This window comes from Gossypium arboreum, chromosome 13, assembly GCF_025698485.1.
Source record: "Gossypium arboreum isolate Shixiya-1 chromosome 13, ASM2569848v2, whole genome shotgun sequence".
NCBI classification, from domain to species: Eukaryota; Viridiplantae; Streptophyta; class Magnoliopsida; order Malvales; family Malvaceae; genus Gossypium; species Gossypium arboreum.
In genome coordinates, this window is record NC_069082.1 from 27,065,194 (window position 1) to 27,137,282 (window position 72,089).

Here is a 72,089-nt window from a genome sequence, read left to right on the forward strand (position 1 = left end):
AGGACTCGTAGAGGTTGGAAGACGGTTGGAGAATCAACACATTATCTTCTTGTCTAGCTTTGTTATATAGATACTTTTGTTTTGTTCAATGGCATGTATAGGGCTTTTGTTATTTTGTTATATTTATCATTTGATTAGCCAATATGAAGGCTTATAAAAGTATACATATTCACTTGTATATGACCATGAGAATTGGCTCATTTTGGTGTAGGTTATGACCTACAAATTGTACATGATTATGTTCCAATGTTCTTGTGATGATTAAATATGGTGTGTTACAATTAGTCATATGTAATATGACCAAATCACATTGGGTGGTTAGGCCACAATTTGGCAATGAGTTAAGACAATGAGCCAAGCTTAATTGAGTTACCAGTCATAGAAATCATTAATATAAAGGGGATAACCAAGCATGTATAAAACCGATGAGATGAGGTTTACATGCAATGAGGTATATTAAGGTCATTTAATTGTATAATTAGACCATGTTAAGTGTTAATGAAAACTATAAGTGGGTATGAACATTAGAGGGTGACCAAAGGCTTGGAAAATAGCCCAACAAGGTCCACGCGGGTAGACACACGGGCGTGTGTCTCGGCCGTGTGTGAGACAAGGATAGCCCCATGGGCGTGTAGTCCGTCCGTGTGTCCCCTGCATCTAAAATTTTTAAGTCAAAATGCATGGTAGTAAACACACGGGTATAGGCACGGGTGTATGTCTCAATCGTGTGGAGGGCACGACCTAGCACACGGGCGTGTGTCTTGGCCGGTACCTCTAAATGCATGCTGACGTCATAAATAGAATGCTTGAGTTTTTGGACACGGGCAACCACACGGGCATGTCTAGGCAGTGTGAAGGACACGGGCGTGAGCTTGGCTGTGTGAAAACCCTTGTAGGTTTGAAATGAGAAATAAATTCAATTAATTCCACACTGTCCCAAAGAACACGGGCGTGTGCATTGCCTCCACACGGGCGTAAGAGCCGTTGAACTAGAAATTCTTTTAAAATTTTCTTAGGTCCTCAGTTTAGTCCCGGACCATTTTCAATGTTTGTTTTGGGCCTCGTATGCCGATAATAGGGACACCAAGATGTTGTTGGATTGGTTTCAAATTGGAACGAAATTTTATAACCCGTATTTCCTGAAAATGTTCGAGTACATGCCTAGTAACGCCTTCTACCTGGTCCCAGTCTCGGTACGGGTAAGGGGTGTTACATTTAGTGGTATCAGAGCTACAGTTTAGTCAGTTCTAAGACTACCGTAGAGTGTATTGAGTTTAGCTATACATGCCATTATATGAATGTTGGTAGTGTGACATCTCCTAACTGTTTGATTATCTTTGAATATAGTAAATGTCTTCCAATCAAGCACAAGATTAGTTTGAGGGAGCCAAGAGCCATGCTCTAGCTTCCGTATAGCGAGCTATTTCTTATAGTAGTAGAAGGCATATGTCTGAAGGTCGGAAGAGGCCAAAGCTGCCTTCTTTGACGTGATGGATGAGCGGTTTGGGGATTATTTGAGAAATAGCCCCAATATACCACGACCTCCCCCGCCCCCTAATTGACCAGAGGAGGAAGTGCCCCGAGGTGTGACACCTGTAAGAATTGGTAAAGCCCCTGTAGATAAGCTTAGAAAGTACGGGGCTGAGGAATTTAGAGCTAAGATTGATGATGATGCTGAACGAGTCGAGTTCTAGCTCGAGAACACTACACGAGTATTAGAGGAGTTATCGGGTACACCTGAGGAGTGTTTAAAGTGTGCTGTATCTCTTCTAAAGGATACTCTATACCACTGGTGGAAGACTGTATCTTCAGTGGTGCCAAAGGAAAACATCACTTAAAAGTTTTTCCAAGCGGAGTTTAAGAAGAAATACATCAGTCAAAGATTCTTAGACTCAAAGTGAAAGGAGTTCCTGGAACTCAAACAAGGAAATAAGACGGTATTGGAATACGAAAGGGAATTATGAGGCTAAGTCAATATGCAACTGAATGGGTCCAAACAAGGAAATGTGTAAACGTTTCGAGGAAGGTCTGAACGAGGAAATCAAACTGTTGATTGGGATCCTTGAGATACGAGAGTTTGCCGCATTAGTTGATCGGGCCAAGAAGGCCGAGGAGCTCAATAATGAGAGGAAGCAAGCTAAGAGAAAAGCTCGAGTTTCGAACAAGAGATCCAGCGGTAGGGCACTTTCATTTTCCACAAAGAAATCAATGAGCCAACATGAACGCTCCACTTCATCGGTAGGATATTCGGGAAGAGCGAGAAGCTCCAAACGGCGTAACTAGAAGTCTTCTTCCCCGATAGTGAGTAGTGTCAGGAGTGTAGATGACCAAAATCCGAAGTGTAAAAACTGCAATAAATTTCACTTCAGAGAGTGCTGGGTGAAGAGTGGTGCATGCTATAGATGTGGTTCTCTTACCCACTTCCTCAGAGACTGCTAGAGCGAACCGATAAAGTGGTGGAAGTAGCCCCAAAATTAAGTGCTCCTATTTCACAAGGTAGACCTCCGAGATATCCTAGAAGTGCTAGTGGCAGTCGAGTTGTGGCCAAAGGCACTATGAAATCAGAGACTCGAGCCCCGGTAAGAACGTATGCAATATGCGCTCAAGAGGAAGCCTCTGTTCTTGACGTCATCACGGGTATCTTTTCTCTTTTTAATAATTGTGTTGTAGCATTAATTGATCCGGGATGGACGCATTCATACATTTGCATGAGATTGGTGTCTAGTATGAATATATCCATTGAACTTACGAAATTTATTATCAGGGTGTTGAACCCATTAGGCAGGTCAGTCCTGGTTGATAAAGTCTGTAAGAATTGTCCCTTGACGATTCAATGTCATTGTTTTCCAGCTAACCTTATGTTATTGCCATTTGATGAGTTTGATGTAATACTTGGCATGGATTGGTTAGCCCTACATGATATAATTGTAAATTTTGGTAGCAAGTATATTGAATTGAAGTGCCTAGATGGTGAGATTCTACGGGTTGATTCAAGAGAATTGGATACACCGTCGGTTGTAATCATAGCAATGGTTGCTCAAAGATATATGAGAAAAGGGTACGAAGCCTACCTTGTTTTTGTATTGAACACTAAGGAAATGGAGTTGAAGATTAAGTCTGTACCAATAGTATGTGAATATCTAGACTTGTTCCCGGAGGAACTACCCGGATTACCTTCTGATAAAGAGATAGAGTTTGGTATTGAACTGGTGCTAGGAACAACCCCTATTTCTATTACTCCATGCAGGATGGCACCAACCGAGTTGAAAGAATTAAAAGCATAGTTGCAAGAACTAGCGGATAAAGGTTTTGCAAGGCCGATCTTTTCACCTTGGGGTGCTCCCGTATTATTTGTAAAGAAGAAAGATGGTTCAATGAGGCTATGTATAGATTATCGGTAGCTGAACAAGGTAACTATCAAGAATAAGTATCATTTGCCAAGAATCGATGATTTGTTTGATTAGTTGAGGGAAGCCATTATATTCTCTAAGATAGACCTGAGATCCGGCTACTATCAGTTGCAAGTTAAGGAATCGGACGTGCCTAAGACTGTTTTCAGAATGAGGTATGGCCACTATGAATTTCTTGTCATGCTGTTTGGGTTAACGAATACACCGGTCGTATTTATGGACCTAATGAATAGGATATTTCGGCCATACTTGGACAAGTTCGTCGTTGTGTTCATTGACGACATTTTGATTTATTCCAAGGATGAGACAGAGCATGCGAAGCATCTGAGGACTGTGTTGCAGACTTTATGGGAAAAGCAATTGTATGCTAAGTTTAGCAAGAGTGAATTTTGGCTCCAAAAAGTAGGGTTTTTGGGTCACATTGTTTCGGGTGATGGTATCCGAGTTGATCCAAGTAAGATCTCTACCATCATTGAATGGAAACCACCTAAAAATGTAACCGAAGTTAGAAGCTTTTTGGGCTTAGCCGGTTACTACCGAAGATTTGTGAAAGGATTTTCCATAAGAGCAACTCCAATGACAAGGCTGTTACAGAAAGACATTAAGTTTAAATGGACAGAAAAGTGTCAGCAGAGTTTCGAGAAGTTGAAGACATTGCTGACTGAAGCTCCAGTTCTAGTATTACCCGAGTCAGGAAAGGAGTTTGCAGTCTACAGCGATGTGTCCTTAAATGGACTAGGTTGTGTGCTTATGCAAGATGGCAAAGTGATAGCCTATGCTTCACGACAGTTGAAGCCACACGAGAAGAATTATCTGACATACGATTAGAGCTTGCCGCCATTATTTTTGCCTTGAAAATTTGGAGACATTATTTATATGGTGAGACTTGTCGTATATTCACAGACCACAAGAGTTTGAAGTATTTGATGACTCAAAAAGAATTGAATTTGAGACAGTGGAGATGGTTAGAACTAATTAAAGATTACAAGTTGATCATCGATTATCACCCGGAAAAGGTGAATGTGGTCGCTGACGCGTTAAGCAGAAAATATTTGTTTGCATTGAGGGCCATGAACGCTCGATTGGCATTGTTTGATGATGGTTCGGTCTGGGTAGAGCTGAGGGTCAGGCCTAAATTTCTTCAGGAAATTTATGATGGTCAGACTAATGATAGTTTCCTGCAAGCTAAAAGAGCTCAATGTGAGTTGAGCATTGAATCAGACTTTCAGATTGGTCCTGATGGATGTTTGATGTTCAGAGACAGAGTTTGCATACCGAGGAATGATGAAATTATTCAAAAAATTTTGCAAGAGGCACACAATAGCCGTTTGTCTAATCATCCGGGAAGTACCAAGATGTATAATGATTTGAAGAAAATATACTGGTGGAACGGCATGAAGAGAGACATCTCTGAATTTGTATCGAAATGCTTGATATATCATCAAGTCAAAGCTGAACATCAAGTGCCTTCAGGTTTACTACAACCTATGATGGTCCCCGAATGGAAGTGGGACAAAATTACTACGGACTTCATAAGAGGATTACCATTGACCCCAAAAAAGAAAGATGTTATATGGGTTGTGGTCGATAGAGAAAGTCGGCTTATTTTATTCCGTTAAGGACAAATTATTCACTTGAAAAGTTGGCCGACTTGTATATATCTGAGATCGTGAGATTACACAAGGTGCCGCTATCGATTATTTCAGATAGAGACCCGAGATTCACTTCGAGATTCTGGAAGAAGTTACAAGAAGCCTTAGGTACCAGGTTGAGTTTTAGTACAACTTTTCACCCACAGACTGATGGTCAGTCTGAGTGGATGATTCAGATTCTTGAAGATATGTTGCGATGTTGCATCTTTGAATTTCAGGGCAGCTGGGAAAAATACTTGCCATTGGTAGAGTTCACCTACAACAACAGTTTTCATATGAGTTTGAAGATGGCACCTTACGAAGCCTTGTATGGCAGAAAGTGCCGAACTCCATTTTATTGGACAGAACTCAAGGAGAGTCAGATTCATAGAGTTGATCTAATCAAAGAAACTGAAGAAAAGGTTAAAGTGATATATGACTGTTTAAAAGCGACATCGGATAGGAAAAATTCATATGTTGATTTTAGAAGAAAAGAGATCAAATTTCAAGTTGGAGATAGAGTATTCTTAAAAGTATCTCCATGGAAAAAGATATTGAGATTTGGCCGGAAAGGCAAACTGAGTCCGCGATTTATTAGACCATACTAGATCACTAAAACAGTTAAAACTTTAGCTTATTACTTGGCATTGCCACCAGAACTGGAAAAGATTCATGATTTGTTCCATGCATCTATGTTGAGGCGATATCGATCAGACCCCTCTCATGTGATTTCACCGATGAAGATTGAAATTAGACCGGACATGACCTATGGTGAGGAACCGGTCCAGATTTTGGCTCGTGAGATTAAACAGCTGAGAAATAAAGATGTGGCTTTGGTAAAAGTCTTATGGCATCGACATGGTGTGGAAGAGGCTACATGGGAGCCAGAAGAAACCATGAGAAGTCAATATCTGAACCTGTTTACTGGTCAGACTTTCGAGGACAAAAGTCCTTAAGGTGGAGAAATGTAACATCCCGAAATAGGGCCTAGTTGGAACAGTGGTTTTGGGACCACAAATCCGACATTGAAATATTTTTTTATGATTATTATGAGGTCTAGAATATGAAAATACGCATGTGTTAAAGTTTCATGAGGAAATTCTATGAGTAAGGTGTCCAATTGGAAAATAAGGACCAAACTGAATAAAGTGCAATACTTGGATTCGAGAAGAAATTTGCATGAAATTGTTTTAGATTATTAATTAGAAGTCTTGAAAGAGAAATTTGCCCAATTTCTAAGTTTTTGGACAAAAATAGGCATGTATAAATAAAATTTGAAAGAAAGAGCTTAAGGGCATTTTGGTCATTTGGATAATTAATCAAATAAAATGGGAAAATAAGCCAAAAATCAACCCATTCTCTCCATGTTGCTGCCGAAAATTGGGGTTCTCCATAGCTAGGGTTTTCAAGCTTTCCAAGCTCAATAGTAAGTGCTCCCTAGCCCTGTTTTTAATGTTCTTCATATTTTTGAAATCCCAGTAGCTTACTCTCTCCATTTCTTCCTGTATTTTGAGTTAGGGTTCATGTATGTAAAGTGACCCATGTGTGACATGTTTATTATTTAATGATTTATGGAGGAATATGAAAGTTGATGTGTGTTAAACATTTTTTCCTATGTGAATTCCATGAAAAACCCCTAAAAGGACCTTTTTGCAAAAGGTACAAAATATGTGGTCGAAATGTGAAATAATGGAAAATGTGGGCTGCTATAAGTGGAAAACATATTTAGCTAGGCTTGGGTAACCAAGAAAATTCATTCATTTCATTATACGAGCCTAGGGACCAAATCGTAAATAATGTGAAAGGTTAGGGGCAAAACGGCATTTTGTCCGGGTGAAATTTAGGCTTGAAAGAATAAGTGAGATATTGATAATTAATTTTTATTGTTATAGACCCCGTGGAACAAATTCCGGAGATCGATCGAGGAAAACAAAAGGTTTTAGAATAACCGAAACGCGAAACCGAAACGAATACCAGGTAAGTTCGAATAACTTTAAGTAAACTATTAATATGTCTAATTGCATGTGTTATGAATGTATGATAATTGGTTATAATGATGGCATGAAAATCCATGAAATATATTAATAATAATAATATGATAATAAATGTTCCGGTTGAAGTAAAAAGGGAAATTCGATGGATAAACCATGGCTTACATGACTCGAGATCCTGCATGTGTTGCAAAAAAGGATTTAGCCCGGACAGGTAATCTGTTGATCTCAAATATAAAAAGGATCTAGCCTGGACGGGTGTTCCTTGAGTGATCGAGCCTCCTGAAGAATATGTGTGCACTGTGGATTTAGCCCGGATGGGTAACCGGATTAGGGTTTGAATTTAGCCTGGACTAGTAATTCAAATCCGAGCTCATTAAGGGTGTTTATCGCTATAAGGGATTTAGCCTGGACTGGTAATCCCGACATCACCCTATGAGTTTACATTGCAGGGATTTAGCCTGGACTGGTAATCCCACTGTAAAATATGAGGTTCGCTGGAGTGCGTACTTGAGATGATCGCTCTTATGACTTGACGATAAATGGAAAATCCATCGAGATTTCTAAGAAACTCAATGGGATTAACATGAGATGTAAAAATGAAATTGTTGGATGATGAGCTCATCTGAGACAAATTACATGGTGTATTGTTATGGGACTAACCTGTTGATTGAGTGCATGTGATAGGGAAACTATTTCATGCTTGTTAGCTTTATTGCCTAATATATATGTATGATAATTAATCGGTAAGTTTAATTTCCAGTTATTCAGGCCTACTAAGCATGTAAATGTTTACCCCTCTCTTTTCCCTGTCTTACAGAGCTCGAGGACTCGTAGAGGTTGGAAGACAGTTGGAGAACCAACACATTATCATCTTGTCTAGCTTTGGTATATAGATACTTTTGTTTTGTTCAATGGCATGTATAGGGCTTTTTTTATTTTGTTATATGTGTCATTTGATTAGCCAATATGAAGGCTTATAAAAGTATACATATCTACTTGTATATGGCCATAGGAATTGGCTCATTTTGGTGTAGGTTACGGCCTACCAAATTTTGCACGATTATGTTCCAATGTTCTTTTGATGATTAAATATGGTGTGTTACAATTAGTCATACGTAACATGACCAAATCACATGGGGTGGTTAGGCCACAATTTGGCAATGAGTTAAGATAATGAGCCAAGCTTAATTGAGTTACCGGTCATAGAAATCATTAATATAAAGGGGATAACCGAGCATGTATAAAACCGATGAGATGAGGTTTACATGCAATGAGGTATATTAAGGTCATTTAAGAGTATAATTTGACCATTTTAAGTGTTATTGAAAACTATAAGTGGGTATGAACATTAGAGGGTGTCCAAAGTTTTGGAAAATAGCCCATCAAGGTCCACACGGGTAGACACACGGGCGTGTGACTAGGCCATGTGTGACACACAGATAGTCCCATGGGCGTGTAGTCTGTCCGTATGTCCCCTGCACCTAAAATTTTTAAGTTAGAATGCATGGTAGTAAACACAGGTAGAGGCACGGCCGTGTGTCTGAACCTTGTGGAAGGCATGGCCTAGCACATGGGCATGTGTCTTGGCCGTGTGCCCCTAAATGCATGCTGACGTCATAAATAGAATGCTCGAGTTTTTGGACACGGGCGACCACAGGGGCTTGTCTAGGCCGTGTGAAAGAGACGGGCAGGGACACGGGCGTGAGCTTGGCCGTGTGAAAACCCCTGTAGGTTTGAAATGAGAAATAAGTTCAATTAATTCCACATAGGTAGAGGACACGGGCGTGTCTCAAAGCACACAGGCGTGTGCATTGCCTCCATACGGGCGTGAGAGGCATTAACCTAGAAATTCTCTTAAAGTTTTCTTAGGTACCGGTTTAGTCCCGGACTATTTTAAATGTATATTCTGGGCCTCGTAGGCCCATAATAGGGACACCCAAGATGTTGTTGGATTGGTTTCAAATTTGAACGAAATTTTATAACCCGTATTTCCCAAAAATGTTGGAGTACATGCCTGGTAATGCCTCGTATCTGGTCCCGGTCTCGAGTACGGGTAAGGGGTGTTACAAATGCTATGTACGTAATGGTGATGTTCTCCATGAAATATTCGATAGTCCAAATATCGATAACGTGTTATGAGGTGATTGAATATATTGGAAATGAAATAGAAGTTTGTTTGTGATGTTATGTCATGTCCAATTGCTTAATATCATGTAAATTTTAAATGCTTTATTACTATTATGAGAATGTTTTGATCATTGCATGAGTAAATGATGAGTATTATGGACATTGAGAATGATATTATGTGCAAGCTTGACAGAGAAACGATAGCAAGGAAAATCCCGTTTGAACCTTAGGAATAGTTTATGATACAAGTGACATGTCACTAGGAACTATGTGATCTGAACTCATGAGTTGTGGTCTGAGTTCACGATATATGTGACACTTGTTATGGTGGTCTGGGTGCTAGTCTTGTACGTTCTACAGGTGGCTAGGTAGCCTGACATGTGTTGCGGGTAACTGTCAGCTTGTGTGAGTAGCCCGAATAGTTACGTCCTGACTATCAGCTTGTGTGATCAGACCCGTGAGTAGCTTAAAAGCGAGCAGCATGTTATATGTGATATGAGATCCCATATAAGACCATACCTGGGATATGGCATCGACGTAGAGATGGGTTCTACGTGTAAGACTATGTCTGGGACATTGGCATCGTAGGAGATTTCTCTAGAAAGATTCTGAGTATCCAATGATATTCCAAGTGTTCAACAGGAATTTCAACGGATAATTCAAGGTGAAATTCATTGAGTTTGTCCAAGATGAGAAAGTAAGTGATTATAAAATGAGGTAGTACAGGTACGTACTCAAAACTCATGAGTAATGAACTTATTATGTGATGAATATGTGGTAAGAATGTTTGTGATAGTATGCTTGCGAAAATGATTGCTATAATGACCTTGTGAGTATGGATTTATATTCATAAAGTATAAATATGTGATGAATCCGATTGTCAAACATGTGTAAGACTTTTAAATTAATGTGATTTGAGACACAATGTGTTTATCCTTTATGTTTGTTATTTTTTGAATAATGGCAAGTTATATGACTTGAGAAGCATGATTACACTTAAATAATATGCATTTGTAGTACATATACTGAGATGATTAGAAAAGTGTTGAGATGTACATTTATGAAGAGGTTATGATTGCTTGACTAAAACCTAAGTTGATAAGCTATGATATAGTTTGAAAAGGATGAGCTTTATAATTGATTGATTAGTAATTATGAGAACATTTTGATGAAATTGGTAAATGCATGTGAATTAAATGCTAATTATTTTCATGAGGGCTTACTAAGCTTAAAGCTTACTCCCTCCTTTCCATTTCTTTTAGTGTTGTCATGCCAGCTTCAGGATTGGGGATTGGAGATTGTCGGAGGCAACATCACACTATCAAATTATCAATTTGGGGTATGAAAGCCTTAAATGTTTTCGAGTGAGTGGCATGTATAGAAGCTTAGTTATTATGATATGTGTTCTTATGATTTGGCCAAAGACGTTGGCTTATATTGATTCATTGTATATAGCCATGAGATGTGGCTTATATTGGTTATGGGTTTGTAAGCCTATTTATCTATGCTAATGTCTTGAGATGTGGTTATGTGTATGCATAAGCTAAGATTTCATGTGATGTGGTCATGCTTGTTTGTTATGAATGGATAGTGTCTTGGCATATATACATATGTGCTTGATGAATGTATTATGGCCAATCGAAGTGGTCATAGCCATGGAATAAATGTGTGATATGGTAATAAGATAATAATTCCTTGAATAAGAATGCATGATTATTAAGTTGAGATTAATTAGTAAGTAGATAATCTCAGTATAAAGGTAAAAGTAGTCATCAAAATGACAAGGATAAATGAATGTGAATTGGTGTGTTTCGATGTGGTATAATATGAGTATATGAAACACATGGAATAGCATGTAAATGTTGTAATTGTGCCATAATTGAGGATGTTTATTCATTAAATTGATGCTATGTTAAGTGCCTTTGATGTGTATAAGTATGGTTGGGATTAAGGGTAACAAAAAGGCTTGAAAAATAGCCTAAGTATTGGTCACGCGGACAGAGACATGGCCGTGTGTCTCAGCAGCCTAGAGACATGGTTGTGTGTCCAGGGCGTGTGAAGTCTGCACTTAATTCGTGAGAATTTAATTCGTCACACAGCCTAGCACACGCGTGTGGCTTGGCCGTGTAGTTCTCTTAGTTGCTGACATCATAAACAGAGAGTTACACGGCCTGAGGACACGGGCGTATCCCTGTGTCCACACAGGCGTGTGACCCTATTCCATGAAAATTTTTCTAAGTTTTCCTAAAATTTCTCAAAGTTCTTGATTTAGTCCTTAATTACTTTCAATGCATGTTTAGGGCCTCGAAAGCTCGTGTAAGGGACGTTATGCATGTGTTTGAATGATAGGGATTTAAATGAGTTGTGTATGAATTATGTTTAAGTTCGGTAACGCCTCGAACCCTGTCCCGGCATCAGATATGGGTAAGGGGTGTTACAATTATGAGTTCTTTAGGGACCCATACACTTTTAACAATTCTTCATTTTTAAAAACTTAGAGGACCTCTATGTTTATAGAAACTAATGCTAGTTTTAACAAAATTTTGTTTTGAACTTTCTCATTTTTCAAAAACTTTGTTAGAGTGAGCTTTTTCTCTCTTAAGGAACTCTAGTTGCTTTTGATGATCATCATGAAATTTAGAAAGTAAATTATGCAAGTCACAAATCTTTTTCTCAAGATCATTTATAATAGCTTGCAAGTCATTCATTTTACTTTCAAGTTCATGCTTGACTTTGGAGAGTTAATTATTTTCATCTTTTAGTTTTGAAATAGTTTTCCTTTTGAAACCATTAATTTAAACTCTAAGCCTAATTCATCATAGGCATCTTGTAACTCATCAAAAGAATAAGGATTTGAAGTAGATGAGTTATAAGTTACCTTAAAATCTTCTATAGCCATAAGGAAAATGTTGACTACTTCTTAATCTTCATCATCGAAGGAATCCTCATCACTCCAAGTATCCACATTAGCTTTAAGCTTTTGTTTGATTGATCCCTTATTCTTCCATTGATGACAATCAAACTTGATTTGTTCTGGTTCTTGCAATCATAACAATTAATGTGATATTTCTCCTTCGTAGATTCAAGCTTCAATTCCTCCATCTTTTGAAATCTTCTTCCTTTATTGGATTTCATGAACCTCTTCAATCTTCTAGCAAACATCTCCATCTCTTTGTCTTCATCCAACTCTTCACTAGATTCACTATCTTCATTTGTGGTGGATTTTAGAGCAATACCAACCTTCTTCTTCACAACTTTTTCTTCTTCAACCCCTTTGTTGAGTCTCCTCTCATGTGTAAGTAAAAAATCGAAAAGCTCATCCAAAGTCAATGTTTCTAAATTCTTTACTTCTTAAATTGTAATCACCTTGGCTTCCTACAATTTAGGTAAGCTTCAAAACATATTCTTTACCACCTATTCATTTGGATAAATCTTTCCATAAGACTTCAATCTATTGATTGTGAACCGATCAGACATCTCCTTAATATCCTCTTCGAGCTTTATCTTGAAAGTTTCATAGTTGAGTGTAAGGATTTCAAATTTAGACTTCTTCACTTGGTTAATGCCTTCATGGGTGACTTCAAGCTTGTCTCATACATTCTTGGTGTTTGAATAAGATGAAACTCTACTATACTCATCTGGACCAAGTGCACAAAATAGAATGTGCATTGCCTTGGCATTGAGTTGAATGCTTCTCTTATCTTCCTCATTCCATTCTTTCTTGTTTTCTGGAACTAAAAGCTCTCCTTCTTGTTTGAATGGAATTGAATGACCATCCATAATAACGTCTTATACGACAAGGTTATTTTCTTAAATGAACAACATCATCCTTATCTTTCAATAGGAATAGTTAGCACCATTGAAATAAGGAGGTTTGGAGATAGATTGAGACTCACTAAAGAAAATTTTCCACATCAACGCTGTTAGTCAACTAACGACCATATTAGTATGTCTGTTAAAAATAGACCAATTTGATAAAAAAAAATAAACGTTAGGGGCTAAAGTGCTCCAAAAAAAAAAGATAAAGGGCTAAAGTGACCAAACGGTCAAACATTAGGCGCTATTTTTGGCGTTATGCCTAAATTTAATTATAAAGGATCAAACGACTGTTCAAAATACTAGTTCACCTTCCAATAGTCTGTATAATATATTAAGAAAAGATTTATATTAATAAAATATTAAAATTAATTTAAAGTAAATTAATATTGAAATGAATGTTGTAAAATAGAAAAAAGCTTATATATTAAAAAATAACCTTGAAAGGAGAATATAGGCTTTTTTACCTGAATAATACAAAAAATAAAATTAATAATTGAAATAGCATGCCTGTAATACCCCTCACCTGTATTCAACGCCAGAATAGGGTTACAGAGCATTATCAAACATATTATACAATTAAACATACATTTTCAAATTTCATGTAATCATTATTCAACATCTTTCAAATTCTCCCTAATACGAGCCTACGATGCCAAAAACATGCATTAGGAGTGATTCGAGACTAAACCGATAACTCAAAAAAATTTTGGAACACTTAAAATTTTTTGCAAAATACAGGGGACACATGCTCGTGTGGCCCAACCGTGTGTCTTACACGGCCAAAGACACACCCGTGTCACAGGCTGTGTGGACATTCGAAATGGAATCACATGGCCGTGTCCCAGCTCGTGTCCGACCCCGTATAACTCTCTAACTTGGGTCACACGGCCAACCACACGCCCGTGTGCCCTTCGAAATTGCCTCCCACACCCGTGTGTTAGGCTGTGTGCTAGGCCATGCCAAACCTGTAGGGTATACTAACTTATGCCACACGGCTGAGTCACACACCCGTGTGTTGGGCCGTGTGGAGCATACTGACTTGATTTCTAACTAAACACCAGGGGACACACTGTCGTGTCACCTGACCGTGTGTCACACACGGCTGAGACACAAGCCCGTGTGGAAAAAAATAGGCTATTTATCAAGCCATTTTGCTCACCCTAATATCGCACACCTACACCAACCAAATTGGAACATAATATGGCATAAACAGGCATTCAATCAACCTCAACCAAGCATAGTTCATATCATTTCAATACCAACAATTCGCATTCTTAAATCATCAATATGGTCACTTTCAAACATGCATTATTTTACCTAAATTCACAAACATACCAAATTCAAATCTCAACCATTTAGTATCCCTAATTGCCAATTATCAATAAGCATCACATATCCATCAACAATCACATAACTAAAGTCATATGCACATATATATACGTAATCAAATATGCCAAAATAAGCCAACTCTCATGGCTATATACAAAACCAAACACTTAACATTTACAAGCCAACACAAATGGCCAATTCCATTATTAACATATACTAAAATGACTAAAATTCCTATACATGCCATATATCCAAAAACATAGATTCAAAAGTACCAAAGTGATAGCTTGATAGTGTGATGAGGTCTCTGACGATTCCCAAATTCGAGCTAGCTTTGATTTCACTATAAAACACGGGAAAAAAAACAATGTAAGTTATAAAGCTTAGTAAGCTCGTATGAAATAATAAGCAAAAGCTCACCATTCAATTACCATTCAAGAATATGAACTTAACATACAACAAAACATTTAATCACAATGTTAACATATATTCAATCACACAATTAACCATGAATTCACAACTGTAACACTCCTAACCCACATCCGTTGCCGGATTAGGGATACGAGGCATTACCGATCAAAAACACAATTTCAAAACATTCATTAATATATATATAATTAATCAAGTCCAACACATTTATAAATAAAATATAATCAATTCACATTTCAGAACAAACAATGAATTACACTTTGCATATACTGGTCATAACAAATCTCAACTTATGATTAACAATATATAATGCATTTAATTGTACAACATTATCTATTACCAACATGGTTTAACATGCTTCCATTACCACCTATGTTATTATACATACAGCCACCAAAATCATAAATTTAATAAATCATAATGCACATCTTAAATCACCACATATACGGCTTAAGTAATAATCAATTTGAAATTTGCATGCTTTACACCTCACTACAAATTGAAACAACCACGCGATATATTGTTCATACATTCCTATATAAATCATTTAGACTATTAATTATTAAAGTCTGTACACAACTACTTTAGTCATTAAGTTACACGCAATTGGCCTTAGTAAATTTTAACCATTTCATGCACATACCAACAAGAAGTACATTTATTATATATGCAAATTAGTGTGCCTAAAATTTCATATTCAATAACAAAGTAAAAGAAAACATTTAGACATCTCAAATTATTGTTCCCTTAATGTCATACATGACTTAACTTTAATAGCAAATTCTTAGTAACCATGTTTAAGTGTACAATCCTGTTACATAATTTAATAAGTAATCACATATGTATGTTTAGTACATTATACCATGGCCGAACATGCTTATAATGCACATGTACGTAATACTTAACTTATCCTAAAATAATGATCACACTTAACATTCAATGCATGCTAAACAATCAACCAAATATTCATGAAACACATGCAATATCTACCACTTAGCAACTGAATCAATCAAGCTAATATACATTTATCCATCACATTTAATTATTTCACATTTCATATTTCTATTACGAATTATCAATTTCAATAAATACATATAATACTTTTATTCTTTCATAGCCGAATTTATTACCTAACACCACATGCACATCCAAAGCTTCCATTAGCAATTTACCAATAATCAATCTCATTTAACATTTTAACCAAGAAAACATAAGACCAAATTTAGTCATGTTAAGCAAACCATTTTCAAAGCATTTAGTACCTGTCACGAATATTATACCTTCACAGCACATAACTATAAAACCAAGATAAACATAACTCATACTTATGATGACCGAATTCAAATATAAACATAACTCATACTTATGATGACCGAATTCAAATATAAAAGTTTAGCCATTTTCGCATGGCTTATATACATAACCAATATTTAGCATTTCAAAAGTATATTCTAGCCTATACATGCCATAATTTAAGTTTAGCTTATAAGTTACCAAAACAGTAGATAGTGTGATGAACTTGGCTGACAGTCCCTGAACTTGTAGCTTGACTTCAAAATCTATAAAACAGAGTAACATAATACACAGAGTAACATAATACACAGAGTAAGCTACCACAGTTTAGTAAGTCATAAGCAAATAAACAACTTAGTAATATATTCAAATTGATTAAGCTTGCCTAATTATATTATCATTATCAATGCTTAATCTTAAATCTACAAATGAGATAAAATAATACATTCCATGCACACCTAAACTATTTAATCAAGGGTTATTCAACTTTCAAGCCAAAATGTCAATACATAATCAAACATACATTTATACATTCGAATAAACTCAAGAATCATAATATGGCATTTTACACATATATTTCCTATGTAGCCGAATACACAGTCACACGTATGTGTATACACATAGTTAAAAATCTCTTTAATAAAACTTAAGTTACTCATCTTCAAAGCCAAAATCACATATCATATTCATACATATTCATTATTAAGTTCATACACAACTTGTAACATACATAAATTAGCTTACTTACCTTATTTTCCATAGATAACATATTATTACATACCTGATCTTTCAGCTCATATTTCATAATTATTCACAATTTATCCATGCCCGATGAACCATTCGGAATTGGATAGGACACTCGGATGATCACACATATATTGTACAATGTCAACGTCCCATACGTGGTCTTACATGTAATCTTTTATCGATGCCACTGTCCCAGACAGGGTCTTACTCGTAAGCACATATCAGAATCACATATCGATGCCATGGTCTTACGTCCACACATATATCGGAATCCTGTCATGACATATGTATCCCAACTATTCCTAAGGTTCATACGGGGCTTTCGAACGTCGTAACTCGGTCGAAACGAATGCTTGAACATAGTTACCAAACTTATACACATTTGGAAATTGAATTTAGAATATCATATAATTCAATTCAGCATCTATACTTTACATTTAATTAAAATTAAGTACGTCTATTTGCTTATAAACTTACCTCAGACAACGAAAAATCGGTACTGATCGACTAGTCAACAACTTTTGTTTTTCACCAATCCAAAACTGATTTCTTTGGTTCTTGATCTAAACATATTCAAATTAAGCTCATCCAAATATATTTTCATTCAATTTAGTCCAAAAACACATAAATAGACAAATTACCATTTTACCCCTAACATTTACAATTTTTACAATTTAGTCCCTATTACACAAAACACAAAATACACAAAATTTCAAAGTACCCATGTTAGGCCGAATGGTACCCATATCTATACAAGCCCATATATTTCATTTATTTCACATTTTAGTCCCTCAAATTATTATTTTTGCAATTTAGTCCAATTACTCAAAATCATAAAAAACTCCAATACAAAACATGTTAATCTAAAACATATCTTTCATATTTTCATCATCAAACAACAAAAATCACAAGCTATCAATAATGGCACAGCTCAAAATATTCATCAAACAAAAAAATTAAAGCTTGGGTCTTGAAGATTACTAAGCAACGATCTCAAAAACGTAGAAATTATCAAAAACCAAACAAAAACGAACCTTGATTGAGCTTGAATTTATGCCGAACCCTAGCTTGGTTTTCTTTCTTTTTCTTTTGTTTATATTCGGCAAGAAAAATGAAGAAATAACATATATGTTAACTTTATTTTATGTTTTATTATGTATATTATAACATATTATAAATTAAAACTTAATTTACTAATATAACCTTAATGAATTTATAATAAAACTTTATATTGTAAGCCTATTACCGTCCAACTAACATGAAAGTGGGTTATTTACAACATAGAGGTTCCCACTTAAAAAGCCAATAACAAATAGGTCCCTTTTAGAAATAACCACCAAATTTTTATTTTACGCAATTAAGTCCTTTTATTAAATCGGACACCTAATCGATAAAATTAAATCACAAAAATTTCAAAGATATAAATTCACACAAAATAAATATAGAAAATAATTTTTAAATATTTTTTCGGACTCGGATTCTTGGTCCCGAAACTACCATTCTGATTAGGGTCTAAATCGGGTTGTTACAACAACTTCCATAAATTCAATGCTTATATAGTTCCTGTACATACTTGTATTGATACATATATATTTCTCACCATTTCATATCTTTGATATACTCATTGAGCCATTCAGAATACTATCGGATACTCGGGAATCTCGCACCCTAAGTGCCAAATACATAGCCGAAGCTATCTCAATCTCATATCACATATAATGCTCACTCTCGAGCTATCAACGGGTCTGCTCACACAAGCTGACTGTCATGACGAAGCTACACGGTGCTGCTCACACAAGTTGACGAGAATCCAAAACACATGCCAAATAACTTAGCCACTGGTAGGACGTACGGACAAGCACCCAAATCACATAGACCCTAATGACATGTCATCCGTATCCTAATTTATTCCTAAGGTTCAACCGAGATTTCTCAATGCCGAATCTTCGTTGATTATATTTGCAAGGTCATGTACACAAATAATTCAATAATAAAGCATTTAAAACACAATTATATTAATGCTTATTAACATACGAACTTACCTCAATCGCTGAAATGACGGAACGAATCGACTAGTCCAAAACCTTATTTTTCCTCCGATCTAAATCCGAATTTTACTTTTCTTGATGTAAATGTAATCAAAATTAACTTATTTAATTATCATTCTATTTGATTTAGTCCAAAATACACATTAAGACAATTTTACACTTTTGCCCCTAGTATTTCAACATTTTTACAATTTAGTCCTTATCTCATAAAAATACAAATTCATGCAATTTGGTCCCTACCCATGCTAGTAAAATTTCTATTATTACCATAGCAGTCCATAATTTTCATTTATTTCACAATTTAACCACAAAATTTCAACATTTCTCAATTAAATCCCTAAATGACAATTTTGTCAAAAATTACTTTACAAATGTTGTTTATCTAACCACAAGCATGCATTTTCTATCATCTAACATCAAAATACATATACATTTTTTAGTGGAAAAATCCTAAACCTTTAACAATTTTGTAAAATAGTCCCTGGGCCAGTTAGACTAAGTTGCAACGATATCAAAAACATAAAAATCATTAAAAGGGAGACAAAAATGAACTTACAGGCAAGAGATTAGTGTAGCCGAATGTTAAAGCTCTTTCAATGGAGTTTCCCACCCTTAATTTCAGTAGAAAAGATGAACAAACAAGGTGGTTCTTTTGTTTTCTATATTTTATTATCTTTTATTTATGATATTACATTTTTAACCTTTAATATTAACCATTAATAACATCCATTTTATGTCCATAAATGTCCACCCAATATAAAAAATGGTCTAATTACTACATAAGGACCTCCACTTTAAGGTTCTATAGCTATTAGACACCTTTAACTAATAGAACGCTACTTTTACATTTTACGCGATTTAATCCTTTTTATCGAATTAAACACTCAAACGATAAAATTTCTTAAAGAAATTTTCACACAATCATACTATCATGCTGTAAACATTAAAATAATAATAAAATAAATTTTTTTAACCTCAAATTTGTGGTCCCAAAACCACTGTTCCGATTTGACTAAAATGGGCTGTTACAATGCCCATTAGATTAATTACCAAAATGGTATGGTTTCTTGGTGCCTTTGTCAAATTGGCTGACCTTTGGAAAATGTAATGATATAATGTATTTAAGGACCTGATATGCAAATTTTCAATTTTGAGTGGTTGCTGGAAAAAAAGTGAAAGGGTGCTGCCTGATAGTGTGGCAACACCAAACCTTAAATGTGGCTAATTGCCTTGTAAGCCCTCCTTATTTATTATTTTATTTTTATTCCCCTTCAACTCACTATATTGTGTTTAAACAAACCCTTAACCTATTTTATTTTTATTTTATTTTTGTAAGTCCTTAACTTATGATTTTTACTCATAAAAGCCTTTTATTTTAATATTAAAGTAAATATATGTTGAATTTCAAGCTCTTATCTTAATTTTTTGTTGATGTAATAAAATTATATACACTTTAACATCAACATAAAATATAAAAAGTAATCAAAATTTCAAAAGAGTAGTTAAGAATATCATGTATGTAGTTAAGAATATCATGTATATAATCATTCTCAAGAAAGTTTAAAATTTTATTTTTATTTAATAAACTATTTTCATTAAATTCACATCAACATAAAATGTGAATTAGTTTATATATATTTTTAAATAGCTTTACTTTGGGTAAAATATATTTACTTTAATATTAAAATAAAGAGATTTTATGAGTAAAAATCATAAGTTAAGGGCTTATTTAACTACAAAAATAGGTTGAGGGCTTGTTTAAACACAATATAGTGAGTTGAAGGGATAAAAGAAAATAACAAATAAGGAGGGCTTACAATGCAATTAGCCACATTTAAGGTTTGGTATCAATCACATTGTTAGGTGGCCCTTTTCACTTTTTTTCGAGAAGCCACTCAAAATGAAAAATTGCATATCGGTCCTGGATACTTTAGATTATTACATTTCAGTCTAGTCTCGCCAATTTGACAGTGACACTAATAAAACTATGTAACAACCCGCTTCTCAATGGTGTCAAAAACTATGGTTTGGGGCCACCAAATCGATGAGAAAGTTCATAAATATTATTATTTAATATTTATAAGTTATATATGGTTTTTAAAAGGTTTTGATTTGATAATTATGATTTATAAGCGATTTATTAAGTTCGGTGGTAAGACCCTAAGGTCAAATGGCTTTAGAAAATGAGGTATCGAGACCTCGTTTTTATAAACTGAGCGGTAAATATTTTTATAAATATTTACTTGAGTGTCATTAAGGTGGTATTAAAGTTTCATTGAAAATTTTAACGTTTCAGTGGTTAATTAATTAAAAGGACTAAATTGTAAAAGATATAAATTTTAATTGCTATTTGATTTGAGTGATTAAATGGCTTAATGAATGAAAGTATATGGACTAATATGGTAAATATACAATATTATATAGGAGTGGGTGGTGGACTTTGTCTTATTATGAAAATATGTGTGTTTTATTAATTAAAATAAAACATATTAAATGATAATTAAATACATTAAAGATATCATCTTTTACATTTGATTGTTTTGAAAATTTGAGATAAAAGGAAGCCATTAATAAACCTTCAAAGCTTCGTCCAAACTTCATAAGATGCATGTAAGTTCAATCTAGCCCGCTTTTCAATAATTTTTATGTTTTTGAGATCGTTGCAACTAGGCCCAATTAGCTTTGTACCTTCGATTTTGAAGCTGTTAAAGATTTTTAATGTTGCCATTGATGTATCTTCTGATTTTTGATATTAGATGATGAAATTGGGATGTTGATTTATATTAAAAGTATTTTGTTAAGTGATTTTGATGAATTTATCAATTAAGGACTAATTTATAAAATTAATAAAATAACAAGGATTTAATGTGAAATTGTTGCATAAATGGGAACATTTGGCTATGATCAATTGTGGGTAATAATGGTTAATTTGCATGTTTTGGGGCTCAGGGACTAAATTGAACAAAAGTAAAATTTTAGGGATAATTTTGTAAAATGTCAAAATGACCAAATCTGCGTGAAATGAATTGTTTTATTGTATAAATTAATATATTCAAGAAAATTATTAATTTAGATCAAGATCGGATTGAAAATCAAGAAAAATAGAAAATTACCAAAATGCCCCTAAACCTTGGTATTTCTACAATTTAGCCAGGTAAGTTCGTATAAACTGTATTATGTATAATTTTGATTAAAATGGATGTTAATAGGTGATTATATTGTGATTTAAATCAATATATATGTTAGTATGCAATTTATCGTGTTATGAAACGACGTAAATCCGATGACGTATGACGATTACCGAGTCCCGTTTGAACCTTAGGAATTCGTAGGATACAAATAACATGTCATTAGAGTTATTGATTTCAGCTCGTGTGAGCTTACCGTTATTCAACTCGGAGGAGCATACCATTATTCAACTTAGAGGAGCTTAGCATTTACAGCTCGTAAGAGCTACCGATTTAGAGCTTGTATGAGCATACATGTACAAGAGTTAACGGATTACGCTTTAGTATGCATACTGTGTGTGTTTCCTTAACTTATGATTTTTACTCATAAAAGCCTTTTATTTTAATATTAAAGTAAATATATGTTGAATTTCAAGCTCTTATCTTAATTTTTTGTTGATGTAATAAAATTATATACACTTTAACATCAACATAAAATATAAAAAGTAATCAAAATTTCAAAAGAGTAGTTAAGAATATCATGTATGTAGTTAAGAATATCATGTATATAATCATTCTCAAGAAAGTTTAAAATTTTATTTTTATTTAATAAACTATTTTCATTAAATTCACATCAACATAAAATGTGAATTAGTTTATATATATTTTTAAATAGCTTTACTTTGGGTAAAATATATTTACTTTAATATTAAAATAAAGAGATTTTATGAGTAAAAATCATAAGTTAAGGGCTTATTTAACTACAAAAATAGGTTGAGGGCTTGTTTAAACACAATATAGTGAGTTGAAGGGGATAAAAAGAAAATAACAAATAAGGAGGGCTTACAATGCAATTAGCCACATTTAAGGTTTGGTACCGTCACATTGTTAGGTGGCCCCTTTTCACTTTTTTTCGAGAAGCCACTCAAAATGAAAAAATTGCATATCAGGTCCCTGGATACTTTAGATTATTACATTTCAGTCTAGTGCTGCCAATTTGACAGGTGACACTAATAAAACTATGTAACAACCCGTTTCTCAATGGTGTCAAAAACTATGGTTTCGGGGCCACCAAATCTGATGAGAAAGTTCATAAATATTATTATTTAATATTTATAAGTTATATATGGTTTTTAAAAAGGTTTTTGATTTGATAATTATGATTTATAAGCGATTTATTAAGTTCCAGTGGTAAGACCCTAAGGTCAAATGGCTTTAGAAAATGAGGTATCGAGACCTCGTTTTTATAAACTGAGCGGTAAATATTTTTATAAATATTTACTGAGTGTCATTAAGGTGGTATTAAAGTTTCATTGAAAATTTTAACGTTTCAGTGGTTAATTAATTAAAAAGGACTAAATTGTAAAAGATATAAATTTTAATTGCTATTTGATTTGAGTGATTAAATGGCTTAATGAATGAAAGTATATGGACTAATATGGTAAATATACAATATTATATAGGAGTGGGTGGTGGACTTTGTCTTATTATGAAAATATGTGTGTTTTATTAATTAAAATAAAACATATTAAATGATAATTAAATACATTAAAGATATCATCTTTTACATTTGATTGTTTTGAAAATTTGAGATAAAAGGAAGCCATTAATAAACCTTCAAAGCTTCGTCCAAACTTCATAAGATGCATGTAAGTTCAATCTAGCCCCGTTTTCAATAATTTTTATGTTTTTGAGATCGTTGCAACTAGGCCCAATTAGCCTGTACCTTCGATTTTGAAACTGTTAAAGATTTTTAATGTTGCCATTGATGTATCTTCTGATTTTTGATATTAGATGATGAAATTGGGATGTTGATTTATATTAAAAGTATTTTGTTAAGTGATTTTTGATGAATTTATCAATTAAGGACTAATTTATAAAATTAATAAAATAACAAGGATTTAATGTGAAATTGTTGCATAAATGGGAACATTTGGCTATGATCAATTGTGGGTAATAATGGTTAATTTGCATGTTTTGGGGCTCAGGGACTAAATTGAACAAAAGTAAAATTTTAGGGATAATTTTGTAAAAATGTCAAAAATGACCAAACTGCGTGAAATGAATTGTTTTATTGTATAAATTAATATATTCAAGAAAATTATTAATTTAGATCAAGATCGGATTGAAAATCAAGAAAAATAGAAAATTACCAAAATGCCCCTAAACCTTGGTATTTCTACAATTTAGCCTGTAAGTTCAGTATAAACCGTATTATGTATAATTTTGATTAAAATGGATGTTAATAGGTGATTATATTGTGATTTAAATCAATATATATGTTAGTATGCAATTTATCGTGTTATGAAACGACGTAAACCGATGACGTATGACGATTACCGAGTCCGCTTTGAACCTTAGGAATTGTAGGATACAAATAACATGTCATTAGAGTTATTGATTTCAGCTCGTGTGAGCTTACCGTTATTCAACTCGGAGGAGCATACCATTATTCAACTTAGAGGAGCTTAGCATTTACAGCTCGTAAGAGCTACCGATTTAGAGCTTGTATGAGCATACATGTACAAGAGTTAACGGATTACAGTTTAGTACGCCCTGTGTGTGCTACTCGAGTATCCAACGATATTCTAAATGGTTCAATGGCAAATGTTCTGTTACGAGACAATATAAGTTTGATACGAACTAATATAGTCCTTTTACTTAATTACTCTTAATTCATGCAAATTCACATAATCAAAACCTAATTAAACATACAACTAACTTCGTAAATATTTCTAATAAATATTTACGAATCTAATTTATGAAAATAGAGACTCGAAAATGTATTTTTCGACACTCGTGACTATCGGGTTGTTACAATTCTCCCCCTAAATAAATTTCATCCTCGAAATTTACCTGAAAAGAGGTGGGGGTACTGAGATCTCGTAGTTTCTTCCGGTTCCCAAGTCGCTTCCTCAACACTATGACTACGCCACAACACTTTTACTAACAGAAGTCACTTATTACGCAATTCTTTCGCTTCTCGTGCCAAAATTTCAATTAGTTCTTCTTCGTATGACAATTCAAGTTGAATTTCAATTAACATGAGATGGGTCCGACCGATATCTTCTAAGCATTGAAACGTGAAAAACATCATGGATTTTCTGTAATTCCGCAGGCAAAGCTAAACAATACGCTACTAGTCCCACTCTTTTCGTTATCTCATACGGTCCAATAAATCAAGGACTTAGTTTCCCTTTTCAGCCAAATCTTGAAATTTTTTTCCAAGGCGAAATTTTAAGAAATACTTTATAGTTTCCCTTTTCAGCCAAATCTTGAAATTTTCTTCCAAGGCGAAATTTTAAGAAATACTTTATCGCCAACAAAATATTCAATATCTTGATGTTTCAAATCTATGAATGATTTTTGTCTTTCAAAAGCTGTCTTAAATCTATCTCGAATTTTCCTAACAATGTCTTCTGTTTCTTGATTTAATTTCAGCCTGATCATTTTTCTTTCACTCAATTCCATCTAACAAATAGGTGATCGACACTTTCGACCGTATAAAGCTTCATATGGAGCCATTTGAATACTTGATTGAAAACTATTGTTATATACAAATTCGGCCAAAGGTAAGTAACGCTCCCAACTTGATTCAAAACCAATAACACAAGCATGAAACTTATCTTCCAAAATATGAATAACACGCTCAGATTGTCCATCAGTCTATGGGTGAAAAGCTGTACTAAAATTAAGTCGCGTACCAAGAGATTTGTGCAACTGTTTCCAAAATCTCGAAGTAAACCGCGGATCCCAATCAGAAATTATTGGCATAGGAACACTGTGCAATCTCACAGTTTCTTGAATATAAACTTCAGCGAGCTTTTAAAGTAATCAATTAGTCCTGACTGCAATGATATGAGTTGATTTCGTAAGTTGATCAACAATTATCCAAATAGCATTTTTCCTACTCGCGATAATGGTAATTACGTTACAAAATCCATTGTGATACAATCCCATTTCCATTCAGGAATAGTAATAGGTTGAAGTAATCAGGTGGGAACCTAATGTTTTGCCTTAACTCGCTAACAAGTTAAACATTTAGCCACATACTCAACCATGTCTCTTTTCATTCTTGGCTACCAATAAAATTCTCACAAATCGCGATATATTTTCATTCTTCCAGGATGTAAACAAAAAGGACTATTGTAGGATTTGCAAAGTATCATCTCTTTCAATTTAGAAACAACTGGAACACAGATTCGGTTATGAAATTCAAGCAACCATAAATATCAATGCTGAAATTTTCTAATGCACCATTCTGAACCATTTCTCTTTTCTATCAAACATTATCGGTTTGAGTTTTAATTGAGCCAATAAGCTTCCATCATCATTGATACTAAGCTGAGCAAACATTACTCGCAATTCAATCACTACTTTTCTACTCAACGCATCAACTACAACATTAGCTTTACGAGGGTGGTAATCAATAACAAAATCAAAATATTTCAAAAGCTATATCCAACGATGCTATTTTAAATTCAACTCCTTTTGAGATAAAAGGTATTTGAGACTCTTATGATCAGTATAAATATAACACTTTTCGCAATACAAATAGTGTCTCCAGATCTTTAGAGCAAAACCATAGCATCTAGCTCTAAATCGCGTGTCGGATAATTACATTCATGCGTTTCCAACTGACAAGGCGCATAAGCGATCACTTTCCCATCTTGCATCAAAACAAAACCAATACCACTCAAGGAAGCATCACTATAAACAACAAAATCCTTTTCTGATTCTGGTAATCTCAAAATCGGCGCTTCAATCAACATCTTCTTCAATGTCTCAAAACTTTCTTGACATTGATCATCCTAGACAAACTGAACATTCTTATACAACAACTTTGTCATCGGCAAGGCTATCTTCGAAAATCCATTTACAAATCTTCTATAATAACCAGCTAGTCCAAGAAAACAATGAACCTCAGACACATTCCTTGGTGCTTTCCACTGAACAATTGCTTCGATCTTTTTCGGATCAACTATAATTCCATCTACTGAGATAACATGATCCAAAAATACAACATCTGATAACCAAAATTCACACTTACTAAGCTTCCCGTATAATTGTTTCTCTCTTAACACTTGCAAAACAATTTTGAGGTGTTGCTCATGCTCTGATTCAGATTTCGAATATACCAAATATCATCAATAAAAACTACCACAAATTGATCCAAAGACGGTTGAAAAATACGATTCATAAATGTTGCCGGAGCATTTGTCAATCCAAAAGGCATCACTAAAAATTCATAATGACCATATCGTGTATGAAATGCCGTCTTCAGTACATCACTTTCTTTCACTTTTAAATAATAATAACCCAATCTCAAATTAATCTTTGAAAAGAAAAAAACTCCTTTTAGTTGATTAAATAAGTCATCGATACGGGGTAAAGGGTATTGATTCTTAATCATCAACTTATTAAATTGATGATAATCAATACAAAGCCGCATCAAACCATCTTTCTTTTTAAAAAAAAACACTGGAGCTCCCCAAGGCGATACACTAGGGCGTATAAAACCACGATACAATAAATTTGCAATTGTACTTTTAATTCTTTCAACTCTTGATAAACCGTGATTTATACATATTTTTATCCCATGCTTAGCACATTTATGGATAGTTTCTCCTTAAATTTGGTGAATTCGATGCTCCTAATCCTTTAATTTCATGTTTTATACTTAGGTAAGCATAGGAGAGTAAAAAGAACGAGAAACAGGCCGAAAACGGAGAAAATAGACCCACATGGGAAATCAACACTGCCTAGACTTCCTCACACGAGCGTGTCACACGGCCGTGTCCATTTGGCAGGATCGAAGCACGACTTACAAGGGTAGACTACACGCCCGTGCCTATTCAACAGCCTTAACCATCGACTGGAGTAATCGCACACGGGCGTGTCACACAAGCGTGTCCCTGCCGAGCCCAAGTATAGCCCTACTCGAAAAAGGCCACTTTTGAGGGCTCTTAGGCATTCTAAAGCCTATTTAAACACCAGAGGAGGCACTTAGAAGAGACACGCTGAATAGGAAGCAAGGAATTACTCAAGGGAAGCCGATTGGTCCATCTCAGAAGCTGGATTAATGTCAAGACTGAATATCTCCCTTCAATTTCCATTCAGGGGTTTTGGGTTTTCTTTATGTTTTGTATTCATTATTCTTCTGAGATGTTTTCTTTTATAATTATGAACTAAACCCCCTAAATACTTAAGGGGAATGAAACCTAAGACAAATCTTGTTAATTTTATCTGAATTGCATGATAAATATTTGACTTGTTCTTAATTATGTGTTCTTAATTCTTGTTTTAATATTCCAAGATATTGATTCAAGTTAATGCTCTTACTCAGAGGAGGAAAAGACCCTGTCTAAGAGTAAATTTTTCATAATTAAGTGGATTTGATTGCATGCCTAGATATAAGATTTTGCCGGATTAGGGTGAAACCTAATAAGGGGATCCATAGATCGAGTTAATGCAACACTAGGGCATTAATTAGAAAGAGATTTCAATTAAATCAACCTAGGGTTAGACGTTATTAGTCTCGAGAGAGATAATAATATAACTTAGGGATTTTTACAAATCAAGTCAAATGAATAAATCGTCTGATTCAGATTCAATTAACAAGTGAAGTCTAGGTGGATTTTTCCTTGGGTATTGTCTTAATCAATCGAATTTTCCCAAAAGATTTTCCCCAATTTCTCTCTATGCATTCTTAGTTTAGTTAATTAGTTTAGATAAACAAATCCCTTAATTTTTAGGCTAGATAATAAAAAGAAAGTAATTACTAGTACTCTTGGTTCCTTTGGGTTCAACAATCCGGTCTTGCTAAAGCTATACTACTATTTGATAGGTACACTTGCCTTCATCGTGATAATAGTTAGTTTCAAGAATGATTAATTATAAAATTTTTAAAACCTATCACGAATATCACGTACCAACTTTGTAGGTGACATATGATAGGGGGCATTGATATCGAAGCTGTACCAGGAAACACCTCAATTGCAAGCTCAACCTCTCGATCCGGTGGTAATCCAGGTAGTCTCGGTAATTCCTTGAGAAACACATCAAGAAATTCAAAAACAGTTTGAATTTTGCTGCACTGATTATCAACAGTAGTTGATAACATAGGCTAGAAAAGCTTTACAACCTTGATGAAGAAGTTTATTAGCTTGAATTGCTGAAATGATACGAGTTGAACCACTTGTTCAAATACCATTCACCTCAATCTTATCATTATTTTCACTCTGAACAACAAACTTCTTTTTAAAATAATCCAGAATCACCCTATGCTCCGTAATTCAATCCATATATCAAAATCACCAAACGACATTCTGAACAAATCAATAGGGAAGGTTATATTCTGTATCATTAGCTGACATCTCTTACACACCTAATCCACTAACACAGATTGTCCCAATAGACTAGACACCACTATTGATACTCTAGACGTCTAGGATTTTAAACTTCCCAACTCAACCAATTTAGTATTAACATATAAATGTGAAGATCCCGAATCTATCTATAACACCCCAGACCCGGCCTAGACGCTATGGCCGAATCTGGTGTGTCACATTGAAGTGTTTTACCAAAAACCGTGTTTTCATTGAAAACCCTTCTTAAAATAACAGAGAATCTTAAATATATATAAAAATAACTTGTTCAAAACATAATATTTGATAAAAATATAGCACTTAGAAATTTAGTTGCGAAAACGTAGAAAATATACTATAATTTAAGAACTCCAAGTTCAACTTCTCGTAGTTACAATTAAAATAATAATAATAACATAATGAAAACCTTATTACAATCTGGTCTGAACATACTTAAAAAAAAAAACTTAAATGCTTAAAAAAAACCAAGTCCAAATTATCTTGCTAGCCGGCCACCCAGAGTCCCTCCAAACATTGAACCTTCTGCAGAGCATCAACTAAAAATAAAATAAAAGAGGGGGTGAGTTTTCGCAAACTCAGTGTGTACAACCCTCGATGAAAAATAAGCATTCAAAGAAAAATCATCAAACATGCAATGCAAACCCATCCAAATTATCCATCTGCTACACACCAACTCTGTCCTACATCACACCATGTGGGGATATAAATATCGACCCACCCAGCCCACACACCAATGGTAGCCTGATTGTGGAACTACCTTCATTTACATATTGGGCTTTAAAAGCCGTTGGTGGATCCACGATTTTCAGGCAACCATGCGATCCTCATATACTTCCTCCGTACCATAATTCCCACCCCATATGTAACCTAAGCAGAACATCATATGTATGCATGTCACATCCACAAAACTTTCATTCAACACCTGGGGGTATTTTGGTCATTTTTGCCCTTAGGGGCATTTCGATAATTTTCCCTTAATTACAGTTTTCACTTACCTTGGCCCATGAACAAGTCCTGCGAGCTAAGATGAACGGATACTATGCACCAAGTAGGATTCCAGAAAAGAGAAGGTGGGTCATTAAGACCGCTTAAGTACCAAGCTCTCCCTAGATCTAATCCTAGACATGCATATACCTGTTGCCACACCTTAACCCTATGACTTGTCCACGGTCTCAATTAATTAAGTTTTATGAAGTCATCATGTACTAGGCCCAAAACTCCCTACAGAGCTCAATCAAATTCACATACCTATATCTGGTCCATTAAGCCCAATCGTATTCATATGGCCCACTAGGCCCAAATCACCTGTATATGCCCCATTAGGCCCAAATCAGATCTATATGGCCCGTTCGGCCCAGTCACATTCATATTCATGCTCACATACAAATTCCTATCACATAGCATCAATATTCAGATTTTGCCTAATATGGGCCCAATAGCCTATTAAGCCAATTTAGCCTATTTTGGCCCATATGGCCAAATCACAACCCAAGTCCACAGAATCGCCCGTGGGTCTTAGGCAACCTATCGGTCTCTCCCTTACGAGTGTTCGTGCACTCGCAAGACTACCATAGCCAAACTTTTGGCTTTTTGGCATTTCAGCATTTCGGCATTTTGGTATTTCGGCTTTTGTCGGTTCATAGTGTGTATGCAGTGTATGTACACACCTAGTAAGCAAGCGTGCCGCAAGTCCCTTAGTCACCAACCTACAATGATATCACCCTTCCATTAATCACATGCTTAATACATATCCTTACTAAAACCGAAACCTCACCTTAACCTTACCTTGCGCGATCAGCCGCTTCTTAAATTACTAACCACGATCAACTCCTAGATCTGCACCAATCTTAACTATTAAAACCAGAATAATAGGTGACTTATATCCAACACAAGTCCCCTTACCTTAACTATGAACATTCGGCCACCTTAGCCAATGGGAGAGGAATACTTACCAAAATCGCAAACACCTAAAGCGCAATTCGGCAGAGAGCTAAGATCCGAGATCCGATACTAATTCCACTAGATTCGGTCAAAGAGTATTTAGCCCTTGGGAGATTTGACTTTTTGGCTTTTTAAACTTAGTATGGTGAATAAGGTTTATTTGGTACAGATTAAAGAAGAAGAGTAGAAGAAGAAATCGACTATGTGAAACAAAGAAAATTGTGTAGAGAAGAATAGAAATTGGTAGGAAGAAAAGAAAGAAAAACAAAAGGGTTTTCAACTTTTTTGGATCTTGAAAAGAAAAAGGTTTTCGACTTTTAGAGAAAGGGGTTTCCGGCAACAAGGTGAAAAAGAATTTCGGCAGTAGCCTGGCAACCCTGTATTCGGCCCCTATTTGTAGCCCTTATAGCTGAATTTTCCATGCCCAATTCCCAATTCGGCTCCATCACTTCTCCCTTCTCATCTCCTCGTTTTTCTCCCTGATAACCCCTTGATCCTTTCCTTAATTTTCTCTTCTGAACACTCCCCTTAGAGTCTATCTTCACGCCACTTCCATCCTTCTAGAAGGCCAAAATTAAACTTCTAAAACATAAAACTAGGATTCAAACATTGGACCTCCTTGCTAGCTACTAATGCTGTAACACCCCAAACCCAGCCCAGACATTATGACCGGATCCGACATGCCACATCGAAGCATTCAAAACATTTTATATTGTTGATCCAGAAAAACTTACTTAGTGTTTTAAAAGATAATTTCATTATAGGTTAAAGTGAATGGAAGCTGTGCACCAGGTAGGAAACCCGAAAAGAGGTGGTGTGTAACACCCCGAACCCGAGACCGTCGCCGGAGTCGAACGCGAGGTGTTAACAGACTTCAACCCACTTATTGACAATTTTCAGACAAGCTGCCAATCTGAGTACTAGTCGCTCTAAAATTCATAACTTGAGTTTTACAACTCGAAAATCAGTTCCGTAAATTTTTCCTGAAACTAGACTCATATGTCCATCTACATATTTTTTTCTAGAATTTTTGGTCGAGCCAATTAGTACAGTTTATTAGTTAAAGTCTCGCCTGTTGTAGGGATCGACTACACTGACCTTTGTGCGTTACGAATTGGATATCTCCCTGTACAGGGCTTCAATACTAATGCCGTTTGTTTCTATAGAAACTAGACTCAGAGAGGAATCTACACATATATGGAATGACTCCTAATTATCTCTGGTTAATTTACAATGATTTTCCAAAGTTGGAACAGGGGATCCAGAAACCGTTCTGGCCCTATTTCACAAGAACTTTAAAATCTGTTAACTTATAACTCATATGACCATTTCGTTTCTTCCATATGAAAGTAGATTCATCAAGGTACACTTACATAATTTATTTGCTATTTAATACCATTCCTACTATTTTTAGTGATTTTTCACATCCACGTCACTGCTGCTGTCAGCATCTGCCTTTAGTAGGCTTTACCTATTTCATACTTTCCATGATTCAATTGGCCCTTTTTACATACATAGCACAAAGCGTGATCATGATTAACCATTCCAATGGCTAATCGTTTCAAAATAATTCCATACCTCATAAGGGTCAACATACAAACGATTATAGTTCTATGCTAAAACGTATATAAGCCATTTTCGCATGGCTATCCAAGTTTACACAAACCGGAAGGTACATGACCTTCAACAAAGGGTGGTCCTATACATGCCATTTCAAAGTTCAACCAAAATTTGTACCAAAATGGGGCTTCGATAGTGTGGATGACTTGACTTCTTTGATCCCGAATCCGATAGCTAACGAAGCGAAACCTATAAAACAGAGAGCCAAAGCAACGGGTAAGCATTTTAATGCTTAGTAAGTCTCAAGCAATGAAATCAGCTTTGACTAAGGTATTTTATTCACATGGCTAATTAAACCACTTTACTAATTCACATTCCCATACTCATACTTATTTCACATCACCGACCCTTATGTTCATACACAAAAGAACAACTTAGCCCAAGGCCGGTAGCTCGTTTATCAACTTAGCGCATACTTACTTGTAAGAATTCAATTAGTACAAGCACATACAAACATACCTCATTGCTGGAATTTTCACAAGTGTATAAGCTGAAATTTTCACAGCAAGATTGCTCACTTCGAATCACATACTTTCGGATTTAACCGGATATAGCGACTCAAGACGATTGCCTTGGTCATAACCGGATTTGGTGACTTGCACAAAGGCCTTCGGTCTTAGCCCGGATATATCAACTCGCACGAATGCCTTGGTCTTAGCCGGATATATCAACTCGCACGAATGCCTTGGTCTTAGCCCGGATATATCAACTTCGCACGAATGCCTTCGGTCTTAGCCCGGATATATTTCCAATGTTCACTTACATATATATCAATATTCAAGACACGTCCATAGTTCATTTTCGTTACTAAAGCTCTAACACAAAATATCTATCAACCTTTACTATTTCGGCTCAATGGCCACACAAACAAGGAGCATAATTTTGATATAATTCAAGTAGGGTCATCACTCAAGACTTACCTTGGATGTTGTCGAGCGATTTCGACGGCTATTCAACTACTTTTTCCTTCCCTTTATCGGATTTAGCTCCCTTTGCTCTTGAGCTAATTTACACAAATTTAACTTATTAAAATCTCATCATGATAGCTTATGGCGAATATGACAAGGAGTGTAAATGGTCATATGGCCATCCTTTAGCTCAAATACACAATGGTCATGCACATTTTTACATCACAACAAGCAATTCAATACATTCAAACATCAACGTGAAGTTCAAAGTACTTGGCCCTTATATACATTAGGCATCAAAGTTGTATATGTACGAAATCATAAATCGAACTCAACACATTAGTTAATATTCCTCTTAGCCGAATTTTCTAAGCCAAGAATAGGCATCAATATGCTTGCCTCAAACCGAATGCATGCACACTAATTACCCCTCATGTGGCCGAATATACACTTAATACCACACAAAAAAAACAGCATACATTTTACTACTAACACATTACATATCGTAATTCATTGCACATCTCTTATTTACTTCATAATCAACACATCATCACAAGCAAATATACACTTTGAATTAGTATATATGTCATACCAATCCATCATGTGCAAACATATATTCATGTAGGTGCAAGGGCCGAATTCTCAAGTGGCTTATATCCAAATATATACACATTTCCAAAGCTTAAATCTTACTTACCATGCAACATGCATGAATTATACTTATGGATATATCATGGCGAATACCACAACACCACACCATTTCAATTTGGTCATGGTGAAACAAAGAACTTAGTATCTCATTCAAAAAAATGCTAAAAGAAAATCTAAGAATCTTCAATCCTCCATCACATGTATCACTTTCAAGCTTGTTATTTAACATGCAATGGCATTAACACCACATTCACTTTGGCCGAATTTCATTCCCATGACATAACAAGGATTTGAACCATGGGCTAACAAGAACATTAAGCTAGCAACTAAAAACATGCATGAACCTCAAACATACCTTAATCTTGATGCAAGTTTAGCCAACCTCTTCCTAATCCTCTTCCAAACCAAGTATGAAGCAAAACTCCTTCCTTAACCTTAGTATTTTCGGCCAACAAGAGAGTGAAAAGAGATGAACAAAATTTTTCTTTCTTCCTTTAGGACATTCGCCAAGCTATGGAGGAAGATGGACACTTTTTTTTTTTTTGTTTCTCATCTACTAACATTAATTGTTTATTCCATAACCCTTATTTTATTCTTTCCATCATAACCCATTTACCAAACATGTTTCATGACATGATTTTTGCCCATAAATCCTTGTCATGGCCGGCCACTAGCTATGGGGAAATTTGACATGCAAGTCCATTGTTTTGCATGCATCCTTTAATTAGTCATCACACATTTCCCTCATACTTTCAAAGTTTATTACTAGGTCCTTTCTAGTGAAATTCACATCTATAATTCTAAATCAAAGCATAAAAATATCACACATGAGTTAACACATTATAGGCAATAAAATAAATATTAAATTATTTTTATGCCTTGGTTTTGTGGTCCCGAAACCACATTTCGACTAGGGTCGTTTAAGGTGTCACAACTCTCCCCACTTTAGAAATTTTCGTCCCGAAAATCTTACCGTAAATAGGTTTGGATATTGCTCTTTCATAGAGTTCTCGGGTTCCCAAGTAGCTTCTTCTATCCCGTGTTTGAGCCATAACACTTTCACTAGCGGAACCCTTTTGTTTCGCAACTCTTTCATTTCACGAGCTAGGATACGAATCGGTTCTTCTTCATAACTCATATCGGCTTGAATTTCAACCTCGATGGACTAATTACGTGCGACGGATCAGATCTATAGCGTCAAGCATTGAAACATGGAAGACGTTGTGAATCTTTCCAAGTTCAGGGGCAAGATCAAACGATACGCGAATCGGGCCAACTCGTTCGGAGATTTCAGACGCCCAATGAATCTCGGCTCAACTTGCCCTTACTACCGAATCTGAGTATCTTTTCCACGGCGAAACTTTAAGAAACACTTTATCTCCCACCGATACTCAATGTCCTTTCGTTTCAAATCCGCATACGATTTTCGACGATCGGAGGCTATCTTGATTTTCACGGATTACTTTTACTTTCATTCAGCATCTTTAATCAAATCCACTCCAAAAATTTTGTTCTCACCGAGCTCGGTCCAAAACAATGGTGTACGGCATTTACGCCCGCACAAAGCCTCGTAAGGCGCCATCTTAATACTTGATTGAAAACTATTGTTGTGCGAATTCAATCAAAGGTAGGTACCGCTCCCACGAACCATCGAACTCGAGGATGCAACATCTCAACATATCCTCAAGTATCCGAATTATACGCCGGATTGACCATCGGTTTGGGGTGAAAGGCGGTCTTGAAATGCAACTTGGTGCCCAATGCTTCTTGTAATTTCTTCCAAAATCGCGAGGTGAACCTCGGATCTCTATCCGACACAATGTAAATCGGTACCGTGTAATCTCACAATCGAGAAACGTATAATTCAGCTAGTTTATCCAATGAAAATCCATACGCATGTGGATAAAGTGAGCCGACTTAGTCGGTCTATCAATAATAACCCAAATTGCATCCTTCTTACTTGTTGACAACGGCGGTCCGGACACAAAGTCCATTGTGACTCGATCCCATTTCCACTCGGGTATCGTGATCGGTGAAGTAACCTCAAGGCACTTGATGCTCGCTTTCACTTGTTGACATATTAAACATCTTGCAACAAAGTCGGAGATGTCTCGTTTCATACCATGCCACCAAAACCGACGTTTCAACTCATTGTACATCTTCGTACTCCCGGGTGGATTGCCATTCGGCTACAATGAGCTTCGCTCGAATTATCGAAATAAGTTCAATTCTTTGGAACACACAAACGACTTCAACCTCAAACAATCGTCATCATCAATTTGAAACTCCGATTCCTTGTTCGAACACACTCGGCCCGCTTTTGCACGCAACTCCTCATCAATTTTTCGAGCTTCACGAATTTGATGAGTCAACAATGGTTTGGCCTTTAATTCGCTACTAACACATTGTCGGGTAGGATAGACAAGTGTACATTCATCGTCAGAAGCAAAGCAAGCGGTGATTTCGCTTAAGGCATCCGCAACCACATTAGCCTTTCCGGGTGATAGTCAATGACCACTCATAATCCTTTAACACTCGAGCCAACGTCTTTGTCGCAGATTTAAGTCTCTTTGAGTCATCAAATATTTGAGACTTTTGTGATCCGAATACACATGGCACTTCTCACCAAATAAGTAATGTCGCCATATCTTTAAGGCGAATACGATGGCGACCAATTCGAGATCATGGGTCGGATAATTTTTCTCATGTGGCTTTAATTGTCTCGACGATAGGCCACAACTCGACCTTCTTGCATCAATACGCAACCTAACCCAAGTAGGGAGGCGTCACTATAGATGACAAACTCTTTGCCGATTCGGCCGTATTTAGTCTGGAGCTTCCGTCAAATGAGTTTTCAATTGGTCAAAACTTTTCTGACACTTTTCCGTCCATTCAAACTTGACATCTTTCTGAAGCAGTTTCGTCATGGGTGTGGCTATCATCGAGAATCCTTTTACAAACCGTCGGTAGTGTAAGCAAGTCCCAAAAGCTCCGAACCTCAAGAATATTTCTTGGAGGTTTCAGTTGAGTATGGCTGAAATTTTGCTTGGGTCGACTCGAATACCGATCTGATACCACGTGACCCAAGAAGCTAACCTCTCTTAACCGTAACTCACACTTGCTAAACTTAGCATATAACCGCTTATCCCGTAAAATTTGCAACACTAATCTCGGTGCTCGCATGTTCGGTCTCATCTCTTGAATAGACCAAGATGTCGTCGATGAACACAACTACGAACCGATCCAAATATGATCTCAAGATCCGATTCATCAAATCCATAAATACCGCAGGGCATTAGTGAGCCCAACGGCATCACTAAGAACTCAGAGTGACCATATCTCGCTCAAGGCGGTTTTGGGTATGTCCGAATCTCGGATTCAAGAATCGATAATAGCCCGATCTCAAATCTATTTTTGAGAACACCGAGGCTCCTTCAGTTGATCGAACAAATCATCGATACGTGGTAACGGATACTTGTTCTTTATTGTCACTTTATTAAGCTGACGATAGTCGATGCACAACCTCATGGTTCCGTCCTTCTTTTTCACAAACAACACTGGTGCACCCCAAGGTGAAAAACTCGGGCGAGCAAAACCTCTATCCATCAACTCTTGCAACTGAGCTTTCAACTCCTTTAATTCCGTTGGTGCCATACGATATGGAGCTATCGAAATCGGTGTGGTCCCAGGTACAAGCTCAATGCCAAACTCTATCTCCGAACAGTGGCAAACCCGCAATTCTTGGGAAAACGTCCGGTATTCACAAACCACCGGCACAGATTTGGGTTCTATTCCTAACTCCTTATCATCAAGTATATACGCAAGGTATGCTTCACACCCTTTTCTTACATATTTCTGGGCCAACATTGATGATATTACAGCTGGCAACCCCTTCAAGTTCGTAGACTCAACTCGGATCATCTCGTTGTTTGCGCATCTCAAATCAATAGTCTTGCTTTTGCAATTCACAACCGCATCATGCACGGTCAACCAATCCAACCCAAGAATAACATCAAATTCATCGAACGGCAAAAGCATCAAGTCCGCCGGAAAACAGGTACCTCGAATTACTAGGGGGCATTTCTTACACACTTTGTCGACCAGCACATAACGACCCAAAGGATTTGACACCGAATCACGAACTCAAGAGACTCAATAGGTAAAGTCTTCTTTGGATGCTAAGGTTTCGCATATATAAGAATGAGTAGAACCGGGGTCAATCAAAGCAATCACATTAGTATCAAAGAGAGTGAAAGTACCAGTAATAACGTCGGCGAGGAGGCATCCTCGCGTGCCTGCGATAGCATAAGTCCTAGCTGGAGCGCGAGCCTCGGATCTGGTCGCAAGATCTCTAGATCCTCTCGACCACCACTAGCCTTGCCCGTATTTCCGGATGGTCTACCTCGGCGGTGGTAGTACCCGGTTTCCCACTCCGATCTACATTCTGCTCGGACAACCTCGGGCAATCTTTAATGAAGTGGTCAACTGATCCACACTTGTAACAGAGCGGTCACGGAATCTGACTTCCAAAATGCCATTTGCCACAATCGGCACTCCGTCCTCTCTCGTCGATCATTCCCACTCATGGCGATCAAGTGATTCGTGTGGTCACAGGGGTCGATCGCGATCTCGTCTAGAAAAGCCGAAGTGTCTCTAGATCGGCCTAAGCCATCTCTAAGTTTCTTTGATGACTGTTGGAAGGGCTTCCCGAATACCTCTTACTGAAACTCCCTTGCTCCGCTTCCGCTTTCCTTTTCTCCATACTAAACTCCTCGGCTTTGCACGCTCGCCGACGAGAGTCACAAACTCTGATTTCCAAAATGCCAACATACGCTTTATCTCATCATTCAGTCCATCTTGAGCGTTACACATCACGCCTTCAAGAAATGCATTCTCGCCAGATCGGCTAAGCCTCACGAATTTTCGCTCATAGTCGGTAACCGACATGGAACCTTGTTTAAGTTCGAGAAATTCCTTTCGCTTTTGGTCCATAAATCTCGATCGATATACTTTTTCCAAACTCGGTTTGGAAGAACTCCCAAGTTACTTGTTCATGGGCACAACAAGTCGAGTACTCCACCAATAGTAGGCGTAATCACGTAGCAAGGAGATGGTACACTTTAGGCATTCATCGGTGTACAAGATAGCTCATCGAGTGCCGGATCGTGTTGTCCAACCAAAATTCGACTTGCTCGGCATCATCACTATCCGTAGCTTTAAATTCAGTAGCCCCATGTTTTGGATTCTATCAACTGGGGCTTATTCGACCTTATTTGGTCAATTACCGGAGGCATTGTAGGTCGGGAAATGTGTTTGTTGGGAATGGAGGTTGTGGAACAGTAGTATTAGTTCGAATGTATTGGTTGAACCAATCATTCATCACGCTATAAAAGGCTTGTCTAGCCTCGTCATTCGGATTGCTAGCAACAGGTTGAGAGTCCGCCGGCGCTGTCCCTTGTCTTGGAGCAGCGCCACACTCTCCACATCATCACTATCGCTTCGGTTGGGATCGGGATCCATTACTATAAATAAACACAAGTTCAAACGTCGTAAATCACCACACTATCATATAATCACATAAAATGGCATGTATAGCTAGACCCAAACGCATTACGGTAGTCCTAGAATCGACTAAACCGTAGCTCGATACCAATAAAATTGTAACACCCGAACCCGAGACCGTCACGAGTCGAACGCGAGGTGTTACTGACTTCAACCCACTTATTGACAATTTTCAGACAAGCTGCCAATCTGAGTACTAGTCGCTCTAAAATTCATAACTTGAGTTTTACAACTCGAAAATCAGTTCCGTAAATTTTTCCTGAAACTAGACTCATATGTCCATCTACATATTTTTTCTAGAATTTTGGTCGAGCCAATTAGTACAGTTTATTAGTTAAAGTCTCGCCTGTTGTAGGGATCGACTACACTGACCTTTGTGCGTTACGAATTGGATATCTCCCTGTACAGGGCTTCAATACTAATGCCGTTTGCTTCTATAGAAACTAGACTCAGAGAGGAATCTACACATATATGGAATGACTCCTAATTATCTCTGGTTAATTTACAATGATTTTCCAAAGTTGGAACAGGGGATCCAGAAACCGTTCTGGCCCTATTTCACAAGAACTTTAAAATCTGTTAACTTATAACTCATATGACCATTTCGTTTCTTCCATATGAAAGTAGATTCATCAAGGTACACTTACATAATTTATTTGCTATTTAATACCATTCCTACTATTTTTAGTGATTTTTCACATCCACGTCACTGCTGCTGTCAGCATCTGCCTTTAGTAGGCTTTACCTATTTCATACTTTCCATGATTCAATTGGCCCTTTTTACATACATAGCACAAAGCGTGATCATGATTAACCATTCCAATGGCTAATCGTTTCAAAATAATTCCATACCTCATAAGGGTCAACATACAAACGATTATAGTTCTATGCTAAAAACGTATATAAGCCATTTTCGCATGGCTATCCAAGCTTACACAAACCGGAAGGTACATGACCTTCAACAAAGGGTGGTCCTATACATGCCATTTCAAAGTTCAACCAAAATTTGTACCAAAATGGGGCTTCGATAGTGTGGATGACTTCGACTTCTTTGATCCCGAATCCGATAGCTAACGAGCGAAACCTATAAAACAGAGAGCCAAAGCAACGGGGTAAGCATTTTAATGCTTAGTAAGTCTCAAGCAATGAAATCAGCTTTGACTAAGGTATTTTATTCACATGGCTAATTAAACCACTTTACTAATTCACATTCCCATACTCATACTTATTTCACATCACCGACCCTTATGTTCATACACAAAAGAACAACTTAGCCCAAGGCCGGTAGCTCGTTTATCAACTTAGCGATACTTACTTGTAAGAATTCAATTAGTACAAGCACATACAAACATACCTCATTGCTGGAATTTTCACAAGTGTATAAGCTGAAATTTTCACAGCAAGATTGCTCACTTCGAATCACATACTTTCGGATTTAACCGGATATAGCGACTCAGACGATTGCCTTCGGTCATAACCCGGATTTGGTGACTTGCACAAAGGCCTTCGGTCTTAGCCGGATATATCAACTCGCACGAATGCCTTCGGTCTTAGCCCGGATATATCAACTCGCATACGAATGCCTTCGGTCTTAGCCCGGATATATCAACTCGCACGAATGCCTTTGGTCTTAGCCCGGATATATCAACTTCATTTAATGCCTTCGGTCTTAGCCGGATATATTTCCAATGTTCACTTACATATATATCAATATTCAAGACACGTCCATAGTTCATTTTCGTTACTAAAGCTCTAACACAAAATATCTATCAACCTTTACTATTTCGGCTCAATGGCCACACAAACAAGGAGCATAATTTTGATATAATTCAAGTAGGGTCATCACTCAAGACTTACCTTGGATGTTGTCGAGCGATTTCGACGGCTATTCAACTACTTTTTCCTTCCCTTTATCGGATTTAGCTCCCTTTGCTCTTGAGCTAATTTACACAAATTTAACTTATTAAAATCTCATCATGATAGCTTATGGCCGAATATGACAAGGAGTGTAAATGGTCATATGGCCATCCTTTAGCTCAAATACACAATGGTCATGCACATTTTTACATCACAACAAGCAATTCAATACATTCAAACATCAACGTGAAGTTCAAAGTACTTGGCCCTTATATACATTAGGCATCAAAGTTGTATATGTACGAAATCATAAATCGAACTCAACACATTAGTTAATATTCCTCTTAGCCGAATTTTCTAAGCCAAGAATAGGCATCAATATGCTTGCCTCAAACCGAATGCATGCACACTAATTACCCCTCATGTGGCCGAATATACACTTAATACCACACAAAAAAAAACAGCATACATTTTACTACTAACACATTACATATCGTAATTCATTGCACATCTCTTATTTACTTCATAATCAACACATCATCACAAGCAAATATACACTTTGAATTAGTATATATGTCATACCAATCCATCATGTGCAAACATATATTCATGTAGGTGCAAGGGCCGAATTCTCAAGTGGCTTATATCCAAATATATACACATTTCCAAAGCTTAAATCTTACTTACCATGCAACATGCATGAATTATACTTATGGATATATCATGGCCGAATACCACAACACCACACCATTTCAATTTGGTCATGGTGAAACAAAGAACTTAGTATCTCATTCAAAAAAAATGCTAAAAGAAAATCTAAGAATCTTCAATCCTCCATCACATGTATCACTTTCAAGCTTGTTATTTAACATGCAATGGCATTAACACCACATTCACTTTGGCCGAATTTCATTCCCATGACATAACAAGGATTTGAACCATGGGCTAACAAGAACATTAAGCTAGCAACTAAAAACATGCATGAACCTCAAACATACCTTAATCTTGATGCAAGTTTAGCCAACCTCTTCCTAATCCTCTTCCAAACCAAGTATGAAGCAAAACTCCTTCCTTAACCTTAGTATTTTCGGCCAACAAGAGAGTGAAAAGAGATGAACAAAATTTTTTTCTTTCTTCCTTTAGGACATTCGCCAAGCTATGGAGGAAGATGGACACTTTTTTTTTTTTTGTTTCTCATCTACTAACATTAATTGTTTATTCCATAACCCTTATTTTATTCTTTCCATCATAACCCATTTACCAAACATGTTTCATGACATGATTTTTGCCCATAAATCCTTGTCATGGCCGGCCACTAGCTATGGGGGAAATTTGACATGCAAGTCCATTGTTTTGCATGCATCCTTTAATTAGTCATCACACATTTCCCCTCATACTTTCAAAGTTTATTACTAGGTCCTTTCTAGTGAAATTCACATCTATAATTCTAAATCAAAGCATAAAAAATATCACACATGAGTTAACACACATTATAGGCAATAAAATAAATATTAAATTATTTTTATGCCTTGGTTTTGTGGTCCCGAAACCACATTTCGACTAGGGTCGTTTTAAGGCTGTCACATGGTGAGTCCATCGGACTGCTTAAGTACCAAGCTCCCTTCGGATCCAATCCTAGACATGCCTACCGCCATTGCCACACCTTAACGTCATGGATATTTCTAGGAAACCGATTTGATTAAGTCATTTTAAGGAAAAGTGATTAATTTTGGAAAATACTTTCATTGTGAAGGCTTTGCTTGTTGTCGTGTTATTTTGAAATCAATTTTTGTTTTTGAAAACGCGCCCTAAAGCTATCCAATTTCAACAGTTAAAATAAGTAATACCTATCTTAGTAATACATATTAAAACCATCAAAAATAATTAAGCGGCCTTATTACATTTAAAAACCCAAAACTTCAAACGTAAATAAAAGGATGTCCAGTTCACCAGAAGAAAATCAAACTTTCAGAATGGGTGGCCACTTTGAATTCCCTCACAACTCCAAGCTCACTATGGTTGGGGATTATCTGCGTGGATGAAAATAAAAGGGGTGAGTTTGGGGAAACTCAGTGTGTAAATTAACCCAACCATAGCCTATATCAGCTCAAACCACGAAATAGAATAAGTTGGCCTTAGCCCGCAAGTAATTTGAATAAAGCCCATAGGTCCATAACATAACAGTAAGATATTACATGTTTATGCGTAAACCCAACCTGCACTCATCCATAACACCCCTGCATCAGCCTTACACCATTTGGGGAGACTACTCGACCCACCCAACCGCTACACAATTACGTAAATCGCAATGAGGTCGCGGATATTGTGACGAAGTCACCAGATATCTGAATCTTGTGGCGAGCCACCAGATCGATAATTGTGGCATAGCCACCGGACGCTTCCTCCATAGTATAACCCAAGTCCCCATGCAATGATATATAATCATGGCATGCATCGCATGTAATCGATCGTCATGCTTTTGGTCAAAAGTAACCCTAGGGGTATAATGGTAATTTTGCATACATAGGGGTATTCAAGTAATTTAACTATTCTTAAGGTTTTCATACATAACATAGCCATTTACGCACGATCGTAAACACTTACCGCATTTTCTTACCAATTTGGGCCGTTGGCCCATTATCCCCTTTTGGCCCATTAAGCCCAAAAATATCGAAATGCACTGAATCGCGCACTCTGCAGTCTTATGACTTTAATTTACCATATACATCAAACTATTAATCTCATGAGCATTCACACACTCGCAAGATCTAAAAAAATACCGGCTTTTCGGCATTTCGGCTTTTCGGCTTGTGCCGATCTAGTCTATAAGAGGGTGTTAGTTACACACCTGTTTGCGACGATATGCTGATGAGATCCACACACGAATTGCCTACAATTGGATTACTAACACGTTAATCTAACTATTCAAATACGAACTACGTATTAACCCCTTACAATATTTGGCCAATCACACCTACAGATCATAGTAAGCTTATAAGAAATCAATAAGCAACTCATTAACAAATTTTTGTCAATGTTTACCACATAATCATAATTTCACTGCAAGCTGTCTTCCTGAGCAACAATCACTAAATATTTATAATTGGAGGTACAAAACTCCAAATCAAGTGCCGTTAATTTTCCCTGAAAATCGACTCATATATATTCTATCCATAAAATTTTTAGAATTTTTGGTTTAGCCAATCAATACCAGATTTTTCTCAAAGTTTCCCATGTTTCTTTGTTTGACTAATCGACCACTCTTCATTACGAATCAAATTTCTCATTGTACAGAATTCAAAATATGTTCTCATTTATTTCATTTGAAACTAGACTTATTAAGATTTAATTACATAATTTATTCACCTTCTAACTCATCTCTCACAATTTATGGTGATTTTCCAAAGTCACGTTATCTTCTTTGTCCCAAGCAGATTTATTACCAAATCACTCTTTCACACATAACTTGCATGCATGTTATTTAAACATGTATATCACCAATCAATCATCACATATCTATGATTTTACTTAAATATAATCTCTATTTCATCATTTTAAAGGACAACATGTTAGCCAATTTTTCCCTTTAGCATCTAAGGCACATGCATGCTCATTTGTTTGGCTCAACTTCACCTATCTTCCATTTTTCATCAAAAGAACATGAAACAACAACCATTTCCTTCATTTTAATTCATGACTAAATGCTCACAACACAACTAAAAACCAAAATATGCTTCAAGAGTTAAGGTAGAATCAAGAAAAACTCATGAACCTCAAAATAAAAGCAAACTACCATGAACTTACCTTCAATTTTCTTCCCCAAGTGACCGAACATTCAAGAGCTTTTTCCTCTCCTTTCTCTTCTCTAACTTTAGGCTATGATGAACAAAGATGGACAAAACTTTGTTCTTTTCACCCCTTTTTTTTTAATAAAATTTCATATTTCATCCATTTAATTCTTTAATACAAAAGACATGAAATTCCCATCATGGAACATTTACCTACCCATTATCATGGAACATTTACCTAACCCATTATCATGAAACATTTACCTAACCCATTATCATGGAACATTTACCTAACCCATTATCAATTTGTATCAATTTGTACCATAAATTATGGATATCAAGTGCACATTTTGTCTACAACAACATGATGGCCGGCCACTTCTTGTAAAATGGGAGGTTTGACATGCAAATCCTCCTATTTTGCACTACTATTTATTTGGCCACTACAAATTAGCCTATAGCATTTTCAAACATTTTCACATAGGTCCTATTTCGTAATTTCACTCTCAAATGACAAAATAAAAGCATGAAATTTTGCCAACATTCACAGAATTCCCGAAAATTGGGGCGTTACAACTCTACCCTCCTTAAAGAAATTTCGTCCTCGAAATTTACCTGATCCAACTAGTTGAGGGTATTGTTGACGCATAGTCTCTTCCGATTCCCAAGTAGCTTCTTACCTTCCATGATTATGCCAAAGTACTTTCACTAACGGGACAGATTTCCTTCTGAGAACCTTAACATCTCGAGCCAATATTTGTGCAAGCTCCTCCTCAAAGGTCAAATCAGTCTGAACTTTAATTTCTGCAACTGGCAGGACATGAGCAGGGTCAGAACGATAACGCCTTAACATGGAGACGTGAAAAACATCATGAATCCTGTCTAACTTTGGAGGCAATTCCAACTGATAAGCCACTGGGCCTACTCGCTTCAAAACCCGATAAGGCCCAATGAACTGTGGACTCAACTTGCCCTTCTTACTGAACCTTAATATCTTCTTCCAAGGAGAAACCTTTAAGAAGACCATATCACCTACTGAGTACTCAATCTCCTTACGCTTCAAATCTGCATACGACTTTTGCCTATCAGATGCTTCTTTTAACCGATCCCTAATTATTTTGACCTTATCCTCAGTATCAGCTACCAACTCTGGTCCAAGAACTTGTTGCTCTCCTAGTTCGGTCCAACAACTAGGTGTATGACACCTTCGTCCATACAGTGCTTCATATGGTGCCATTCGAATACTAGCCTGGTAACTGTTATTGTACGCAAATTCTGCCAACGGTAAGTAATCCTCCCAACTACCTCGAAAGTCAATCACGCATCCCCTCAACATGTCCTCCAGAATCTGAATAACCCTTTCCGATTGACCATTAGTCTGGGGAATGAAAGCCGTACTAAAATTCAATTGTGTCCCCAATGCCTCATGCAACTTTTGCCAAAACTGAGATGTAAATCTGGGATCCCGATCATAAATAATTGAAACTGGGACTCTATGAAGTCGCACAATCTCCGCCACATACAACTTGGCTAACTTTTGAAGTGAAAAGTCAGTACAAACAGGTATGAAATGGGTTGATTTGGTCAACCTATCCACAATCACCCACACCGAGTCTTTCTTTGATGGTGTCAAGGGCAGCCCACTCACAAAGTCCATGGTTACCCTCTCCCACTTCCAAAGTGGTATCTTCACTGACTGTAACAGTCTAGAGGGTAATTGATGCTCAGCTTTCACTTGCTGGCATGTCAGACATTTCCCTACAAACTCCGTTACTTTCGTTTAAGTCCGTGCCACCAAGACAATTCTCGTAAGTCGTGATACAACTTGTTCCCTCCAGGGTGCATGGCACAAAGTCCTCCATGAGCTTCCTTCAATATTGTCTGCCTCAAACCAGAGTCCTTCGGAACACAAATTCTTCCTCGGAAACACAGAACTCCTTCGCCATTTAACCCAAACTCAGAAGTTTCCCTTTCCTTAACTTGTTGAAAACGAGCAACCAAAGACTCATCTTCCAACTGCTTTTCCTTAATCTGGTCCACCCAGGTTGGTCTTACTTGCAATTCAGCCAACAAACTGCTATCATCATACAGACTCAAACGAGCAAACATTGCTCTCAGATCAGATACGGTTCTACGACTTAAAGCATCGGCTACCACATTAGCCTTGCCTGGGTGATACTCGATCGAACAGTCATAATACTTAAGCAACTCAATCCATCTCCTTTGCCTAAGGTTCAGCTCCTTCTGAGTCAACAAATACTTAAGACTCTTGTGGTCTGTGTATATAATACACCTCTCCCCGTACAAGTAATGTCTCTAAATCTTAAGTGCAAATATCACTGCTGCCAACTCCAAATCATGAGTAGGATAGTTCCCTTCATGAGGTTTAAGCTGTCGTGATGCATATGCAACCACCTTACCCTCCTGCATTAACACGCAGTCCAAACCCACGTGTGATGCGTCACTGTACACAGTAAAATCCTTCCCAGACTCCAGCTGAATCAACACAGGTGCTTCAGTCAGAACTTTTTTCAACTTCTCAAAAGCTTCCTGCTGCTTCTCAGTCCATACAAACAGTACTCCTTTCCTTATGAGTTTTGTTAGAGGTGCTGCCATCATAGAAAAACCTTCTACAAACCTTCTGTAGTATCCTGCCAACCCTAGAAAACTTCGAATTTTCGACACCGTTCTAGGTGGCTTCCACTCCAAAATTGCTTCAATCTTTCGAGGGTCTACCTTAATCCCTTTGGCAGGGACCACATGTCCTAAGAAGGTTACCTCCCTCAACCAAAATTCACACTTGCTGAACTTCGCAAAGAGTTCCTTCTCCCTTAACACTTGCAGCACTATACGGAGATGCTCATCATGTTTCGCTTCAGTTTCAGAATATACCAGGATATCGTTAATAAAGACGACTACGAACTGATCAAAAAATGGTTGGAACACACGATTCATCAAATCCATAAATGCTGTAGGAGCGTTCATCAGTCCAAATGGCATAACCAGAAACTCGTAATGACCATACCAAGTCCTGAATACCGTCTTATGGATATCTGCCTCCTTGACTCTTAACTGATGATATCCAGATCGAAGGTCGATCTTGGAAAATACAGAAGCTCCTCTAAGCTGGTCGAACAGATCGTCAATCCTTGGCAGTGGATACTTATTCTTAATCCTCAGTTTGTTCAACTGGCGATAATCAATGCACATCCGCATTGTACCATCCTTCTTCTTCACGAATAGCACCGGTGCTCCCCATGGAGACACGCTTGGCCTAATGAAGCCCCTATCCAACAACTCTTGAATTTGTGGCTTTAGCTCCACCAACTCCTTCAGTGCCATTCTATACGGTACGATAGACACTGGTGCCGTTCCAGGCAATAAGTCGATTCCAAACTCCACTTCTCGGTTCGGAGGCAATCCTAGAAGCTCCTCCGGAAAAACATCTTAGAACTTCTTCACAGTCCTAACCTTATCCACTGACAATCCCTTCCCTTCCGACTGACTTACAAATGCCAAAAAGGTCTCATAACCTTTCCGAATCCACTTTTCGACTCTTAATACTGACACCACATTGGACAAATAATCCTTTCGCTCGCCTATCATCATAACCTCCTCACCCTCCGTGGTCCTTAACACCATTCGTTTTGCAGCACAATCCAAAGTCGCCCTATGCTTAACAAGCCAGTCCATTCCCAGAATGAGGTCAAACTCTCCGAACGGTAACTCCATCAGATCTCCAAGGAAAACCTTGCCTTGAGTTTCTAAGGGTACGTCCCTATATAGATTGTCTACCCTAACCGAATGACCTAAAGGACTCAACACAGATACCCTACTCACCATCTTCTCAGAGTGCACACCCAACAACCCAGATATGGTATATGCAACATAGGAATGAGTAGATCCAATATCCACCAAAGTAGTATATGGCATGCCAGAAACCAAGAACGTACCAGTTATGACGTCAGGTGCGTCGCCCTCCTCTCGACGACGAGCTGCATACACCAAAGCTGGTGCCGAAGCCAAGATTTCGACACCCCGCCAGTGCCTCCCGACCTCGACCGTTTCCATTTCCACCCCTACCTTGTCCACGTCCTCTTGGTGGTTGGGGTTTACCCCTTACGGGTTGAGTAATCCTTTGTTTAGAAACTTGAACCTGATCAGCTTTCTGAGGGCAGTCTCGTACTCTATGCTCCATAGATCCACATCGAAAACAAGCACAAGAGCGTTTTCTACACTCGCCCAAATGTACCTTACCACAGTCTCCACAGATTGATGGTCTGATCACATTCATCGGTACTGTTCGAACTGGTTCCTCCACTCTTGTTCTCTTAATAATCCTATTTACACCACCCGAGGGTCCTGAATCCCTCCGAAAACGGTTCCGATCCTTCTCCCAATTTTGCTTTTCAGCACGCTTAACCTCCTCAGCGAACCTTGCCTTCTCCACCAAGACCGCGAAGTCTCGCTCTCTCTGCGTAGCGATCAACACCCTGAGGTCATCTCTAAGATCATCCTTGAAGTGCACACTTCGCTCATACTCCGTAGCAACTATGCCCACGGCATACTGGCTCAACCTCAGAAACTCGACCTCGTACTCGACAACTGTTTTACCTTCTTGTACCAGATTCAGGAATTCCTTCCTGCAGGCGTCCACATAACTCGCTCCAACATACTTCCTTTTAAAGGCTGTCTTAAACAGTTCCCAAGTTACCCTATCAGCTGAGGTTCCTTCTCTCACAGTGAGCCACCACTGGTAAGCCTCGTCCCGTAGCAACGATACGGCTCCCTTCAGCTTTTGCTCCACAGAGCAATCCAAGTCATCCATAATTGTTCAGAGCCTCCAATCGATATTTCGCCACATTCGAGGCGATACGTAAACACCCTAAAGATCTCCGCTCCGTTGGTCTTGAGTCGTCGTAAATCGATCCTCGAATTCCATTGCCCGAACTTGTCCCGACAACCCTTTTCAGAACACGAAGCATTGCCTGCAACAGAGCGTCATCCCCGGCACCACGATCATGAGACTCCACTTCCGTTGCCGATGGTACCGGTGCATCTGCCGCCGGCATATGTTCCAAAGACGAAGATACCGCTCGAGCCCTTCCTCGGCCACTTCTACGGCCTCTTGTATCATATCGTATTATCTTGATTATGAATTTTTATACATAAATTAATATTCCAGTGTTTATTACAGACGTTTTATGAATCAGACAGTAGTTCAGAGTTTGTTTTCGCAGAATCGAAGTCTAGCTACAATTTCAGTCTCTTATCAAATTTTCCTATGGTTTTAGTATCATCCTATCTAGAGTATCCTAATAGGGTTTCAGTACAGACAGATAATTCAGGAAAATATTCAAAAAAGTTCAGAGTAATACTTACAGGCTTGGGCCGGAGATTCGAAATGCCACCTTCTAAAGATCTAAATTTTGAAAATCGCGTTTTTCGCAAATTGTTTTTTATTTTTGAAAATATTTTTTTTGTAAACCTATTCCACAACCGAGTTGTTGCAACCTAGGCTTTGATACCACTAAATGTAACACCCCAAACCCGGCCCATACGTTATGACCGGATCCGACATGCCACATTGAAGCGTTCAAAACATTTTATATTGTTGATCCAGAAAAACTTACTTAGTGTTTTAAAAGATAATTTCATTATAGGTTAAAGTGAATGGAAGCTGTGCACCAGGTAGGAAACCCGAAAAGAGATGGTGAGTCCATCGGACTGCTTAAGTACCAAGCTCCCTTCAGATCCAATCCTAAACATGCCTACCGCCATTGCCACACCTTAACGTCATAGATATTTCTAGGAAACCGATTTGATTAAGTCATTTTTAAGAAAAGTGATTAATTTTGGAAAATACTTTTATTGTGGAAGCTTTGCTTGTTGTCTTGTTATTTTGAAATCAATTGTTGTTTTTGAAAACGCGCCCTAAAGCTATCCAATTTCAACAGTTAAAATAAGTAATACCCCAAGCAGCTTCCTCTCTGCCATGATTACGCCACAATACCTTTACTAGCGGAACTAATTTCCTCCTCAAAATCTTAACATCTCGATCCAAAATCTGCACAAGCTCTTCCTCAAAAGTCAAGTCTATTTGGACCTCAATCTCTGCAACCGGAACAACATGAGTAGGGTTAGAACGATACCGCCTTAACATGGAGACGTGAAAGACATCATGAATCCTATCCAACTCTGGAGGTAGCTCCAACTGATAAGCCACTGGACCCACTCGCTTAAGAATCCGATAAGGCCCAATGAACCGCGGACTTAACTTGCCTTTCCTCCCAAACCTTAATATTTTCTTCCAAGGTGAAACCTTCAAGAAGACCATGTCACCCACAGAGTACTCAATTTCCTTGCGCTTCAAATCTGCATATGACTTCTGTCTATCAGATGCTTTCTTCAACCGGTCTATAATCAACTTGACCTTATCCTCAGTATCTGCCACCAACTCAGGTCCAAGAACCTATCGTTCACCCAACTCGATCCAACAACTAGGTGTACGACATCTTCACCGAAACAGTGCCTCATAAGGAGCCATTCGAATACTTGCCTGATAACTGTTGTTGTATACAAACTCTGCCAACGGTAAGTAATCCTCCCAACTTCCTCGAAAGTCAATAACGCATCCCCTTAACTTGTCTTCCAAAATCTGAATAACCCTTTTCGACTGACCATCAGTTTAAGGATGAAAGGCTGTACTAAAGTTCAACCACGTACCCAATTCCTCATGCAACTTTTGCCAAAACCGAGATGTGAATCTAGGATCTCGATCAGAAATAATCGACATTGGCACTTCATGAAGTCGCACTATTTCTGCCACATACAATTTGGCTAACTTCTGAAGTGAATAATCAGTACGGACAGGTATGAAATGAGTAGATTTGGTTAACCTATCCAAAATTACCCAAATCGAGTCCTTTTTCGACGGTGTCAAGGGTAACCCACTCACAAAATCCATGGTTACCCTCTCCCACTTCCAAAGTGGTACTTTCACTGGCTGCAAAAGTCTGGAAGGTAATTGATGTTCAGCTTTCACTTGCTGACAAGTCAGATATTTTCCCACAACTTCCGTTACCTCTCGCTTCAATCCAGGCCACCAATACAACTCCTTTAAGTCACGATACATTTTACTCCCTCCAGGATGTATAGCACACAGACCACCATGAGCTTCTTTCAGGATTGCTTGCCTCAAGTCAGAGTCCTTTGAAATACAAACTCTACCTCGGTAATACAGAACTCCCTCACTGTTTAGTCCGAACTCAGAAGTATCCCCATTCTTAAACTGCCGGAATCGAGAAACCAGGGACTCATCCCTCGACTATTTTTCCTTAATCTCATCCACCCAGGTCGGCCTAACTTGCAGTTTTGCTAACAGACTACCGTCGTCATATAGACTCAAACAAGCAAACATGGCTTTTAGATCAGATACAGTTCTAAGACTTAGGGCATCGGCCACCACATTAGCTTTGCCTGGGTGATACTCAATCGCGCAGTCATAATCCTTAAGCAACTCTATCCATCTCTGCTGCCTAAGGTTCAGTTCCTTCTGAGTCAGCAAGTACTTAAGACTCTTATGATCTGTGTATATAATACACCTTTCTCCGTACAAGTAATGTCTCTAAATCTTAAGCGCAAAGATTACCGCTGCCAACTCCAGATCATGAGTAGGATAGTTAACTTCATGTGGTTTAAGCTATTGCGATGCATAAGCAACCACTTTACCCTCTTGCATCAACACACAACCCAACCCTACATGTGATGCATCACTGCATACGGTAAAATCTTTTCCACACTCCGGCTGAATCAGTACAGGTGCCTCGGTCAGAACTTTCTTCAGCTTCTCAAAAGATTACTGTTGTTTCTCAGTCTAAACAAATGGTACTCCCTTCCTTATAAGCTTTGTCAAAGGCGCTGCCATCACAGAAAATCCTTCCACAAACCTTCTATAGTACCCAGCTAAACCCAGAAAACTTCAAATTTCTGATACTAACCTCGGTGGCTTCCTTTCCAGAATCGCTTCAATCTTTCGAGGGTCTACCTTGGTCCATTCAGCAGAGACAACATGCCCCAGGAAAGTTACCTCTCTCAACCAGAATTCACACTTACTGAATTTCGCATAAAGCTCCTTCTCCTCAAAGACTTGCAAAGACAATACGAAGATGCTCATCATGCTTCTCCTCAGTTTCAGAATAAACCAGAATATCGTCAATAAAAACGACCACGAATCGATCCAAGTATGGCTGGAACACTCGATTCATAAGATCCATAAATGCCGCAGGTGCGTTCGTCAGCCCAAATGGCATAACCAAGAACTCATAGTGACCATACCGAGTTCTGAATGCCGTCTTGTGAATATCCACCTCCTTAACCTGCAACTAATGATACCCAGATCGAAGGTCAATCTTGGAAAATACTGAAGCTCCTCTAAGTTGGTCGAATAAATCATCGATCCTCAGATGTGGGTACTTGTTCTTAATCGTCAGTTTGTTCAACTGCCGATAATCGATGCACATCCACATTGACCATTTTTCTTCTTTACGAACAACACTGGTGCTCCCCACGGAGACACACTTAGTCTAATGAAGCCTCTATCCAATAACTCTTGAATTTGGGCTTTCAGCTCCACCAACTCCTTCGGTGCCATCTTGTAAGGTGCAATGGACACCGGTGCCGTTCCAGGCAACAAGTCAATTCCAAACTCAACCTCTCTTGAAAAACATCTTGAAAATCCTTGACGGTTTTAACTTTATCCACTGTCAGATCCTCAGTTTCCGATTGGCTTACAAATGCCAAATAAGCCGCACATCCCTTTTGAATCCACTTCTCGGCTCTCAATGCTGACACCACATTAGACAGATAATCCCTACGCTCGCCTATCACCAAAACCTCCTCATCCTTTGTGGTCTTTAACATTATTCGCTTAGCAGCACAATCTAGAGTAGCCCTATGCTTAACAAGCCAATCCGTTCCCACGATGAGATTGAATTCTCCGAAAGGTAGCTCCATCAGATCTTCAGAGAAGACTTTTCCTTGAGTTTCTATAGACACATCTCTATACAGTTTATCTACCCTAACGGAGTGACCCAAAGGACTTAGTACAGAAACCCCACTCACGGTCTCCTCAGAGCGTACACCCAACGACCCAGATATAGTACATGCAACGTATGAATGGGTAGATCCAACATCTATCAACGCAGTGTATGGCATACTGGAAATCAGAAACGTACCAGTTATGACGTCAGGTGCATCACCCTCCTCTCAGCGACGAGCTGCATACACCAACGTTAGTTGACGAGCCTCAGCAAATCCAGTACCACTGCTAGGCACTCCTCTTCCCCGACCGTTTCCATTACCACCTCTGCCTTGCCCACGTCCTCTCGAAAACTGTGGTCCACCCCTCACTGGTTGAGCGACCCTCTGCTCTAAAACTTGAATCCTATCTGGTTCCTAAGACAATCCTTAACCCTATGCTCCATAGATCCGCCTCAGAAACAAGCACCAGAACGTTTCTGACACTCGCCCATATGTATCTTGCCACAATATCTACAACCCTGCGGTCTAACAGTATTCATCGGTACTGCTCGAACTGGCTCCATTACCTTTGCTCTCTTAATATTCCTGTTCATACCACCTGAAAGTCCTGAATCTCTCCTAAAATGATTCTGATCTTTCTCACAATTCATTCTTCAGATGCTTCACTTCCTCACTATCTTAGCTTTCTCCACTAAAGCAATAAAGTTATGCTCCTTCATGAGCAATCAGCACCCTAAGTTCATCTCTCAGACCATTCTCGAAGCGTACGCTATGCTCATACTCTGTAGCGACAATCCCAGAAGCATACCGGCTCAGTCTCAAAAACTCAGACTCATACTTAGCCACTGACTTACTCCCTAGGACCAGGTTCAGAAATTCTTTCCGGTGAGCGTCCACGTAACTAGCCCCAACATACTTTCCTTTGAAGGCTGTCTTAAACAGCTCCCAAGTCACAATGTCAGCAGGAGTTCCATCTCTCACCGTGAGCCACCACTGATAAGCCTCATCCCTGAGTAACGATATGGCTCCTTCAGCTTCTACTCCATAGAGCAGTCCAGATCATCCATAATCCGCTCTGTGGCTTCTAACCAATACTCAGCCACATTTGGAGCTACACCAGATACACCCCTAAATATCTCTGCTTCATTGGCCTGAAATCGCTCAGAAATAGACCCTCGAATTTCGTTTCCCGTACTTGCCCCAGCAACCCTTTCCAAAACTCGGAGCATTGCCTGGGACAGAGCATCGTCCCCGGCACCTCGATCATGAGACTCTACCTCCGTTGCCGGTGGTACCGGTGCATCTGCTGCCGGCACATGTCCTGAAGACGAAGATTCAGCTTGAGCATTACCTCAGCCACGTCCACGGCCTCTTCCACGAGCTGCTCGTGTACTTATTTCGTATTATCTGATTAAGAATTTTATGAATCAGGTTAATATTTCAGTGTTTATTGCAGATGTCTTATGAATAACAGTAATTCAGAGTTTGAGTTTGTTTCCTTTTGCGGTAGCCTAGCTACAGTCTCAGTCTACTTATTAGAGTTTCTATAGTTCCAGTGTTACCCTAACTAAAGTAACATGATAAGGGTTTGTACAAGCATATAACAGATATTTCAGAAACAATCAGAAAGGCCTAGAAAACTTACAGACTTGGGCTGAGATTCGGTGTGCCACCTTCTAAAAAAACCTAATTTTAGAAAACCGATTTTAATCTTTAAAATCATCTATTTGTAAAGAGAAAATATTGGAAACATTCTCGAAAACAATTTCTAATCAAGTTCCAAAAAAAACTATTTTCGAAAACCTTTATTCAGTGTTTCTTTACAAACTTCCGTTTTTAGACTCGTTCCACAGCCGAGTTGTTACAACTTGGCTCTGATACCAGTAAATATAACACCCCAAACCCGGCCCAGACGTTATGGCCAGATCTGACATGTCACATGGACTTATGACTTAGTATACATTCGTTGGTTTAAGTGATTGAGGTGGTCTTTGTAAAAACAGCGGTTGAATGAAAACTCGATTTATTAATCTTTAGGCTATCCACTTGTTGTGCTTGTTGAGTCTTGAAAGCGTTCATTAATTTTGAAAACTCGCACAGCCTAACACTAGCAGTTTTGTCATAGTATAAATATAATCAGAAAATAAAACCATAGCGGAACAAGAAATTTAAATAACGGCCTTATTACAACTTAAAACCCAAAATTAAATCGAATATAAAATAATAAAATAAACTAACTTAGAAAACCAATTTTGCAGATGATGTGGCCACTTCAATCCCTCACAGCTCCAAGCCCACTATGGTTGGGGATTTCTGCAGAGATGAAAATAAAGGGTGAGTTCGTAAACTCGGTGTGTAGCATAACCCAACCATAGCCCAAAGCAGATCAAACCTTAGAGTCGACTTATCTCGGGCCTTGGCCCAAGATGTAAATCGAATGAAACCCATAGGCCCATAGCAGATACATAACAAATATATCATGAATGCGAAATCCCAACCCGAGCCATCCATAACACCCCTGCATCAAATTTTACACCATGTGGAGAGACTACTCGACCCACCCAACCGCTACACACCACGTAAATTGCAGCAAGGTTGCGGATATTGTGACGAAGTCACCAGATACAGATATTTTGTCTAGGCCACCAAAAAAGATATATATATATATATATATATATATATATATATGCGGAAACCACTGATTGCAAATGAGGTCGCGGATATTGTGACGAAGTCACCAGAACAGATATATGTGGCGAGGCCACCAATTGCAGCGAGGCTACCAGAACACTTCCTCCATCAATATAAACCCATGTCCCATGCAACAGAAATAATATGTCATGGCATACGTAATGTAAAATGTAACATCATGCTTTTCAGAAAAAAATAACCCTAGGGGTAAAATCGTAATTTTGCATGCATAAGCGTATTTTAGTAATTATTACCTATTGCTAAGGTTTCATGCTCATTCGAATGTTTACCAAGTAATCAGAAGTACTTTCCTCGTCTTTTTACCAAAGTGGACCCATTGGCACGTTGGCCCATTGGCCCGTTTTCGGCCCATTAAGCCCAAAAATACCGTTGTGCACGAAAATGCACACTCTGCACTCTAATCATCCAAATGTACCATATTCATTAACAATCGTCTCACGAGGCCAGACGTCATGAGTTCACAAAATACCAACTTTTCGGTATTTCGGCTTTTACCGATTCAGTCTAAGGGAGGGTGTCGTTTACACACCTGGTTGATGACAATTGATGACGATATCTCCCACGAGATAATCCTACAATCGATCACTAAAACATTAGACTTACGAATTAACGATAATTAACATAATTCCACGTCAACTAACCCAATCATTACATAAGTTAGTCATTTACGCACGAAGGGCAAAATAGTCATTTTACCCTCCAGGGGTAAATCGGTAGTCCTACCCTACAGGGGTATTTTAGTAATTCTACAACTTATCCACTTGGGCCTACGGACCCATTGGGACCACATGGCCCATTTCAGCCCATTGCGGCCCGAAATAGCCTTCCTACTGCTGAGTAATGAGAAATACACACCTGTTAGGAGACTGCAGTTAATCCGCGCTCCAAACACTCTTAGTTGACGCCCAACCCAAACGAGCACGTCACAAAGCAAAAGGCCCAAACGCCAATTGCATCACCTGTTCATAAAATTAAAATTTCGAAGACTACCACAAATTTAACTTAAGTTTGGGCCTTCCAAAGGCCCACTAACCTACTAAAATATATATTTTAACCAACCAGAACACACACAAATTTAAAAAAAAACACAGAAACACAGAAAAACCTGAAAATTGGGGCGTTACAGGTGTAAGTTCGAATAATGTTCTTTCATTGCATCTTCTAGCTCCCATGTTGCCTCTTTAACTCTGTGTCTATTCCACAATACTTTCATTAACAGAATTTTCTTATTTCGCAATTCTATAACTTCGCGAGCCAGAGTACGGATCGATTCTTCCTCATTTGTCATATCAGATTTAATCTCAATCTCTGACAAATTATTCACGTGTAAGGAATCAGGTCAATATCTACAAAGCATCGAAACATGGAATACATTATAGATCTTTTCTAACTTAGGTGGCAACAATAGTCTATACACAATCAGCCCGATACGTTCAATAATCTCATAATCTGATAAACATACAATTCTACTAGCTTATCAAGCGAGTAATATGTACGAACCGGAACAACATGAGCCAATTTAGTTAATCTATCCACAATAACCCAGATAAATCATTATACAGATGCCACAATCATCAAATAGAAATCACAATGTCATAATAAGACTGACGTCTTACCCGTAACAATAGATAATATCCCTGCTATTAAAAAGCATCTAAACCCAGAAGAAAATCAAATATGGTTTAAACAACAATTAATGCAGAAACACAACTTCTATAACTCTCACGATGGTGATACTGTACTTCCACATTTCGAACCAAAAATTATAATCATAATAGACATAGTCATCTCTGTCAAATAGAGATTTCTTGCAGATAATCACATGAAATCATAAGAAAACTGAAATAGTGAAATTTCAAGGTTTGAAGCTACACAGAATATCAGAAAGTTATAACCAATATAGAATGATATTAATTCCGATGATATCCTGTATAAGATCCAAAAAGAACAATGTCACTTATAAAAATTGAAATCCACAGTAACAGAAGCAATATAATCTTCACGTATATTCATCAGAACAATAGCCAGTAGAAAACAAAGTATTAGCCTTATACGAACTTTACTGTGGTTGTTCATACTCACTCAAGGAAATAAATACCAAAGATGGACATAGCAATTGATATGTGATATTCGCGACAGGTTTTAAAAATTTATAATTAAGCATTCTTGAAACTAACTATTATCATAATGAAGGCAAGTGTACCTATCGAACAATAGTATAGCTTTAGCAAGACCAGATTGTCAAACCCAAAGGAACCAAGAGTACTAGTAATTACTTTCTTTTTATTAACTAGCCTAAAAATTAATGGATTTGTTTATCTAAATTAATTAACTAAACTAAGAGTGCATAGAGAGAAATTAGGGAAAAGCTTTTGGGAAAATTCGATTGATTAAGACAATACCCAAGGAAAAATCCACCTAGACTTCACTCGTTATTTGACTCTGAATTAGACGATTTATTCATTTGAATTGATCCGTAGAAATCCCTAAGTTATATTATTATCTCTCTCGAGACTAATAACGTCTAACCCTAGGTTAATTAATTGAAATCTATTTCTAATTAACACCTAGTATTGCATTAACTCGATCTATGGATCCCCTTATTAGGTTTTACCCTAATCCGACAAAATCTTATCACCCTATCTCTAGGGGTGCAATCAACTCCGATTAATTATGAAAAATTTACTCTTAGACAGGGTCTATTCCTCCTCTGAATAAGAGCATTAACTTGAATCAACATCCTGGAATATTAAAAAAAGAATTAAGAACACATAATTAAGAACAAGTCAAATATTTCTCATACAATTCAGATAATAATAACAAGATCAGTCTTAGGTTTCATTCCCCTTAGGTATTTAGGGGGTTTAGTTCATAATTATAGAAGAAAACATCTCAGAAGAATAATGAATACAAAACATAAAGAAAACCCAAAACCCTTGAATGGAAATTGAAGGGAGATCTTCAATCTTGATGATGAATCTAGTTTCTGAGATGGACCAATCGGCTTCCCTTGAGTAATTCCTTGCCTCCTACTCTGTGTCTCCCTTCCTAAGTGCCTCATCAGGTGTTTAAATAGGCTTTAGAATGCCTAAGAGCCCTCAAAATTGGCTTTTTCTGAATAGGGTTATACTCGGGCTCGGTAGGGACACGCCCGTGTGTGATTACTCCAGCCCGTGGTCAAGGCTGTTGAATAGGAATGGACGTGTAGTCTACCTGTGTTGTCATGCTTTGATCCTGCCAAAAGAACACGGCCGTGTGACACGCCCGTGTGAGGAATTCCAGGCCGTGTTGATTTCCCATGTGGGTCCATTTTCTTCGTTTTTGGCCCGTTTCTCGCTCTTTTTAGTCTCCTATGCTCACCTAAGTATAAAACATGAAATTAAAGAATTAGGAGCATCAAATTCACCAAATCTAAGGAGAAACCATCCATAAATGTGCTAAGCATGGGATAAAAATATGTATAAATTACGGTTTATCAAATACCCCCACACTTAAGCGTTTGCTTGTCCTCAAGCAAAATCCTCAACTCACAATGAAAATAAATTCTTCTCAATTTATAATCCCTATTAATAATATATCAAAATAATCCATAAGTATTCTTACATTGAAAATTCAACTAAAAGTACATCAAAGTTTCAAACATTCCAAGCTGAGCATTTTATCACAAAAACATAGGTGTCTCCTCTCATCTAAGTGATTATCTTTGATCAAAATATCACAGAGTTTAACATCCTTACTAAAGATTCACTCAAATCACTCAAGGTGTTTAAGGACATCAATTAAAACATTCATTAGTCAATATGAAAAGTTATTACCATAGGCTTACTTGAAAATCAAACTCCACCACTATATATTGAGATGATACATCAATCAAAAAGGTCTTTAGAGGGTTGTAACGTAGCTTTGGTTAGGGGGTGTGGTCACAAGCTGAAGGAAAAGGTTAGAATCAAGATTGAATTGAAAATTTACCTAGCTCGAAAAATAACTAGTCATTAGTTGAATATAAGTGAGCTTCTTTTCAGAATATGGAATTAACACTCAAGCTCAAAAATGACGAATTACTACTAATATGTATTGAAGTAAATTTTTTTTAAGAACAAGTCAAATACATAGAAGAACAAAACATAGCTAAGCAATTAGTTCAAATTAAATCTCGACAAAAATAGGGATCAAATTAGGGGATTTCAACAATAATGGGTTATGGGTTAATATTGAGGGTAAATCAATTAATGGCTTGTTAGGCTCAAAGGGGTTCACTAAGGGTTAATTATGAAGGTAGGCTTTTATGGAGTGAGTGGGTTAGACCTTAGTGCCTTTATTATCTTGACATATCAAATCAAATGGTGTGGTCTTGACATGCATAATCAAGCAAGTTCTAGAATAACAAATCAATACTGACGCACTCATAATAAAAGTGAGCATGAAAGAAATAAAATATGCTTTAAAGGTTCAAGATCTCACAAAAATTATAGGTTTTTGATGTTTAAACTTGTGAATTTCAACTCACGATAATACCTAAACGTAGGGAAACAACCTAAAAGTTTATAATTCTTCAAAAATCAAGTTATCATGCTTGATTCCCTAATGTCGTAAAGTTTAAACAATCAATGCATAAATGCCTATGTTTTAATTCAAGACACATCAATAAAAATCATAAATTAATTAAAATTCATTCTAATAGTGATATGAGTGATTCAAGTCAGAATAAGACAAAATTCAAGGATTTCTAATGATGATATGAAAGACCCCCCCACACTTAAGATGTACATTGCCCTCAATGTACAAAGATAGATATATTGAAAAATAAAGATAAATACTCATAAGATAGGGAGAGAAGTGAAACTTCCTGAATGTGAATGAACTCCTCGATTTGGAGTTATGGAGAATAATTGGCCAAGGCAATGATGAGAGTGGAGGAGGATACTCCGGGTGTGGTAGAGGTTCATTAGTCCATAAGTCCTGCGCCAAAAGAATATTATATCTGGTGGTAGCTATGGTCGTGGTCGAGCAGGACATGGCAGTCATGGAGAACCTTTGCCAATGGAGTTTTTAGTTCCTATGTGATGTTGAGCTTTGGAGCTCTTTATAACTATGATAGAATCAAGAACTTTTTAGGAAATATAAGAAATCATAATTACTCGTAATGAAATAGCCGAAATTATAAATTATTCAATAAAAATTATAAAAACTAAAATTAAAATAATAATAAAGGAAAATGAAATAAAAAGTACTTAAATAAGACAAATAAAGATAAAAGTGAAAAAAATAATAATAAATAAAAAGTTTTTAAACATTGTCATTGCCGGATGGTTCGCGAGGTGGTGGTGGCGATGAGATGTGAAGGTGCTGACAAATCTGATGAAGTGTAGCATCAATGTGATCAAAACGCTGAAAACACTGTTGCTCAAATCGAGTAAGGCGCTCAGAGATGTTAGAGTATGAAGCTGTCGTATGAACTGGACGATGGATGGGTGGTGGTTGATGGTGGGTCCTCATGACGTTGAGGGACATCATCAGTAATGTCCTCTGGGTCCTCCTTATCGGTGGACTAGATGAGGCGGTACTGAGGAGGGTAGGTGCCACGTCGTTTCTTGATCATCCTCATGTTTAGCATGCTCGAGATGCCCTATGGGGACATCTGGTCAATGAGAGTGAGGGAGGATGATTGTGCCGCTGTGTTGAGGAGCCTAAAGTGTCGTGCCAATCGAGTCACATAGGGCCCGATAGAGATGACCCCTCTCCTATGTCACTCTATCTGATGGCGGATGGTGAGGGCGATGAAGTAGGCAAGGTCGAAGACGTGCCCGTACGCTATGCTCCATAGGAAATGGGCGTCGTAAGTGTTGACGATGCCAGTGCTCTCTCGTCGTCCCGTCAGAGTATGGGCCAAGATGGAGTATAGGTATTGCAGGAATGGAGCAAGGGCTGATGCCTTAGAGCGGTTAGGATCATAGGAGGCCAAGGCAGGGACGAGGTCCTTTCAACACTTTGAGGGAGAGTAGTAGATGTGGTGGTGGAGGGTGTCGAGTTCATTGTTGTCCATGACCTCCTCCGTGTACAGCCCTAGTGCAATCCTGAACTTGGGTACGCTCAACTGGTGCACTAGACCATCAAGGTGGAATTGGACCATTCCAGAATCGTCAAAGTTTGTCATGACAACTTAGAGATGGAAGGTCGAGCATATCTATCGTGAGTTTGAGGTATGTCAGCTCAATATCTCAAAGAAGAGCCCCCATGGTTTAGTCATCAGGTGGACTTGGACCACGTCAGCCATCTGAATTTGTTCAAGTGTGGCCCAGACAATGCAGGGGCCCACACCTAGGGGTCGGGCTCGTAATATCTGAAATAGCTCCTCCTAGGGTCTCAAGGGGAACTCGAGGAAAGGGTGCCTAATCTCCACGGTAGGACCTGAGGATGACGCTGCTCCTTTCCTTTTCTTCGAGGTGGGGACAACGATTTTCTTACCACGTGAGGATGACATTGTATACTTGCATTGAAAAGTCGAAGTTCAACCAATACGCCCTAAAAATAGCATGGAAACACAAAACTAAATAGGAATATTTCATGAGACTCACGTACTAAATGAAGTAAATAAAACTAAAACAACTAAAGCAAATATATTAAGTTATTAAAATAGGACTATGAGAATAATGCTACGGGAATATCTAATGCATGAGTGTATGTGGGTAAGCATAAAATCCATAGAAACGAGAAAAATGGATGAATGAAGTATGAAAAATGACAATATTCTTTAATGACAAGCATGAGTATTATTATTCTACTATGAATATTCACTTAAGATAGTCAAATGGATCAGAGAAATCTTGAAATAGGTGAAATATTTAAAGAAAATAGAGTGAAAAAAGAAAACAAACGCAAGAGGGAGAGGCTTGGGTCGTCGGAAACAGTGTTGTAGGCGGCGCATGCGCGTGGCAGGTAGGGCGTGTGAAGTTGCAACGGCTAGGGTTAGGGATTTTTGGGGAGGGAGATGATGAATAGTAAGGGGTTTATATAGATTTTGGGGCACACGGCCATGGGGCACGCCTGGGTGCCCTAATTTTTGTCCCTGTGTTTCGTGATCTTTAAATTTAGGCACGTCTGACATTTGCCCCACACCCGTGTTCCTTGGGCGTGTGGGTGTACACAGTCGTGTCTTGCTTCATTCGCTTCTCCCATGCCTGTGTATGATAGCCTATGCCCGTGTTAGTTTGACAGTGTCAACCACGAGGGCTGGGCACGGGCGTGTCAAGTGCCCGTGCTAAATTGATAGGTTCACCCATGGTTTCAAAACATGGGCGTGTCGCACGTCCGTGTTGGTTTAGCAGTTTCGCCCACGGCCTTATCACACCGCCATGGCGACTTATCGCATCTTGTGTTGGGGAAAATTTTTTGTCCTGTTTTCACATGGCCGTATCGACGGCTGTGTCTCCTCTTGTGATGTGTGCACGGCCTAAGGCATGCCTGTATGCCTGGCCGTGTGGATGGGAAAACCCTTTGTTTCGAGACTCAGTTAGTAGGTTTGATGTGAAAAACTAGAATTTAAATAAATCATTATTGTTAGTGCTCAGGTTGCCTCCAGAGAAGCGCTTATTTATAGTCTAAGCTTGACTTACCTCTCTGGTGTGGGATCATGGTGGCTCGAGGAGTTTACACTCCTTACCCCTCCTATCAACTTTATCAATATAAGGTTTAAGACGAGTATTGTTTACCTTAAAAGTTTCGAATTTAGGGTGAATTACCTCGACTGTACCATATGGGAAAATACTGAGTACTGTGAGAGGAATTTCTTCATTAGGTTTAGAAGTGGTAATGTGAGGATCTGTTGCATCTAGTAGTACTTTGTCTCTAACCTTAAGTTGATTTGGTGGTGTATTGAGCTTGTCTTAGCTTGGTTTCAGTTTATCGGGTGTTCTCGATTTTTTTATCTGCCATTCATCTAGTTCCTCAATTTGTAGCCTTCGTTCTTCATAGATAGGTCATTTGCTGTTGCTTGAACATTACTCGTGTAGGTTCTTCAAACTTATTTCCTGCAAAGTAGGTTGCACCACATGGTCAGTTTTAGTAGAATGATTATACAACCACCTTCAATTTTTGATGTGTTACTCGAATTACGAGCTTGAAGGGTGATTGTTTCGTCCCCACACGAAGTGTGAGTTCACCTGTGCCAACATCAATTATTGTTCTAGCAGTTGCTAAAAAGGACCTCCCTAAAATTAAAGGAACGTTACTATCCTCTTCTATGTCTAGAACAATGAAATCAACTGGGAATATAAATTTGTCAATTTTTACGAGAACATGTTCAATAATCCCCCTAGGAAATCTGATTGTTTTATCGGCTAATTGAATACTCATCCTAGTTTGTTTGGGTTTCCCAAGACCTAGTTGCTTAAACATTTTTAAGGCATGACATTGATACTAACCCCTAAATCAGCCAAAGGATTATTTACATCTAGGCTACCAATTAAACAGGGAATCATAAAACTCCCTGGATCTTTTAATTTGTTGGCCAGCTTATTCTGTAGTATGGCTGAGCAAACCACATTTAGTTCCACATGGAACACCTCATCCAACTTCCGCTTATTTGTTAAAAGCTCCTTTAAGAATTTGACTGCGTTTGGCATCTACGAAAGATCTTCAATAAACGGTAAGTTAATATGTAACTTCTTTAATAATTTAAGGAATTTATCAAATTGTTCTTCTGTACGGTCTTTCCTTGTCGCGTTTGGGTATGGCACACTAGGTTTGTACTCTTTACTTACCAGTTTCTGGTCATTGTGGTCCACCTCACCCTTACCTTTACTTACCACAGTTTCTTGCCTCTGTTCTGGTTCAGGTGCAACTAACCCTTCCTCATCTTGAATGGTAATTGCATTGATTTGCTCCCTTGGGTTAGATTCAGTGTTACTTGGTAGGCTACCTTGTAGTCGTTCAGATATCAATTTAGCAAGCTGACCTATCTGAGTTTCGAGCCCTTGGATTGACGTTTGTTGATTTTTAAGTGCCGTCTCGATATTTTGAAAATGAGTTTCTGACACTGAGATGAATTTTGTTAGCATCTCCTCAAGGTTTGGCTTTTTCTCTTGTTGGTAGGGTGGTTGTTGGAAACCTGGAGATGGCAGTGGTCGTTGATTCCCTTGTCCTCCCCATGAGAAATTTGGGTGGTTCCTCCAACCTACATTGTAAGGATTACTATAAGGATTGTTTTAAGATTGAGGATTATTACCCATGTAATTTAACTGCTCGTTCTCCATGTTGTAGCCATAGGGTGTGACAGCCCAAAATTGACCCTAGTCGGGGTGTGGTTTCGGGACCACAAAACCGAGGCATAAAAATAATTTATAATTTATTTTGATGCCTATAATATGTGTTAATTCATGTGTGACATTTTTGATGTTTCGATTTAAAGTTATAAATGTGAATTTCACTAGAAAGGACCTAGTAGTAAACTTTGAAAGTATGATGGGGAAATGTGTGATGACTAGTTGATAATGCATGCAAAAATAAGGATTTGCATGTCAAATTCCCCTAACATGAAGTGGCGGCCATGACAAGAGGGTATGGGCTAAACATGTCATGAAACATGTTTTGTTGGTGCATTAGGGTGAAATAATAAACAAAGGTGTATGGGTGATAAAAGAATGAAAAAAAATGTGTGTGAGTTGGTATTCCCCCCTTGCCGTGAGTTGAGAAAGAAGGAAGAAAAAAAAATTGTTGTGTTCATCCTTTCTCATCTTTTGGCCGAAAATCATAAGGAGGAAGAAAGGGATTTTTGCTCCATTTTGGTTTAAGAAGAGAACTAGAAGGAGATTTGGCCATACTTGTACCAAGATTAAGGTATGTATGAGGTTGTGTCATGAGTTTCATGCATGTTTTAGTTGCTAACTTGATGTTCATGTTAGCCCATGGTTCAAATCCTTGTTGTGCCATGGAAATGGTATTTGGCCAAGGTTGATATTGTGTTAAAGCCATTGCATGCTAAATGTGAAGCTTGTTGATGATGCATGTAATGAAGGATTGACTACTCTTGAAATTTCTTTTTAGTATTCTTGAGTAGGACATTGAATTCTTTGTTTAACCATGACCAAAGTTAAAAGGGTATGGTTGTGATGTATTCGGCCATGGTGCATTCATGAGCATGATTTATGCTTGTTACTTGATTGGTAAAAATTTGTGTTTGGATGGGTATGAACCCCTTGAGATTCGGCCTTGCACCTATATGTGTGTATATGTTTGCACATGATGTTTTGATTATGAAGTAAGTGATAAATATGTTTGTTTAAAGAAGAAAATGTTGAAGAATGGTTGTGAAATTGCAAGTACATTCGGCCTAGTACACATATGATGTGAAAATCTTGGAATTTATTGTTGATTTGGTGCAAGAATGACTAAGTATAATCGGCCATATGAGTGCTTGATGCTATATTATAAGTATTGAGCTACAATATGTAAAGCATTAGCTAGTAAAATGTGTGCCATTCATGTGTGGTGTTAAACATGTAATTGGCCTCAACATCAACATGCATAATCGGCCATGAATGAGTGCCTAAGAGGTTGTGTTGTTCGCCATGAGTAAGCATGTTGAAGGCTTTGTGTGTTGAGTCGATTCATGAATTCGTACTTATGTGACTTTAATGTCTAGTGAATATATGTGGGCTAAGTGCCTTGAGTTCTTCTTTTCGATACTCAAATGATTGAATCAAATTATTTGTTAAATTAAGCTCAAGAGCAAAGGGGACCAAATCCGATAAAGGGAAGGAAAAAGTAGTCGAATAGCCATCGAATCGTTCGACAACATCCGAGGTAAGTTTTCGAGTATCGAAACTTAGATTTTGATTCGATTGAATGAAGTAATAAGCAATCGAAATTGTGCCCTTGTATATGGCCATTGAGTAGAAATGATATTTTGATTAAGTAAAATGTGCATAAAAGTTTGTTATGAAATTGAAACAAAGATGTGAATGAATGTGCGATTGTGATATCCGGCTAAGCCGAAGGCATGTAACACCCGTGCACCGAAGTCCGCATCGAGTCGAACACAAGGTGCGTCTGACTTAACTTTAAATATTTTCACATCCATTTAAGAATTTTCAGACAGCCGCTAACTGTGTCACTGTCACCTTAAAATCATATCTTGAGTTACACAACTCGAAAATCAGTTTCGTGATTTTTCCCTGAAACTAGACTCATATATGAATCTACAAATTTTTTTCTAGAATTTTTGGTCGGGCAAATTAGTACAGTTTATTAGTTAAAATCTCCCATGTTACAGGGATCGACTACACTGACCTTTGTGCATTTCGACTAGGATATCTCCCTGTACAGGGCTTAAATACTGATTCCGTTTGTTTCTACAGAAACTAGACTCGAAAAGAAATCTGTACATATATGGCATGACTTCTAATTATCTCTGGTCAATTTATAATGAATTTCCAAATTTGGAACAGGGACTCCAGAAAATGTTCTGGCCCTGTCTCATGAAAACTTAAACATCTCTTAACATACTGTTCATATGATCATTTCGTTAATTTCCTATGAAAATAGACTCGTCAAGGTTCGTTTACATAATTTATTCACTATTTAATTCCATTCCTACTATTTTTAGTGATTTTTTACATCCATGTCACTGCAGCTGTCAGCATCTGTCTTAAGGGTAAACTTTACCTATTCCATGATCCTCCATGGATCAACTAAGGTTTATCATACATATACCAAAAGTGATCATGCATAACCATTCCCATGGCTAACCGTTACCAACATTTCCATGCCTCTCGACGGGCAACTTACAAAATGATTATAATGCTATGATCAAAGTATACTTAAGCCATTTTCACATGGCTATCCAAATTTACACAAACCGAAAGGTACATGACCTACAACAAAAGGGTAGTCCTATACATTAACCAAAATATCCTCTCACTACTAGTCTATTCTATACATGCCATAAGATATTCCAAAACGTAGCAGTACCAAACAGTGGATGGTGATAGTGTGACTAGTTGCTGACGATCCCCGAGCCTGTAGCTTCTCAATAAGACCTATAAGACAGAGGAAACAGAATAAACGGAGTAAGCATTACAATGCTTAGTAAGTTTTAAGCAGTGTCAACAGATAACAATCAAATTATAACATAGTTGTTCGTAATTTCATTTCACTCTTCCTTCGGGGATACCATCCCTTTACCAAATATGCACATCTCATCATATACAATAGGCAGATAAACTCTCACATAAAGTGAGCTCATGTGACATAGATATATCGTATGATTTCACATAACCTCTCACACTAATCCGATGTCACATAATCATAGGAATAGTCCCATAGATTGCTCTCGTATGCATCATATATAAACTTGGAGTACATACCTGTTTAACCTTTCGCATTGAATATATTTATAAGCAATTCTTATTACAAAGTCTTACCTGGACATAATCTCCACACGTAGTCATCGGGTCTTACCCGGACATAATCTCCACACGTAGTCATCGGGTCTTACCCGGACATAATCTCCACACGTAGTCATCGGGTCTCACCCGGAATATATTTCCAAGTTTCATGTACATTTAATCGCTTGTTACAACATTCACATTAGCCATTCGGCTTTACCACATATTCATATCTCATACATATTTCACATTCGCCATTCGGCTTTACGACATATACACATCTCATATATATTTCACATTAGCCATTCGGCTTTACCACATATACATATCACACATGTATTTCACATTAGCCATTCGGCTTTACCACATATACATATCACACATGTATTTCACCATTCGGCTTTACCACATATACATATCACACATGTATTTCACATTAGCCATTCGGCTTTACCACACATACATATCACACATGTATTTCACATTAGCCATTCGGCTTTACCACATATACATATCTCATATATATTTCACATTAGCCACATGTATTTCACATTAGCCATTCGGTTTTACCACACATACATATCACACATGTATTTCACATTAGCCGTTCGACTTTATGACATATAAACACTTTCACATTCATCACATCGGCCATTAGGCCTTATCACATATATACACTACGAGCTGTTTTTCCTGAGCAATTGTCACTAAATTATTTATAACCGGAGCTACAAGGCTCTGAATCACTTCCCGTAAATTTTCCCTGAACATAGACTAGTATATCTTCCATCCATAAATTTTTCAGAATTTTAGGTTTGGCCAATCAGTACCAGATTTTTCTTAAAGTTTCCCCTGTTTCACTGTTTGACTAACCTGACCAGTCTTCACTATGAATCGAAATTCTCATTGTGCAGAATTCAAAGTATGTTCCATTTGATTTCATTTGAAACTAGACTCATTAAGGAGTCTAAGCATATAAATTTTATCTTGTAACCATTTTTGTACAAATTATAGTGATTTTCTTAAAACAGAACAGGGGATTTCGGAGTCATTCTGACCCTGTCCCACACAACTTTAAATATCTCTTTATAGGAAATTTCTTTGCTTCCACGGTCTCTTTTATAGGAAACTAGACCAACTAAGCTTTGATTACATATTTTATTCAGCCTATAATTCCACACCAACAATTTATAGTGATTTTCTAAAATCACATTACTGCTGCTGTCCAAGCAAGTTATTACAATTTGCTCTTAAATTTCCAAGTCCAAACACATATGAACTTACCATTTGGGTTTAAGACATATCATGGCCACATCATATCTTATTAAATCAACTCATTATGTCCTATTATGGTTGAATTTACTCAACGTTTAATCGCTTAAAACTTACCTCGGAAGTGGTCGACGACTAGATATCCACGGCTATTCGTTTACCTTCTCTTCTCTCCTATTCGACTTTGATCCTCTTTGCTCTTAAGCTTAAGTAAAACAATAGATTTGCTTAAGTACTTAACTAATATTATTCACTTAACAATCACATTTGGAAATCACTTATCATTTAATCTATATCTAAAACAATAGATTTCAATATGTATCATATTTAATAAAACATGCCATGACTCAATTTCATGCTTCTTATACATGAATTTAATCATATTGTCGAATGTCCTCGTGTGTACATGGTACATACATAAGGCACATATATATATATGTTCGTACCTATATATGACTATCATCATTTAACCATTTACTCCTAATTATGCACAACCGCATACACACATGCATACATGTATAATACATGCCTTAATATTATATACTTTTATTTTCAAATTTCAGCATAGTTCCAAAACATATAACTAATTCCGACTGTCATCTTATCAAAATTTACCACAATACCAATTTCCATTTATCTTCAATGCTGTACACACGAATACTTACACTCTCATATGCATACAATCCATTTAAGATCATTATATGCCCCATTAAGCCCTAACCATTCAAGCTTAAACTTTCCTACACTCTTATCCAATGTCATACGTAATGCCGAATGTCCAATTTAACCGAACTTCAAAATTTAACCTTCATCACTTTAATTGACCATTACCTACTCTTCACAACTTTAAATACTGAAGTAATTAACACCCATACTTTTATACCGAATTAACTAACACTTATAGTCCTTAGCCAAATGTTATTAAACTTTTGTCATCATAGTATTTCTACTTATCACTTTACACAATATTA

General features: G+C 37.5%; 1 long non-coding RNA gene across 1 annotated transcript; it reads right to left on the reverse strand.

Annotated features, from left to right (window-relative positions):
• Window positions 1-40,794: 40,794 nt before the first annotated feature.
• Window positions 40,795-41,991, reverse strand: LOC128286533 (uncharacterized). Its single transcript, XR_008277138.1, has 2 exons — window positions 41,922-41,991; window positions 40,795-41,148 (listed from the first exon to the last, which is right to left on the reverse strand). It is a non-coding gene; the product is annotated as an uncharacterized LOC128286533 (long non-coding RNA).
• Window positions 41,992-72,089: the final 30,098 nt, after the last annotated feature.